At 46.1% G+C, this 72,089-nt stretch overlaps 3 protein-coding genes across 4 annotated transcripts; 1 reads left to right on the top strand and 2 right to left on the bottom strand.

Moving 5' to 3' along the window:
* Positions 1 to 20,495: 20,495 nt before the first annotated feature.
* Positions 20,496 to 22,497, top strand: LOC123073745 (patatin-like protein 2). The gene is made up of 4 exons (XM_044496791.1): positions 20,496 to 21,031; positions 21,118 to 21,295; positions 21,385 to 21,546; positions 21,758 to 22,497. Exons 1-4 carry the CDS (start codon positions 20,616 to 20,618, stop codon positions 22,301 to 22,303), a joined length of 1,302 nt encoding a protein of 433 aa, XP_044352726.1. The 5' UTR covers positions 20,496 to 20,615; the 3' UTR covers positions 22,304 to 22,497.
* Positions 22,498 to 37,461: 14,964 nt separating this feature from the next.
* LOC123073744 (transcription repressor MYB4-like) lies at positions 37,462 to 38,507 on the bottom strand. Its single transcript, XM_044496790.1, has 2 exons — positions 38,232 to 38,507; positions 37,462 to 38,127 (listed from the first exon to the last, which is right to left on the bottom strand). Exons 1-2 carry the CDS (start codon positions 38,447 to 38,449, stop codon positions 37,797 to 37,799), a joined length of 549 nt encoding a protein of 182 aa, XP_044352725.1. The 5' UTR covers positions 38,450 to 38,507; the 3' UTR covers positions 37,462 to 37,796.
* Positions 38,508 to 42,157: 3,650 nt separating this feature from the next.
* On the bottom strand, positions 42,158 to 45,602 carry LOC123076874 (uncharacterized lipoprotein syc1174_c). 2 transcript variants are annotated; one of them, XR_006436283.1, is made up of 9 exons: positions 45,299 to 45,602; positions 45,089 to 45,205; positions 44,830 to 44,958; positions 44,467 to 44,643; positions 43,943 to 44,083; positions 43,600 to 43,788; positions 43,382 to 43,453; positions 43,014 to 43,272; positions 42,158 to 42,920 (listed from the first exon to the last, which is right to left on the bottom strand). XR_006436283.1 is itself a non-coding variant. In XM_044499023.1 (8 exons), the coding sequence occupies exons 1-8, from the start codon at positions 45,548 to 45,550 to the stop codon at positions 43,075 to 43,077; spliced, it is 1,275 nt and encodes a 424-aa protein (XP_044354958.1). In that variant the 5' UTR covers positions 45,551 to 45,602; the 3' UTR covers positions 42,158 to 43,074. The 2 variants fall into 2 exon arrangements, 1 of the variants encoding a protein (XP_044354958.1); XM_044499023.1 differs by having other exon boundaries at positions 42,158 to 43,272.
* Between the last annotated feature and the right edge of the window lie 26,487 nt (positions 45,603 to 72,089).

Genomic DNA, 72,089 nt, shown 5'->3' with positions numbered 1-72,089 from the left:
GTTGATGCTAGTTGGTTTATTTGGTGGAAGATCATATGTTCAGATCCTTAATGATATTCAATACTGTTTGATCTTGAACATGAGCATGCCTTGTGAGTAGTTACATTTGTTCTTGAGGACATGGGAGAAGTCCTGTTATAAGTAATCATGTGAATATGGTATTCGTTTGATATTTTTATGAGATGTATGTTGTCTTTCCTCTAGTGGTGTTATGTGAACGTCGACTACATGATACTTCACCATGATTTGGGCCTAGGGGAAGGCATTGGGAAGTAATAAGTAGATGATGGGTTGCTAGAGTGACAAAAGGTTAAACCCTAGTTTATGCGTTGCTTTGTAAGGGGCTGTTTTGGATCCACATGTTTAATAATATGGTTAGATTTATATTAATTCTTCTTTCATAGTTGCGGATGCTTGCGAGAGGGGTTAATCATAATTGGGAGGCTTGTCCAAGTAAGGACAGCACCCAAGCACCGGTCCACCCACATATCAAATTATCAAAGTAACGAACGCGAATCATATGAGCATGATGAAAACTAACTTGACGATAATTCCCATGTGTCCTCAGGAGAACTTTGCTTTATATAAGAATTAGTCCAGGCTATCCTTTGCTATCAAAAGGATTGGGCCACCTTTCTACACCTTTGGTACACTTGTTACTTGTTACCCATTACGAATTATCTTACTACCAAACTATCTGTTACCGATAATTTCAGTGCTTCCAGAAAATACCTTGCAGAAAACCGCTTGTCATTTCCTTTTGTTGCTCGTTTGGTTCGACACTCTTACTTATCGAAAGGACTACGATTGATCCCCTATACTTGTGGGTCATCACTTTCCATAAGATGAAGCCTAGTGATCCTAGGTTTCATGAATGTCTATTTGAGCTTCATGATCTTATGCGTGCTAAGGGCGACGTTGGAACCATTAGCAATATTATCTTGGAAACCATTAGGATTCATAAGCTTGCACATTTTCATGATCATAAATCTAATGAATCACTTGACCTAGGTGATGATCATATGCGTGATGATGATGGTGATGTTGAGCATGGTTATAATGATCAAGACGAAGAATTCGACATTGAATATGAGAAGACTCTGAGAAATCTTAGTCTCATGGCAAATCTTCGAGACTACATTGTCAGAGGAAAAGAGGAGGTTCTTGATAGTGGATGTACTGATCACATGACCGGAGATAAAGACATGTTCCGTGAGCTTGCCAAAAATGATGGTCCATGCAAGTATGTGACTTTTGGAGATAACTCCAAGGGTAAGGTGGCCATATCCAATGATAGCTCCATTGAAAATGTTTTGCTTGGTTAATCTCTTGGTTACAATCTTCTTTCTGTATCTGGACTAGCCAATTTTGGTTTCAATGTCCTATTTACGGAAGTAGATTGCCAAGTGTTTCGTCGAGACAATCACAATATGGTCTTTACCGGTATTCATAGAGGTGCTCTATACATTGTTGATTTCACTAAAAGAGCCCAACCTCGTACTTGTTTAATTGCAAAATCTTCTAAATGTTGGTTATGGCATAGAAGTTTAGGACATGTTGGCATGCGAAATCTTGATAGACTCATTGAAAGTGATCATATCCTTGGTGTTAAAGATGTTATATTTGACAAGGATAGACATTGTAGTGCTTGCCAAGCAGAAAAACAAGTTGCATGAAGTCATGTCGTGAAGAACATCATGACCACGAGAAGACCACTTGAGCTACTTCACATTGATATGTTTGGTCCCAATGCTTATAAGAGCCTTGGTGGTAACTCTTTCGGTTTAGTCATTGTAGATAATTTTTCCATATTTACATGGGCGTTCTTTCTTAATAACAAGTCGCAGGTACAAAAATATAAGCTTGGGTCAAAACTGTGACCACTCAAGTATTTAATGAAAATTTTCTTTCTCATGATGTACATGTTGTTCTTATATCTAAGTTTGTAGCATGACTTGCCGCTAATTTAACATTACAAAGCAGTAGAGTGCATTTTAAAACAATGATCAGATTGGTAAGATTCACCCGTCAAGCCAATTGATTGTTTTTAATATAATTTCATTCAAAAACTTGAGATGCATTTATGATATTTTTTTACTTCATCATTACTTATTTTTGAGTAAACTAATGTAACTTTCTCTTTGATGCATATACTAACTTCAAATTTATTCACATACATATTTTTCATATGGTTCTAGTAAGAGTCACTATGAAACTAATATATTATTCAAACAAGAACAGTATTTTTTTGAAATTATTTAAAATTTAGTTTGAGATGTTGAAGGAAGTTTTTTTTGTAATAGAACTAGTTTGTACTCGAAACAAGCTAAAAATATCACATTACTTGCAAATTAATTCATCTCCACTAATCTGTCCTATCACATTTATGTGTGTACTCTGTAGTTTATTAAATATATCTTGAAAACTTGGTACAATGTTTAGAGTATGAATGAAAATAATATCATTTGGACAATTGTAGAGTATAAGATATTGAAGTTAATTTAGGCATAACTAAGAGCGGATGTGTGTAACTACATTTTTGCTTTCAGATTGTATAAGGCAGTCACCTGATCGATAAAAAAAGCGGGTAAGATCGATCACATCTCACGCATAATCTCTTAGTTGCACATGCATTTAGTAGTGACAAACAAACAAAAACATCTAAAAGAGAAGAAAAAAAAGAGCAGTACTTTTGGCAACTCTGCTAGAATTGTTCTTTCACGTACATGATAGATCCTTTGTGATATCTATAGGAGTATTTTGTGGATCTTAGACGCTTCTCAAGGCCCTCTCCCCCGACTCCCATGTAGAGGTGGAGGAGGAGGGAGGGGGAGTTTGTGGTGTGGTACAGATTCTTTCTCTTCGTCCTTCGAAGTATCTCTCTTGCCTAAGAGAAGATGAGAAGATAAGGAGATGAAGAGTTGGGCGGATCTAGCATGGTGGTTCGATGCAACTGCTTCTCTAATAAAGTTGCGGTTTTCTAGCTGCATGAACTCATTATCAGTAGTGCTTGGCCACAGAAGGCGGATTTTCCTCTCTTCGTCGGCTTCATGCCAAAAGACGGTTGTTTAGTGCTCCGGCGTGAAGTGTTCTTCATCCACAAGTGTGCACCACTTCCCATCCTTCTTTCCGCCTCGAAGGAGGCCAATAAAAAGGCAGTGATGTTGCAGTTCAATATATGTTTCCTCCACCTCTAGGAAGTTCTGATGCTCGTGCTACAACCATCTTATCATCCCAAGTGGTATGTTCACCGGCGACGCCAAGATCGATGTTGTGTTGAAGATCTGTGGCAGGACAAGGGTTCAATTGCAATCTATGGGACCTTTCATACCCTTCAGTTGGTCAAACAAAATATTTGACACAGTTATTGGCCATCTTAGTCGATTCTGAATACTCATTGCTTGGAGGGTAAACATGTCTTGTCTACGTAGGAAGGTCAATGATCCAAGGGGTCTTTGTAGCAGATGACGAATCGAGTACAATCCTCCTTTCACATAAGGCTTGCTAGAACAATAACTTGTAATGGATTCTAACGCACTTGATTCTGCAGTCAAATATCTTCCTAGGGATGAAGCCACGATTTAGATGTGATGGAGGGGCGGGGGACCTAGATATATTTATGCTTTTTCCTGAGTAGTTTTTATATGGTTTGTGCATCTTAATAATACATAAGTAGGATGTTGAAACCTGCTTTTAGAAGAATATGAGCTTCCATTTTGTGTGGCCTTTTTGTGTTCTCAATGTCGCCAGGATGTTTGATAATCTTTTTGTGTAGAGAGATTTTGGAGAGGTTATATATGACACTCTCTATGATGAAATGTCCGGGAAACGTACCTATCTGGCAACTGGGTAGTCATCTAGAAGAGGGTAAACATCGAGAACGTATCCCATGCACCAAAGGAATTGGTGCACCAGATGCACCGGCGAGTTATGGATTGTTAGATTCAAAATGTAGGGACACAATCTGGGTATTGGCTGGGCTGATGGCACACATGCAAGACGAACCTTGTGTTGTACTGAAATTAAAACGAACTGAGCGCGTACATCCCCTGCCCAAGGCCCAAACCAAGGCGTCTGTCTCCCACATGGCGTTGAATCGACATATGTGGCAACTCAAGGATCCAAGGTATGTCATGTCCAGATTTTGTTCTCTCAATTTTCCCCAAAATCGTTTGAAACATGTGACATGGAAATAACTTTCACCGATGCCTGACAGAATTAGAATTATGTGTAGATGTTGCGCAGATGTATTTGAGCTAACCAATAAGACTCAAGCTGTCCCTCGCCAAAAACACAAACAAACAAACAAGACTCAAGCTGCAATTGTAATTGTATTTTTTTTATCCCTGGTGATAGCAGTTACTAATTGATAAGAGAAAAGAGATGTGCTCCCCGTATGAGTCTACATCTATAAATAATTTCCAGTAACTCTACAAACTCTAAAATAAGGTTTGAACATGCAACTTGTATTTAAAAAAGTCAGTACCTGGGAGACTTGTTAAAGGAAAGGCCACATCATATCTGTTGTATGTTCTTCTGATTCAGCTTGTAATATATCTTTAGTGGAAAGTGTGCTCACTATGTTTGACCGAACTAACTGAAAGCATTACTGATACTGTTTTATTCCAGGAGATGGAGAGCAACGTTCGCTGGAGCGTTCGGCTCGCAGTGGACTTGGCGACCGCGCGGCACGTCACGCTCGACGACGGCAAGCTTCGACTGCGCAAGGAGGTGCTCCGGATCGTACTCATCGACGCGCGTGGGATCACGGTGGATGCCCGGTACCTCAGATCTGGTGAGTCGATCGACATCGGGGATATCGTCACGTTTCCTTGCCATTTCGCTAGGGTTTGCGATCGCCTTCCGTCGGGTGGCGCGGATTCCGGTGAGGATGCGCCGCCGCCTGGCCCACCGGGGTACACAGTTCGTGGGCACGGACGCACGAGTGGAGCGCACCGCCGACCGCCATATATGACAGATGGCCCCGGGGTGCTGGGGTGTGGACCGGTCCGCCATGGATTGGATGCGCGCCACGTGGGAATGGGGAGATCGTACCGCCATGAGAGAGCTGGACCTAGGGTTTCCGGGGGCGCCGCTGGTATTAAACGTGCGGCCGCTACCCCTTCCCCCATTTTGGATCTGGACGAGAGCTTCGCCCACTTCTGGAGCGCTCCGCCTCTCGCCAGATCTAGGGTTCATCCAAATTTCTCCTGGTGGGAAGGCAAAATCCATGGTGATCTTCGTTCCTTTGCTCAAGTAGTTGCCTCCCCTCCTCCCACAAATCCTCCTGCTAGATCTAAGGGCAACGTTTCTGTTGAGATGAGAGGGGATGGCTTTGGTGCGGGCCGCCATGGCCGCGGGGCTGGGCGTTTCGACCGCGGCCGCGGCCACAGCTTCGACTCCAACGTGTGGAAGCGCAAGACGGAGATGGGGAGCTCCTCCAAGACCGATGACAAGTGGGAGAAGGCGGCCGGCGGCCCGCAGGCGAACCTCGCCCGGCAAACTCGGTGGGACGGCGACACTGGTGATCTGCAGGGGTCGCACGAGCCGGCGCTGGTCGAGGGGCAGCAGGCAGCTCCTCGCCCCTGTCAAGAGAGGCGTGGGGGAGACAACGACGGCAAGAACCCTCGCGCCTTCGACAAGAACAACACCTCTCCGATGAATCGTGAGCATTCTTCATCCGGTACTATCGCTCCTCTCTATGATAGCTGCCAGATCTGTCACCTGCCTGGCCACTTTACTGTTCGATGCCCGCAAGCTTTCTGTGAGAGATGTAAGAAGAGAGGCTACCTATCCATTGTGTGTAATGAGTTCTTCCCATGGGATCACACACCTGTGATGTGTGCATTCCAATCCAAGGGGCAGGGCTTCTTCTACATTCCTGATTTCAGTGTGGACAGACAGGCTAGAGAAAATATTTTCAACATTGTAGTTACTATAACGGATGGCTCTGCTCCTACCAAAGATATTGAGCATGAACTGAGTGTTTATGTTGGACAAGGATGGCGCTGTTCTGCCAGATTCTTTGCTCCACAAAAATTTGTGATGAGAATGCCGAACCCTAGGGAAGTTGACAGAGCTCTGTTGGTTGAAAACATTAAACTGAAACAGTGTGGTGTTAGTGTCAAGTTCTCCCCCTGGTCTGAGGATATTGACTCTGAGGGTCTGCTGGAGATTGCCTGGGTTAGAATTGGGAAAATTCCACCTAATAAGAGGTGTGAGAAAACTGTAGCTTATGTGGGAGGCCTAGTTGGGATTACTCTGGAAGTCGATATGTCAACTATCAATCGCCCCTCATCTGTCAGGGCTAAGATTGGCTGTCGCTCAATTGCCCAACTCCCTGCCACTGCTGAGGGAGTGCTTGCAGGACGCTTTTATAGATTTACTTATGAGGTTGAGGAGGTTTTGGTCAGAAATCCTGTTGAGGAAGAAACTATGGACCCCATTCCTGATGAAAGAACCAAACCTGACCAAACCCCTAAGAGGAAGCGTACTGAACAAGAGAAAGGAGAAACTCACAGTGAATCTGCTGGGCGCAGTGCTCCTGGGGGATCTTACCGCGGTGGCAAGGCCTGTCGCCTGCTATGCGATGAAAAAGAGGGATCTATCTCCTCTGAGAGTGATACAGACAATTCCTTGCTTATCGAAACCATGCAGAGAGAGATTGATGAAAAACTGCATGAGAAGTGTGGGGGCTCATCGAACTGGACTGTTCCCATGAACCCTGATGTTGCTGAATCCTCTATCCAAAATATTCAGGTGACAAGTGCTTCTCATAAAAAAATTCTATGCCTCGTCGAACTGTTTCTAACCTGTCTCAGATTGTGGAGGTGACTGGTGAGGTGGACCCTGGACTAAAAACTTCAAGCAGCTACATGGTACAACTTCCATCTTCTGAAAGTATGGAGGAAGTCATACTTACACCGCCACTAGCACCTAAGGCTCCACTGAGATTCAGCAAGCGTAATGCTCCTGGCATGTAGGACAAGATGGAGGACAAGGCCAGAAAACTTGCCAGCAAGAAAAATTTGGAAGGTAACACTTCACCTGCTCATAAAAATCCCTTTGCTGTCCTGTCTAATAATGAAATGATTAGTAGGGCTAGCAAGATGGGGGTAGATATACCTGATGATAATTTTACTGCTGTTGATATTATCAGAGAGCTAGAATGTGCTAGAAAGGAACTAGAGGACAAAAAGAAAAATGATACCACTAGTCAAGAACCTGATGACCTGGTGGTGGTTGATGGTCTGGGTAGGAACACCCCTATGAACTTAGAGTGGCTAGACCAAGAAGAACATATATTTGAAAAAATCTCTTCTGATAAATCTAAAAAGAAAAAGCAACATAAAACTGCTGTGAAGGTTCCTAGGCCTGTGACTAGGAGCCAGAAGAAAAAGAATTCTGACAAGGATACTTTAGGTAACCCTGCCCCGTCTCCTGGCAGGGTTACTCGAGCCAAATTCCATAATAAGCGTTCCAAATGAGAGGTCTCATTTGGAACTATCGAGGGGTGGGCATGAAAGGAATGGCCACCTGCCTCTCAGACATGATCAGTGACCATTCCCTGGATTTTCTGGGGCTGCAAGAAACTATGAAGAAAAACCTCACTCCTAAATGCTTGAGAAGGATTGATCCATTTGGTATATTTCATTGGGACTGGGTGCCTTCTGTAGGCAAATCTGGAGGTATCCTGTGCGGTGTGAGGAGAGATACTTTAGAAGTAATTTCCTGTTCTAAGGGCAAATATGTACTCCAAATGGTACTTTTTGACAAAAAGAAAAAGTTTCAATGGGGATTGTTAGTGGTCTATGGGTCGGCACACGATGAATTCAAAAATGAATTTCTGATTGAACTAGCTGCCTCATGTAGTGGCATGAGTGTGCCCTACATAGTGGGGGGGACTTCAATATTTTGAGGCACCCTGGTGAGAAGAATAAGAAAATGGGAAACAACAAAGCTACTGACCTTTTCAATTCCATCATCAATACTCTAGCCCTGCGAGAAATACACATTAGTGGGGGGAAGTATACCTAGACCAACAATCAGGCTCACCCCACCCTGGAAAAGCTAGATCGCATCCTGATGTCTGAAAGTTGGGAAGATGCTTTCCCAATGGTTTCTGTGAGGAAATTAGTTCGAGAAATCTCTGACCATAACCCCTTGTTGCTCTCCTCTGGGGAAGAAGGGCGCGAAGCGCCAAAACCTCGAGAATTTCGTTTTGATCTTTCTTGGCTCAAAGATGACAGCTTCATACCTACTGTTGGGAGAATCCGGGCTAGGAAAGTTGCATCGACCAACCCAATAGACGTCTTAAATATCAAGTTGAAAAGATTTAAAACTTACTTCAAAGGGTGGGGCTCAGACAAATATGGGCACGATAAGAGAAGAAAAGAGGAGTTCCACATAGAACTGTCTATGCTGGAGGAACTAGAAGAGGAGGATATTTTGCCCCCTGACCTTTACGGTAGGAAAGTTGATATTAGTGCTGAGCTCTACGAGATTTTGGTGAACGAGGAATTTTTTTGGCTTCAGCAATCCCACGAGCGATGGCTCCTCAAAGGGGATTTAAACACTGACTACTATCATAAAATTGCCAATGGGCGAAAACGCAATCACTTAGAGTGGGTGAGACAGTGATTGAGGGCACAGATAACCTAATCTCCCATGCTACTTAGTTTTACAAAGAGCTATTTGGCCCAGCTCCTGGTAACCAACTTCACCTTGATCCGGATACCTGGTCGGCTGAGGAGAAATTAAATGAGAAGGATAACGCTGATCTTTGCCGTGCCTTCACAGAACAGGAGGTTAGGGAAGCCCTGTTTGATATGGCTCCCAATAGGGCTCCTAGACCTGATAACATCCCGGCCGAATTTTACCAGGTGTGTTGGGAGATTGTCAAAAATGACATTATGGCCTTGTTTGATCATTTCTACCAAGGAAAACTGGATGTGCAGCGGCTTAACTATGGGATTATTACCCTTCTTCCAAAAACCTCTGGGGCTGAGAAAATCCAGCAGTACAGACCCATTTGTTTGTTGAGATGCCCATATAAACTAATTACGGAAGTCCTTGATCGTAGAGTGGCTATCTATGCGGATAAACTCATCAGCCCGACTCAAAATGCTTTTGTTAAAAGTAGAAACATTATGGATGGGGTTCTGTCCCTTCATGAAATTCTTAATTACACGCATGTTAAGAAAAAAGTGGGGATTGTCCTTAAACTGGATTTTGAAAAAGCCTATGACAAGGTTAACTGGGACTTTCTCTTAGAATGTCACAAGATGCGAGGTTTCAATGATACTTGGTGCGGGTGGGTTAAACAAATACTCTATAATGGGACTGTTAGTATTAAACTTAACAGCAATGTTGGCCCATACTTTCAAAGTAAAAAAGGGGTTCGACAAGGAGACCCCCACTCTCCTTTTTTATTCAACCTGGCTGTTGAGTGGCTCACCAAAATGATTAAGAATGCTCAGAAAAATAAGCTGATAGTAGGCCTAGCTTCCGATCTTATTCCCGATGGAGTGGCGGTTCTTCAATACGCAGATGATACCATCATCTGCATAGAGGATAACATTGACAAAGCAATCAACCTGAAGTTATTGCTGTACATGTTTGAGATGATGTCTGGCCTGAAAGTTAACTTTCAGAAGAGCGAAATTCTTACAGTAGGTGGAGATGAAACTGTTGTCAATAAATATGCTGAGATATTTGACTGTGAGGTTGGCAGTTTCCCACTTAAATACCTAGGCATGCCTGTCAGCTATGCTAACCTGAAAACCTCTGACTTGGAGTTTATTGTCAGCAAATACTTGAAAAAGTTTGATGCCTGGATTGGCAATGCTGCCTCGATGTGGGGGGGGGGGGGAGACATACCCTGCTTGATTCGGTTGTCACACAGCTCTCCCTTTACCACATGTCGATGTGGCTAATGAATAAAACCTTCATTGAAAGGCTAGACAAACACAGACGCCGTTTCTTTTGGCAAGGGTGTAACAAAAAGAAAAGATACTATCTTGTCAAGTGGAGTAGGATTTGTAGATCCAGGGACAAAGGGGGTTTAGGCATAAAAGATCTCCGGAAACAAAATATTAGATTCATGGTTAAATGGTGGTGGAAGCTAGAGACCCAGAATGGGTTGTGGCAAGAAATTGTCCATGCCAGATATCTCCGACACAAATCTGTTGCTGACGTTACTCCCAGGTTCTCTGATTCGCCTTGCTGGAAAAACCTGCTTAAAGTGAAAGACATCTATATGATGGGAAGGAAAATTGAGATCAGGGCTGGAAACCTAACTAGAATGTGGAAAGATCCAATGAATGGGCTGACCCCATTGCAGGATCAATACCCACGTTTGTTTGAGATCTGCAACCGTCCGGATAGCACCCTGGACAAGAGAAATGAGCTTGAGACCACCTCTATTTTCAGGCGTAGACTTACCCCTGAAATGTCTGAACAGTGGGAAGCCCTGCGCACTGCTATCAAAAACATCCCTCTGACTAAGAAAAGTGATCAAGTTTTCTGGAGCCTAAACCAAAACGGCAAGTTCACAACCAAATCAGTCTACAAGATGCTGGAGAGACCTCTTAGTGGATGCCATTACAAGTGGATTTGGAGAGCCAAAATCCCTCTGAAAATCAAAATCTTTCTCTGGCAATTATCTCAAGACGCGGTGCTTACGAGGCAAGTCATGAAAAAGAGAAAATGGCCAGGAAACCCGTGCTGCTCCTTCTGTAAAGGGCTGGAGACAGCCCAACATCTCTTTTTTACTTGCCCTGTGGCTAGGGTAGTTTGGCGATCCATCGGGGTGGTGCTGGGCACTGACAAGTGCCCCACAAACTACTGGCGATATTTCGTGTGGTGTCACAAATTTCTTCCTGGGAAGAAGTCTTTCTACATGGTGGGCCTGGCGGCCACCTGTTGGGCTATATGGTTGGCGCGCAATCGGGCCACTTTTGAAAAAAAAAAAAACAAATCAAGACTCCTTTTGAGATTGTGTTTTCTTTGATGCTCCTTTCTGTTATACTGGACAGGTCTACAGCAAGGGGATGCCGCCAGGGAGCTGCGTACGGGAGCGGAGATGATCAGGGCTAGCACAATGCAGCTGATGAAGATGTGCGACGCCGCCAAGCAAACGATCCAGGGCGCCTGATGCTTTCAAGGTGCTGCAGTTGAAGAAAGAGATGGATGGCTCGAGCCGTTTACCTGTTGGCGTTTCTACCTGGAGATGTTTCCTACCAGGCTGGCAAAACTTCATGATCGATCTAGCTTGATCTTTTGAGCTTGTAATAGGATAGACTTTAAATTCATGCTACTCAGGTTTTCGCCCTGCAGCATTCGTTTCGATGGCGAGCGAGTGCGGTGGGTTTCCTGGTAGTGCGGGAACTCGCTCTACCTCTTTCCCTCCTCCTGTTTTCTCTGTTCGGAACTGGTTGTATTTCCGTTCTATGCAATGGAAAGGGGTAAAGCCCGGTTCTTAAAAAAAACTAAAAGCATTACTAGTTCTTTGTATCTCTATTCCTGATTCAACATTCTAATTCAATCTCGTGTTGATGCAGCACAAGTCGGAGGGGTATTCCATCAGACATTCTGTATTCCATGACTCCCAAATCTTGTGTTACAAAGTCATGAGATTACTTTCTGTGATATGGATGTTGGCAATGCATTGTCTAGAAGGCCCTGCCTATGTAGTACTGCCACTTACTAGAAGTACACGGGAGTGGTGAGAGAAAGTAATTATTTGAAGATATTTTTTGATTTATGCCATTTTCTGCAGTTGATGCTTCCTTGTAAAGTATGTGAGTGTATTTATTTATTTTTTGCGGGGATGTTAGTGTATTTATGAAACAACTGAATTTTGTACACCAGTTGTGTGTTAAATTATATAGCCAATCAATTCACAATGCAATTTCCACATCATGAACTAGATAATTGATGCACTGTTGCTGCCTAGTCTGTTGATATTAGTGCCATGTTTTTTGTTTGTTAAAAATGTATCTTCGAAATGAAATGGAGCACCAATCTGCAATGATGCATCCGGAGTGTTCTTGGAGCATTTCCTTGCACACACATAGTATGAGTGCAGATTCAAAGTAGACATGGCTCGACTGATATAGCTGCTTGAAATGAACTTGTCTTCTGGTGGTAGCAGCTCATGCGAACCGTGTTGAAAAAAATACAGAAAAGATGAGACGTGTAAGGTGAAAGAGCTTGCAGAGAAATAGATTTTGCTCCTCTTTGTTGTTTCCTACAAAAACGAGGACCAGTCTGCAAAAGTACCAGCAGCCCACCTTGAGGCAGAATCATGTCCCCCTGTTCTTCATCCAACGGCCCATAAGTCCCTGGTGCATCAGAAGCACCAGTTCTGCCGTTGCACAAGATACTTCCTCGGTAAACATCTCTCTGCTTCTCCTGAATTTCTTTCGTCTAATTGCTCTCTTCCTGTCTTCTAGCCAGTTTTCCCCAAACAATCTATAGATAAAAAAAATATGCCATTGCATGAATTAAAAAATCTTCTGGAGTTTTGAGAAATATTCTGATTTTACAAAGTGTTCTCTGATTTCAAATAATGTTCATTAATTTAGAAAAAGTTCATGTATTTAGTCAATATTATCAAATTTCGAAAACAAACATGTCTATATAAGAAAATATAATAATTTTTAGAATGCAGTGTTGAAATTTTAAAAATCTTCTGAATTTTAAATAAAAAGAAACCAAAAATCAAAGAAAATGGAAAGAAAAAACCAGAAAATAAATAGGAAACTAAAAGGATCACTCCCAAAACCTGTCGCATTCTACATATTTTCTTCGTGCGTTTTCTCGACAAGTTGAGGCAGTGAGTGTCAGATAGGGACTGCCCAGATTTTGTATGTAGCCGGTCATCGTTCCTTCAAGGTGTAACAAGAGTAGTGTGTGTTGTATAGTACATGGGCCGGGCCCATTTTCCCAGGGTATGACCCGCTGTGGAAAAAGTCGGTGGTCCAAATTCAAAACCATCAACTGCAACTCAGGAGAAGTATCAGACAGAACCTGTCTCTGATTTGTGTGTCAACTTGAACTTGTCTACAAAGTTGGTGCTTGAAACGGCTAGAACACGACCAAAAGCAGTACTGCTGTTACTTCTTATTTCTTAATTTTGTTTTCGATGACCAACCGTGATGTTTCACCTAGAAGGAACCAGCCAGTCATTTTATAGCATCATCAGCCAACATGCCAGCAGCGAGTTTTGCTTTGGTACACCCTTAAAGAAAATTCAGAATTTCCATGTAGACTAAAAATGGAGATTAGAAGTTATCCCTTCAGTCAAACAATTTAGTTTGTTCCGATCTCTTGTTTGATCCATTGAGGGAAGAGGAATTTGAATGAGTTATTCGTGAGTGTACGAGAATACCCCTTTTAAGTAACTTAGTATTCGTGCAAACTTTTAGAGGGATGTACCGAAGCAAAACTCCAGCAAAATAATGTCAAAACACCACTAATACTCCAACTCCATTTTTTTACCACTAATAGTTGGTGCGATGAAAAACGGCGGTCTAAATTCAAAACTGTTGAACATGTGTACATATACGTAGGTCTGGGTTCTGTATGCAGTACCTGTAGTATCTGTCTCCCTCTGTATGTACGTGTATCTTAGGAGACAAGATACCGGTCGCACCCCTTGTACCTATATATATGTGCCTAGTGCACGATCAATTAATTATCGATGCACCAAATCATTCTCTACATGATATCTATCGCAAGTCGATCTTCCAGCTTCCGCTAACCCTAGCCGCCGCCTCGGGCCGCCGCCGCCGCCGCGACCTCCCGCCGCCGCCGCCGCCGCCCCAAGCCGCCACCACCACCCCTCCTCCCCGCACGCCACCTCCCCACCGCGCGCCTCCCGCCTCCGCGCCGCCTCTCCTTAGCCGCGCCGCCGCCTCCCTCCCCACGATCTCATCGCCATGTCTTCCAACGCCTCCACCTACTCCAACCCCTTCGCCGTCGACCCTGCCGAGATCCGCAACATCAACGTCCATGCACGCGTCCCCGTGACCCTCGACGCCTCCAACTCCACGTACTTCGCGTGGAAGACGTACTTCACGCTGCTCTTCTGCGAGAACAATCTCGTGGATCACGTGGATGGCACCGTGGACTCCCGCACCATGGTGGACGACGCCGAGTGGACCGCGATCGACGCCACGATCATCCGGTGGTTCTTCACCACAATCTCCAAGGACTTGTTCCACACGGTCGTGAGCGCCGGCGACGACGCCCGCGCCATGTGGGTCAAGCTGAACGGCCTCTTCACCGACAATAAGCTTCAGCGCCGCGTTTTTTTGCAGCAGGAATTTTTTGACTGTCACCAGGATGAACAGTCCATTGATGACTACTGCCGCCGCCTGAAGACGTTGGCGGACGAGCTCCGTGACATTGGAGCCAAGGTGGACGACGACCTCCTCCTCAGCACGCTCACCGCCGGCCTCAACGAGGACTACGGCAACGCCGCCTCTAACCTCACCTTGATGCCGGAGCCCTCCTTCCCTAAGTTTGTGGCGTACTTGAGGTTGGAGGAGCGCCGGATGAAGGGGGTCAAGAACCGTGTGCAGCACCACGCCCTCGTCGCCGGCACCTCCCGCGGCGCCCCTCCACCGACCGCCCCACCCGCGCCGCGCCAGCAGCCGCCGCCACCAGCGCCTCCGGGGTACTTCCCCCTCCCGCCGGCGCCTCCCGCCCCTCCCGCTGCCCCCCAGCAGCCGGGTGGCGGGCGCCGCAGCAACCGCCGCGGGGGCGGCCGCAAGCAGCAACAGGCGTCGGGAGGGGGAGTGGGGCGTCAGCAGCAGCAGGTGACTCCCCCATGGACGTACGGCACCAACCCGTGGACCGGCGTCGTCAACGCCTACTCCATGCCGGTCCCTCGGGCTCCGGCTCCGGGCATCCTTAGGCCCCGCCCGGCGGGTCACGAGGCCCTCTTCGCCGCGCAGAACGCCGCTCCCTACAGCGGCTATGGTGTCGCCCCCCCCCCCCCCGCCAGCGCCGGCCTATGGGACCGCGCCCTCCTACGGCGCCGCCGCCGCCCCGGCCTTCGGGGCTGCTCCCGCGCCGGCCTACGGAGGGTTCTACCCTCCTCAGGCGCCGCCGCCGTGGGACCCGACCTTGCTCGCTGCACTGCACTCCGCCCCGTCACCGAGCTCCTATGGTGGCGGTGGTGACTGGTACATGGACTCGGGCGCCACTGCTCACATGACTGCTCATCCCGGTAACCTCACATCTGCCACTCCCGTTCATACTCTCACTCGTATCACCGTTGGTAACGGTTCCTCCCTACCCATTACTCACGTCGGTCATATGTCTTTTCCTTCTACTTCCACTCCTGTGCATATGTCTAATGTTCTTGTGTCTCCTAACTTAGTCACTAATCTTGTTTCCGTTCGTTGTCTTGCTCGTGTGAATCCTATAACTGTTGAATTTGACGATATCGGTTTTTCTGTGAAGGACGCCCGTACACGGATGGTGCTCCACCGATGTGATAGCCCGGACGAGCTTTATCCAGTGCATCCCTCCGGCGCCACCACCACCCGTCGCCCCGCCGCCTTCGCCGCCAGTGTCGATCTTTGGCATGCCCGTCTCGGTCATCCCAACTCCACCGTTATGCGTCAGATTCTTCAAAGTTTTTCTTTCTCATGTAATAAAGTCGACGATCACTCTTGTGAGGCTTGCCGTCTTGGCAAGCACGTTTGTCTTCCCTTTAGCGCGTCTACAAACATTTCCACCTTTCCGTTTCAGTTGTTGCATAGTGATGTTTGGACGTCCCCGGTTGCTAGCAACACGGGCTATTTATACTATGAGGTGATATTGGATGATTTTACTCATTATGTGTGGACCTTCCCTCTCCGTCGCAAGTCCGACGCTCTTGCCACAGTCACCGCTTTTTATTCATATGTCACCACACAGTTCGGTCGTCCTATTCTCGCCTTGCAAACTGACAACGGCAAGGAGTTTGACAACGTCGCCGTCCGCAATTTACTTGCGTCCCACGGCACCATCTTTCGCCTCACCTGCCCCTACACGTCTCAGCAGAATGGTCGCGCCGAGCGCGTCCTTCGCACGCTTAATGACGGTGTCGGCACATTGCTCTTCCACTCCTACGTGCCCACTCGGTTCTGGCCGGACGCGCTCGCGACCGCCAGCCTCCTCATTAACATTCGCCCCTGTCGTTCCCGCTGGAACTACACCCCTCACCAGCTCCTCTTCGGTGCGGTTCCATCTTATGATGGTCTTCGCATTTTCGGGTGTCTCTGTTATCCTAGCACCGGGTCCACTGCTCCTCACAAACTCGCGCCCCGGTCCCTTCCTTGCATCTTCCTTGACTATCCTCCCAACACCAAAGGTTACCGGTGCTATGATCCAGTCTCCCACTGCGTTTTCACTTCGTGGCATGTGTACTTTGATGAGCTCGTGTTCCCGTTTCAGCAGGTACCGTCACCTTCGGAGTCTCCTGATGCGCGGTTCGTCCCTGCCTCCACCTCTGGCGGACCGCCCAGCCGCGCCCCGGGTCCGGCTCTGCCCGCGCTTCCCGCGCCGGCGGCCCCCGACGCAGCGGCCTCCTCGGCCGCCCCCGCGGCCCCCGTCGCCGTGGCCCCCTCGGCCGGCCCCGCCGTGGCCCCCGTCGCCGCGGCTCCCTTGGCGGCTCCCGTCGCCACGGCCGCACCCCTCACCGGTGTGGTCACTCGGGCTCGGACTGGGACCCTGCGTCCCAGCACGCGCTACTCGTCGGACGAGTACGCATGCGCGGCTTCTACCTCGACGCCGTCACCGCTCCCCACCTCCGCTCGCGCAACCCTTCGGGATCCGAACTAGCTAGCTGCGATGCGTGAGGAGTTTGACGCCCTGCAGCGCAACCGTACGTGGCAGCTTGTCCCGCGGCCACCCCGTGCCAATGTCATCACTGGCAAGTGGGTCTTCCGCCACAAGACTCGCCCCGACGGTTCTCTCGAGCGCTACAAGGCGCGTTGGGTGGTGCGCGGCTTTCGCCAGCGCGCCGGCGTGGACTTCACCGACACCTTCGCCCCGGTTGTTAAACCGGGCACGATTCGCGCTGTTCTCCAGCTTGCTGTTTCTCGCGCTTGGCCTGTCCACCAGCTCGATGTGTCTAATGCTTTCTTGCATGGCCATCTCGACGAGCAGGTGTTCTGTCAGCAGCCGACTGGTTTCGTCGACACCGACTATCCAGACCACGTGTGCTTGCTCTCCCGTTCTCTCTACGGGTTGAAGCAGGCACCTCGGGCCTGGTACCAGCGGATCGCGGCCTTCCTCCAGCAACATGGGTTCCGGTCCACACGGTCGGATGCCTCCCTGTTTGTCTACCACCAGGGCCACGCCACCGCGTACCTCCTCCTGTACGTCGACGACATCATCCTGACTGCGTCCTCGCCAGCGCTTCTTCAGCAGATCACAGCTCGCCTCGGCACCGAGTTCGCCCTCAAGGACTTGGGGGCTCTCCACTACTTCCTCGGCATCGAGGTAGTGCGCCGGGCTACTGGCTTCTTTCTGCACCAGCAGAAGTACGCCTACGAGCTTCTGGAGCGAGCGGGCATGCTTAATTGCAAGCCTGCTTCCACGCCTGTCGATATGAAGGCTAAGGTGTCCGCCGTCGAGGGCTCTCCGGCGTCCGACGCTCCCTTCTACCGCTCCATCATCGGTGCGCTTCAGTACCTCACACTGACGCGTCCGGACATTCAGTATGCTGTCCAGTAGGTGTGCCTTCACATGCATGCTCCTCGTGACACCCATTGGGCTCTCGTGAAACGTATACTTCGGTACATACGTGGCACCACAGCCATGGGTCTCACCCTGACGGCCTCGCCCGACACCAGCCTTGTCGCCTACTCCGACGCCGACTGGGCTTGGTGTCCCGACACTCGACGCTCCACTTCCGGCTACTGCGTCTACCTCGGGCCCTCTCTGATTTCATGGTCGTCTAAACGACAACCCACGGTCTCACGATCGAGCGCCAAGGCCGAGTATCAAGCCGTGGCCAACGCCGTCGCGAAGTGTTCCTGGCTACGACAGCTACTCCAGGAGTTGCTATGTGAGGTCACCAAGGCGACGCTCGTCTACTGTGATAACGTCTCGGCGGTGTACCTCGCTGCCAACCCTGTCCATCACCGACGGACGAAGCACATCGAGCTCGACATCCACTTCGTCCAGGAGCACCACTGCACGAGATTTTGTACATCTTCGTGGAAGAGAAACTCTCTCGTGTTCGGCATTCATTTTATAGCATCATCAGCCAAACCTCGGTAGCGTATCAGCAAAATGATGCCAAAATACCAGTTATAGTTATTGCGGTAAAAAATGGCGGTCTGAATTCAAAACCAACAATTGCAAATGCAGAGAAAGCATCAATCAGACCCCGTATGCGTGTCAACTAGAACTAGTCTACATTAGGAGTTTGTGCTGGAAATGGGAAGAGGAAATGATAGGAACCACTAGTGTCACTTACTTTAATTTTGGCTTGTTTCTATTCTATGGCCAGTACCTCCACGAATATTTTGGTCTAGGTCTTCCGTACATTTTCGTGGAGGAGAAACTTGTCACCGTAGGGACGATTACCCATGCAACATTCCCGAGAGTTCATGCCAGCCTGGTCCATGGAATTTAGAATGCATTGGAACAGAGCTCAATATGAGTACTCCATACCATCCGCAAACGGATGGTCAATCTGAGCGGGTCAATCAGTGTTTGGAAATCTACCTACGGTGTTTCATTCACGCATGCCCCAACCACTGGAACCAGTTTCTGGCTCTTGTAGAATTTTGGTACAATTCCAGTCACCACTCAGCTTTGAACATGTCTCCGTTTCAAGCGCTGTATGGGCATGAGCCGCGACACTGGGGAATAGAGGCCGCGTCAGTATGCAAGATTCCAGAGCTGAAGGAATGGCTAGAGGAAAGGAAGACCATGCAACAGGTCCTCAAGCAACACCTACAACGCGCGCGGCATCTCATGAAAGTTCAGGCCGACAAAAAACGATCAGAACGAGAGTTTGCTGTGGGGGACGCTGTCTTCGTCAAGTTGCAGCCATATGTGCAATCATCAGTGCATCGTCGATCCAACCACAAGCTGGCATTCAGGTACTTTGGACCATTTAAAATCATCAAGCGCATCAATCCTGTGGCTTACGAACTGGACTTACCGGAGGGATCGTGAGTGCACTCGGTCTTCCATGTGTCCCAGCTGCGTCGAGCGCTGTCACCAGGTACAACAGCCTCGACTATCTTACCAAGCCTGAAGTCACCTGAACTGTTTCCAGTGGAACTCCTGAACAAGCGCTGGCGTCAAACACCGTCGGGAAGACGCGGACAGTACTTGATTCGATGGTCAGATTCCGAGCTGTTGGACGCATCGTGGGAAGACGCGTTGGCTCTCAAGAACCGCTTTCCTGTGGTAGCAGCTTGGGGACAAGCGTGCTCTCAAGGAGCAGGGGATGTCAGCGTCCCTGATTCAGAGAGAGGCGGCAAAGACTCGGGCATTGACAAGGCAGCCAGCGTGGCTTCAGAAAGGGAAGAAGGAACCAATCAGGGCCAAGACCGCGTCATCAGGCGTCCACCTAGGATCAAGCACCCAAGCCGCCGGTTCGTGGGCCCAGAGTGGGTGAACCCTTCTTAAGGCCAAGTGGAGCAACGGAGACGGCATCCAGTGAGATCAGGCACTGGCACGGCACGGCACGGCATTCCTTTTGCTTTTGCTTTCTTCTTCCCCTTCCCACAAGTCAAAGTGTAACTCTGTAAGCTACCCTGTGAGCGTGAGAATTCAGATCGAGATCCATTGCCTAACACCATAGTTGCAAATCAAGAGAAGGTACTAGACAGAACCTGTATGCGTGTCAGCTTGAACTAGTCTACGTACGAATTTTGTGCTCGAAGAGAGAAGGATCGAAGCCAGTAGCTAGTTTCACCTGGAAGGGAACAACTGATATTTGGTCTTGGTCTACGTTGTCCCACAAAGCGGTGTCTCTAGGAGGAAGCACGACTAAGCTGCAGGAGCCTTCCGTACATTTTCGTGGAGGAGAAACTTGTCACCGTAGGAACGTTTACCCATCCAACATTCCCGAGAGTAAACGGACCAGGTAAACAACAAAGAATGCGTACCTTGGCTGTGCGTGCCCCGCGGGCGGAGCACCACTCACTCTGGACGCTGGACACGCCACACGAAATATAGTGGCACCACCCCATTGGACGAGGAGTTCAGGCCAGCCTGGTCCATGGAATTTAGAATAACTATCCTCCAATGCTAGCGTGTGCACGCTGCACATCTTCAGCCCACGGCCATGACCGGCATGCTACGGTCCACGGCGCCCGTCCCCGCGTCTTTGGCTCCTTCAATTCAACTTGTTGACTCGTCGCACGTACGGTGCGGCCATGACCGCCTGCATATGCACGATGCTTCCGGCGCTCCGGCGGGGAGCACGACTTTTCCCAATTCCATGGATATAAATATGATGCACCTCAACCACCAACAACGCCGTCGATCGTCACACAAGTGCCGAAGACAAACGAACCAGCCGACTGAACAACTTTCGTAAAGAGAGTTAAGGTCTTAGTTTGAGGTTGCCAAGGTCAATCGTAACCACCATGCCGCCGGCCATGCAAGTAGCGGAAGGGGCCGGGCTGAGAAGCAACGGGCCCCGGATCCTGATGAACGCGGCCCAGCGTGCCCTCAGCCGTGGCGCGTCGTCGTCGTTGGGGAGCCCCAGGTCGCCTCCGCCCTCCTACGGGAGCATCGTTACAGTGCTCAGCATCGACGGCGGTGGCGTGCGCGGGATCATCCCCGGCACCATCCTCGCCTTCCTCGAGGAGAAGCTCCAGGAGCTCGACGGGCCCGAGGCGAGGATCTCGGACTACTTCGACGTGATCGCCGGGACGAGCACCGGCGGGCTGGTGACGGCCATGCTCAGCGCGCCCGACGACGCGGGCCGTCCGCTCTTCGCCGCCAAGGACATCAACAAGTTCTACCTCGACCACTGCCCGAGTATCTTCCCTCAAGCCAGGTACACAATAACACAAATCGCACGCACAAATCTCCTGCATCCTTGATCGACCATCTTGATGTATGTGTGTATGTTCTGTGGTGCAGCAAAGGGCCCTTCAGCTTGATGAGGAGCATGATGGGACCCAAGTACAACGGCGAGTACCTCCACTCCGTCGTCAAGGAGCTGCTCGGCGACACGCGGGTCGGCGACACGCTCAACAACGTCGTCATCCCAACCTTCGACATCAAACTCCTGCAGCCCACAATCTTCTCCACTTACAACGTATGTGATGTGTGAACAGATTACTAATAAACATGTTGCTTGCACGGTTGCACCATGCCGTCTGATTTATATATGGAACTTGTATGTAGGCCATGAAGGATAAATCGAAAAACGCTCTTCTATCGGACGTCTGCATCAGCACGTCCGCTGCGCCGACCTACCTCCCCGGCCACCACTTCCGGACAGAGCAAGAGGATGGCAAAGTCCGGGAATTCAACCTCATCGACGGTGGCGTTGCTGCAAACAATCCGGTGAGTTCGTCGTGCTAACACGACACGCCACCTCAATTATAGTGAGACTTGTTAACCTAATTAATTGGATTATCATCTAATAGTATAACAATTAACTAACTGTCATCCGGTTATGATGTTGATGTATGGAAACCGTTGACTATCATCCGGTTATGATATCGATGTATTGAACGTTCTCTGTCGTTTGACAACCGACGTGGATATATTACAGACCTTGCTGGCAATGACGGACGTAAGCAAGCAGATCCTGATGGGAAACCCAGACTTCTTCCCCATCAAGCCCGCGGACTACGGCAAGTTCATGATCCTTTCGCTGGGCACCGGTACCGCCAAGATCGAAGAGAAGTTCGACGCTGCCGAATGCAGCAAGTGGGGCCTTCTTGGGTGGCTCTACAACAGGGGCGCCACGCCCATCATCGATAGCTTCAGCCAGGCCAGTGCTGACCTTGTGGACATCCACGCCTCTGTGCTCTTTCAGGCGCTTCACTGCGAGAAGCGCTACCTCCGGATCCAAGACGACGAGCTCAAGGGTGAGACGGCCTCCGTCGACGTGTCAACGCCGGAGAACCTCAACCGGCTCGTCGACGTTGGCAAGGCACTGCTCAAGAGGCAGGTGTGCAAAGTGAACGCTGAGACGGGGAAGAATGAGCCCGACCAACATAGGGGCACGAATGAGGAGGAGTTGGTCAATTTCGCACGCATGTTGTCGGAGGAGCGCAAAGCCAGACTTCGGAAGGAGGGCGATGTTGAACTCTAGAGACTTGGGGCATTCCTTACTATTCGAATTTGATGAGACTGACGAGCACTACCTATATTATTTGTATAGATAGATATATTTGTGTACATATTAATTTGTTGATAGTCATTTATATCTGTTTATTCATGTAGATATTCATTGTTTGTCCAATATTCCCTCTATAAACCACTGCGTATATGGCATGGATGTCCCAATTTGTGAATTTCTTTCATTGTCCATACATGTTGGGTAACTGTCACTTGGTTTTTTCTCAACCTTGATTAATGCACGATAATGGCGGACGTTCCCACATTATCATCATCACATGTACTCCTCGTCAACAAGCACTTTGTCATCTTTTATTTTTGTGAACTTGTTGAACTTCTTATTAAGTACAGTCTTCTCGGACTTGTCTTCGTGTCTCTCAAATGGACAATCCACAACAAAGTGTTGCGAGCTATCATAGTTGGAGCACTTTCTTCTCCCAAAGGACTCCTCCTTGAGATTCCTTCTCTTGTTCGCCATGGTGCCTGAGTAGTTCTTGACCAAGAGGGCCAAGTCTTCTTCAAAATTATTTATCGGGCACACGGTATCAACATATTCTTGAACACTTTCTTCTTCTACTACTTCCTCTCTAGTTGCCCGAACAACCACTTTCTTGGCCTTGAGAGCAAGATTTGAGTTTCTTCATCCTTTCAAACAACGGAAATCATACCGACACCGGTGATGATGACGAAGTCCTCAAACACCATGAGGTTGATGTCCAATCGGGCGATGACGACAACCATCTTCACAAAGGAGTCGGAGGAAGAAGGACAGGAAACCTCTAGGCATCTTTCCCACCTTTTTTAGTACTTCCCAACAAGTTTTGCACGTGTGTTGCCCACTCGGCAGAGGCAAGGTGGTGATAACATGGGTGAAAATTGGATGAATGAATTGGACCAGTGTTATTCCATTAATGATCATCACATATATACATGTGAGGCTCGCCTGATCATGGGGTGTGGGAGAACCATAGTGATAGTTGCCTGCATGACAAGTTTATAGAAAAGAGGATTATTGTCTAATTACCTGGATTAGCTAAACCAGTCTCCACCAAAACATTTGCGTTGTGTCTTCATTGGACACCTATAGGGTGTGATAAAAATTTGAGATCGTTACGGCAAAAACATAATGCACATGGCGGGGCCGCATATATATATATATATATATATATATATATATATATATATATATATATATATATATATATATATATATATATATATATATATATATATCCAGACGTTAGCAGTGGCGGACGATACTTATGCCCGCCACATCTGGATATTTAGAATTTATTTTTTTCACGGGTCATCCAATTTATCTGTGGCGGGCATATTTAGTGCCCTCCACTGATACCCTCCATACTAGTGGCAGGTAGTTAACCTTGCCCGTCAGTGCTCACTTTCATTACGTGCGCAAATTTGGGGACACTTGTGGCGGGCGCTTATACTCCCCCCCCCCCCCCCCCCCCCACTGCTATGCTAACAACAGTGGTGTATATGTTTTGCTACCCGCCACTGCTGCGTTTCAAAAATAGCAGTGACGGGTGCCTTCCTTTGCCCGCCACCAATTTTAGGCCACCTGTAACACTTTACTCAGTAGTGAACTGTGGGACATGAGATAGAGAGAGATTGGAATGTGAGGAGACTGCAGAGTACGAGAGATGTGGGTAGTGGTGATGGGTGGTGAGGGGTTAGCTGCTAGGGCTCACGATGTTTCTGTACAAGATGTTTCTAATGGGCCTAGCGAGCCGGTATTTTTTGGTGGCAGGTGTAGAAAACGATCCGCCTCACAATACTGTGTTTATGCTACGAGGTCTACCTGTTATTTTTTGGTGGCAGGCGTGAACAATGATAAGTCCCGAACGTCTATCTGTTTTTTCTTTTGAACATCAGTACAGACATAAGCGCTCATATCACTAGTAGAAAAAGAGGCTTCCATACGCCCCCATTAGTCCCCAAAATAATCGAACCGCGACAAAAGGGGTCTTTAGTCGCGGTTCGGGAGGAGACCCGCGACCAACTATCTGGGCCCAGCGCGCTCGGTCGACAGCTGGCGGACGGGAGGGGCTTTAGTCCCGGTTGGCCTGGCCAACCGGGACTAAAGGTCCCCGAAGGCCTTTAGTCGCGGGCCAACCGGGACTAAAGGTCCCCGAAGGCCTTTAGTCGCGGTTGGCCAGGCCAACCGGGACTAAAGGCCCATCCCTATATATAGGACTCAGCTCACTTCACTTCACTCAGCTCACTTCACAATATTCAGAAGGGGGTGGTGGGTTTGCTTTTGGTTCCTCCTATGCACACAAGGTGTTCGATGAAATGCCCGAGAGCCTGAAACAAACATGATATGAAGTGTCCGAGCCACACTTGAGCTTTCTCATTTATTTTTCCTCCGCGATCGCGGTTAGCAACTTGAACCTTTCATGTGTCATTGATAAAATATGCATGTGTGTAGTTCATTGTTTAATTTGTATTATTTCTAGCTAGTTAGTTTAACAAATGCATGATGGTTAATTATATACTTTATATAATAATAATGCAGATGAATCGGCAATGGATGTACGGTCCCCGACTCTCCGGCGAGTTCACTACGGGTTTGAAAGATTTCCTCGTAGTGGCAAATGCGAACAAGCAGCAAGGTTTTATTATATGTCCATGTGCTGTCTGTAAGAATCAGAAGGGTTACTCCTCCTCAAGAGACGTTCACATGCACCTGCTTCGGCACGGTTTCATGCGAAGCTATAATTGTTGGACCAAGCATGGAGAAAGAGGGGTTAGAATGGAAGAAGATGAAGAAGGGGATGATATCGATGACAACTATCATGATCATTTCGGTGATACTTTCATGGAGGATGATGCTGAAGGTGGGGAAGGGTTAGGTGAAGGTGAAGAAGAGGCACATGATGAGCCCGCTGATGATCTTGGTCGGACCATTGCTGATGCACGGAGACGCTGCGAAACTGACAAGGATAGGGAGAATTTGGATCGCATGTTAGAGGATCACAAAAAGTCTTTGTATCCAGGATGCGATAATAGTCTGAAAAAGCTGGGCTGCACACTGGATTTGCTAAAATGGAAGGCACAGGAAGGTGTAGGTGACTCATCATTTGAAAATTTGCTGAAAATGCTGAAGAATATGTTTCCGAAGAATAACGAGTTGCCCGCCAGTACGTACGAAGCAAAGAAGGTTGTCTGCCCTCTAGGTTTAGAGGTTCTGAAGATACATGCATGCATTAACGACTGCATCCTCTACCGCGGTGAATACGAGAATTTGAATGAATGCCCTGTATGCACTGCATTGCGTTATAAGATCAGAGGCGATGACCCTGGTGACGATGTTGAGGGCGAGAAACCCAGGAAGAGGGTTCCCGCCAAGGTGATGTGGTATGCTCCTATAATACCACGGTTGAAACGTCTGTTCAGGAACAAAAAGCATGCCAAGTCATTGCGATGGCACAAAGAGGACCGTAAGTCCGACGGGGAGTTGAGACACACCGCTGATGGAACGCAATGGAGAAAGATCGACAGAGTGTTCAAAGATTTTGCAGCTGACGCAAGGAACATAAGATTTGGTCTAAGTACTGATGGCATGAATCCTTTTGGCGAGCAGAGCTCCAGCCATAGCACCTGGCCCGTGACTCTATGCATCTACAACCTTCCTCCTTGGTTGTGCATGAAGCGGAAGTTCATTATGATGCCAGTGCTCATCCAAGGTCCAAAGCAACCCGGGAACGACATCGATGTGTACCTAAGGCCATTAGTTGATGAACTTTTACAGTTGTGGGCCAGACCTGGTGTACGTGTCTGGGATGAGCACAAAGGAGAGGAATTTGACCTACGAGCGTTGCTTTTTGTAACCATCAACGATTGGCCTGCTCTCAGTAACCTTTCGGGACAGACAAATAAGGGATACAATGCATGCACGCACTGCTTACATGAGACTGAAAGTGTACGTTTGGTTAATTGTAAGAAGAACGTGTACCTGGGTCATCGTTGATTTCTTCCCCGAAATCATAACGTAAGAAAGAAAGGCAAGCATTTCAACGGCAAGGCAGATCACCGGCCGAAGCCTGCGGAACGTACTGGTGCTGAGATATTTGATATGGTTAAGGATTTGAAAGTCATCTTTGGAAAGGGTCCTGGCGGACAATCAGTTCCGCGGGGAGTTGACGGGCACGCACCCATGTGGAAGAAGAAATCTATATTTTGGGAGCTAGAATATTGGAAAGTCCTAGATGTCCGCTCTGCAATCGACGTGATGCATGTTACGAAGAATATTTGCGTGAACCTGCTAAGCTTCTTGGGCGTGTATGGGAAGACAAATGATACAAAGGAAGCACGGCAGGACCAGCAACTTTTGAAAGACCCAGATGACCGGCATCCGGAATGGTTTCAAGGTCGTGCCAGCTACGCTCTTACCAAAGAAGAGAAGGTCATTTTTTTTGAATGCCTGAGCAGTATGAAGGTCCCGTCTGGCTTCTCGTCGAATATAAAGGGAATAATAAACATGGCGGAGAAAAAGTTCCAAAACCTGAAGACTCACGACTACCACGTGATTATGACGCAATTGCTTCCGATTGCTTTGAGGGGGCTCCTACCGGAAAATGTTCGAGTAGCCATTGTGAAGCTATGTGCATTCCTCAATGCAATCTCTCAGAAGGTAATGAATCCAGAAGATCTACCACGGTTACAGAACGATGTGGTCCAATGCCTTGTCAGTTTCGAGTTGGTGTTCCCACCATCCTTCTTCGATATTATGACGCACCTCCTGCTCCACCTAGTCGAAGAGATTTTCATTCTCGGTCCTGTATTTCTACACAATATGTTCCCCTTTGAGAGGTTCATGGGAGTATTAAAGAAATATGTTCGTAACCGTGCTAGGCCAGAAGGAAGCATCGTCAAGGGCTATGGAAATGAGGAGGTAATTGAGTTCTGTATTGACTATGTTCCTGACCTTAAGCCGATTGGTATTCCTCAATCGCGGAACGAGGGGAGACTAAGTGGAAAAGGCACGATCGGAAGGAAATCAACGATATGTACGGACGGTCATTCTATGACTGAAGCACACCACACAGTTCTGCAAAATTCCAGCTTGGTGGCTCCGTACTTCGAGCAACACAAGAATATTTTACGCTCGGACAACCCGGGGAAGCCTGAATCCTGGATTAGAAAGGCCCACATGGAGACTTTCGGCAGTTGGTTGCGAAAACATTTAATGAATGACAATGATGTTGGAGATCAGCTGTACATGTTGGCCAAGACACCATCTTCGACTATAACAACTTTCCAAGGGTACGAGATAAATGGGAATACATTTTACACCATCGCCCAAGATAAAAAGAGCACCAACCAAAACAGTGGTGTCCGCTTTGATGCAGCAACCGAGAATGGGCAAAAGGTCACATATTATGGTTACATAGAGGAGATATGGGAACTTGACTATGGACCCTCCTTTAAGGTCCCTTTGTTCCGGTGCAAATGGTTCAAGCTAACAGGAGGTGGGGTAAAGGTGGACGAGCAATACGGAATGACAATGGTGGATTTCAACAATCTTGGTTACCTTGACGAACCATTCGTCCTTGCCAAAGATGTCGCTCAGGTTTTTTATTTGAAGGACATGAGTAGCAAACCGAGGAAACGGAAAGATAAGAAAACGATCAGTACATCATGCGATGATCCAAAGCGCCACATTGTTCTTTCAGGGAAAAGAAACATCGTGGGAGTGGAGGACAAGACAGACATGTCAGAAGATTATAATATGTTTGGTGAAATTCCGCCCTTCAAAGTGAACACTGACCCAAGCATTAAGTTAAATGATGAGGATGCTCCATGGATACGGCACAATCGTAAGCAAGCAGGGACACAAGGGAAGAATTGATGTGTAATAATTTATTGTACCAAACTTTGTTGAATGGATCATGTGAATTAAAACGTACGATGGCGAATCCGGATGATTTGTATTTGGTCGATGAACTGAATGATGTATCAAACCTTTTGTCAAACCTCCCATTCTCCTCTCGACGCCGAAGCCCTGCCCCGACGCCGATCGACGCCGACGCCAACGCCGACGCCCTGCCCCGACGCCGACGCCCTGCCCCCGTGAGCTCCGCCGCCCCCCACTTCCCCTGCCCTGCGCGCCGCCGCCCCCGCCCCCAGTGAGCGCCGCCGCCGCCCCTGCCCTGCCCTAGTGCGCCGCCGCCACCGCCGCCCCTGCCCTGCCCGCCGCCCGCCGCCCCTGGCCCTGCCCCTAGCCCTGCCCCTGCCCGCCGCCCGCCGCCCGCCGCCCGCTGCCCCTGCCTGCCGTCCTCCGCCTCCCGCCGCCGGAAAAGGAAGAAGAAGAAAGAAAAAGGAAGAAGAAGGAAAATGTTAATGTTAAATATTAAATGAAGAAAGAAACCAAAAAGAAAAAGGAAGAAGAAGAAAGAAAAAGGAAGAAGAAGAAAGAAACCAAATGAAAATGTTAAATGTTAAATGAAGAAAAAAGGAAGAAGAAACAAAAAAGGAAGAAGAAAGAAAAAAGGAAGAAGAAACAAAAAAGGAAGAAGAAAGAAAAAAGGAAGAAAATGTTAAATGAAGAAAAAAAGAAGAAAAAAGGAAGAAGAAAGAAACCAAATGAAAACCAAAAAGAAAAACAAAGAAAACAAAACAAAAGAAACCAATGCAAAAGAAACCAAAACAGAAGAAAAGGAAAAACAAAATAAGAAAATGTTAAATGAAGAAAAAAAGAAGAAAAAAGGAAGAAGAAAGAAACCAAATGAAAACCAAAAAGAAAAACAAAGAAAACAAAACAAAAGAAACCAATGCAAAAGAAACCAAAACAGAAGAAAAGGAAAAACAAAATAAGAAAAGGAAGAAGAAAAGGAAGAAGAAAAGGAAAAAGAAAAGGAAGAAGAAAAGGAAAAAACAAAATAAGAAAAGGAAAAAAGAAAAGGAAGAAGAAAAGGAGTGCTCAATAATCTTATTTTTTAATTCCTCCTCCTCTATGTCCCCTTAATCTTATTTTTTAATTCCTTTATACTTAAAGAATTTTTACTACATGCAGGAGTGACATATGGCGGACGATAGAGCCGAGCCGCTTAGGGATCCGGAGGCTGAACGTTATTTAATGGGCATCATCAACAACGAGATTCCTTATGTGCCGGGCTCAGAATATGAGCAAGAAGAGGATGTAGTCTCTTCTTTTCTGAACCTTGACGGTGGAACAGACATTGTCGATGATCAAGAAGGTGAAGGAACGGACATTGTCGACGGAGGTCAACCGTCAACAAACGACGATCTCGAATTGCAAGTAGCAACCACCTCCGGCGAGGTATATATATACATTGAGCCTCTCGTGATACAAATTTACTGAAATGTGAATACATATGTATTAACGCGCGCGACTCTCTTTCTTTTTTTAGCCCTCGGCCGGATCGAGTACGACAAAGCGTGGCAAATCCAAGGCGATGAAAACAGGAGAAACATATGCCATTGAGTTTGTCAGTGGAACCGGCAAGCCCCTACAGCACACCTCAAAGTTTATCAACCAATGCGGAGTCGTTGTTAGAGACAACGTCCCGATCACCGTCCAGGAATGGAAGGAGCCAAAGAAGGCACGTCTTGGTTTCAGTTTTGTCGACAAGAGAACGAAAAAGGATTGCTGGAGAAAGCTTATGGAACATTTCATTCTACCACCGGAATACAACAAAGTCGATGAATTCGGTAACGAGGTTCCGGGTGGACGTGAGAGGAGGAGGCTAGTTAAAGAGTTCGCTCTTCAGAAGATGGGCGAAGCATTCCGGAACTTCAAGAAAAATTTAACCCGTGACTATGTCAACAAGGGCAAGACTGGACAACATGAGAAACTGAAAGATGATTGGCCAGAATTTGTGAGGCAAAAGCAATCGGAGCATTTCAAGGAAATATCGAAAAAAATAAGGATAATGCGAGTAAGAAAAAGTTCCATCATATTATGGGGCCAGGAGGATACCGCCTTTCGGAGCCTAGGTGGCAGAAGATGGAGGAAGACCTGAGGGTGCGAGGAATCCCTCTAGGTACAGAGGGATGGGACCCAAGGGCCAAAAGCTGGTGGTACGGGCATGGGGGATCGCTAGACCCGGAGACAGGGGTCTGTGTTCACCGGCAGAAAAAGTTTGCTCCCACCCAAGCCCTTATTGACGCAATGACCCAAGCTCAAGAGGGCTTGATCAAGTTCAACAGAGAGAAAGACGCACTGACAACAGCCCTCGGGAATGATGAACACGGAGGACGTGTACGAGGCAAAGGCAAAGTTCCGTGGAAAGTAGGGTTTTCCCAGGACAATGACCCGTACTGTTACAGAAGCCGTAAGAGAAAGACGGACCGGGATGCAGATCTTATGGCGAAGTTTGCATCGGAACTCCATGAGTTGAAGCAGACAGTGCATGAACTAGTAAAAGAAAAATCGGCTGCAGGGCCGCATGAAGATCATGAAGCGGATCGCGGAAGCCAGCAGCGGAGAAGCAGCATGGCTTCCACGGATGCCCCGCCTGGTGCTAGTGCACCGATGATCGAGATTCGTGCACCGGAGCCTCACTACCCCGTGGATGATGTAAAGGAGATGAAAGAATGTGATCTGCATTATCCCGTGGGGAATGTTTCCACGAAGGTAGCTAGTGGCAGTGCTTTACCCTGTACACCTGGAGCACTCCACCACAACAACCCCATTGCATATGGCTATGCTCGTGTCACGGTGGAAGACATAGTCCAAGGGTTTGAGGACCTGGAGATTGACAAAGCTACACCCGAAGGGGAGAGAAGACTTGGAGATGTCAAGCGCCAGATCATTCTATGGAAAAAGAAGTACATAGTGTTTCCAGGCGAGGCGCCAAGGCTAGCAAGTCCACCCCCCTCCGATGGTGGTGGTGGTGGCGGTGGTGGCGGTGGTGGTGGTTCACCTACACCTCCTTCACGCCATTCGACGCCGTCCCCCGATCCACAACCTCCGGCGGGTACGACGCCCCCCAATCCTCCTTCGGCGGGTACGACGCCCCCCAATCCACCTCCGGCGAAGAAGCAGAAGCAGGCGGACAGCAAGGAAACCCGCTCCTGGACTATTAACCCGGACCCTTATGTACCTAAGACCACAAGGGTACCGGAGCCATCACTGAAGCCTCTCCTCCCAAGGCCTTGGGAACTTAGAGAAGCTGAAACCAAATTGGCCGCGTCTGCTTATTATGAGAAATGGAAGGCGGATATGAAGGCGATAAAAGAGCCTGAGCCCAAGCAAGTATTCACTGAGAAGCAAAAGAAGTGGGCTAAGGATTTTTTGACGACACCGTCCCAAGCCGAGCTGAATATGCCTGACGACTATGGACATGAACTTCGTAGGCAAGCAAAAATATTGAAGGAGGAGAAAGAAGAAAGTAAAAAAAGCGGGAAACAAGTTGACCAGCTCGGGATGCAGAAGAAACAATCGATCCCCCCGCTCATAGTGAAAGCCGGTCCGGAAGAGGACCCCGAGATCATAGCAGCTGCGGCAGCACTTGGATTGACTGTAGCGAGTGCCATGAAACAAGCGTCCGAGATGGGTTTGACTCTTCGTGCCTTCTTAGGCCTTGAGGATGCGCCAGTATGTGAGATAGCATTACAATATGTGCGGAATGGGCCTCTCGTCGAGCCTGCGCGGGAAAAGAGTCTACCACCACAAATGTGAAATCTGCTACGTTGGTACAAGCAATTCATAACATGGGCCGACAAAGAATATGTTTATGCGGATGTTACAGAGGAGCATCACACTAAACGGTACTCTGTACAAGTTCATATGAGTGAATTGTTTCAGTTGTTCAATCTGCGCGACCTCGACAAATCTATGCTGAGTTGCTACGTTCTGTAAGTGATTTATTTCTACCTCATCTCGTTCTTCATTGCCTGCACTATATATATATATATATATATATATATATATATATATATATATATATATATATATATATATATATATATATTGTCCTAACTATATTGTTGCGTACGCTATTATGCAGATTGAAGATTTGGGAATGCAAAATAAGAAACATCCATGATGTTGGGTTCATTGACCCACATATCGTTAATGGACATGTGTTACAACATCACCCCGAAGACGTGGAGAAAGATTTGTACAAGTTTCTTAGAAAGCATCAACTCAAAAGTCATATTCTATTTCCTTACCATTTTGGGTGAGTGTTTCTCTCTTGTGCCCATTCTCTTTTGTTTACTCCATGCATGGTATGTCTAATCGATGAGTTATGCATGACTGTGCATGTAACGTGTCCGCAGGTTCCACTGGATTCTGCTAAATATTGAACTTCACACCTCCAGAGTTCTAATCATGGACTCTATGGATTCGGATCCAAAGCGTTGGGCCGACATGAGAAAAATGCTGCAAAAGTAATTATTTTCAATCATTTGAGCTCTATATCGATCGGTCTCTTTCGTTCATTTCCTAATATCAAGTAACTAATAACTCCCTTGTTCATTTAATTTTCTTTGCCCTGTAGGGTTTGGAGACGGTTCTCAGAAGAAATTGTCAGTGAATTCAAACATGAGCTAGATTTTAGAAGGTTAGTTAATGTGGATAAGCAGCCACCGGGGACCAATCTATGTGGATACTATGTTTGTGAGAACATCCGGAGACACACCTCTGAGCGGAAGGCATCGGATAGCGTGCGCAACGCGACGGATAACTTGCGGAGGAGGCTTAGTCCAGAAGCTCGCTTCCGACCAATTCAAGATGAATTAGCAGGATTTTTCATGAGGGAAGTCATCAATCCTAAAGGAGAACACTATACCGAGGATGAAGAAATTTATATGCATACCCGAGATTGAAACTTGTTCGAAGTTGTATATGGTCATCCATCCTAATTGTGTATGGAAACTTGTTCGAAGTTGTATATGGTCACCCGAGATTGAATATATATATTATATATTCCTCTTGAATTCTTCTTGTTTGAAATTTCATATGCATGTATATAGTAGCGTAGAATATGTGTACTGAAACTTCATCAAAATTAAAATAAAACACAAAATAAAATATAAAAGAAATAAAACACTACAAATTAAAAAGAAACCAGGTTTAGGGGGGCTAAAACCCTAAACCTGCGGAGGAGGCCTTTAGTCCCGGTTAGCCACGAGAACCGGGACTAAAGGTCCTCCGTCCCGACAGACCCCTGGCGCCCACGTGGACGGGCCTTTAGTCCCGGTTAGCCATGAGAACCGGGACTAAAGCCTTTAGTCGCGGTTCGTAAGAGGCGCGACTAAAGGGGGGGGTCTTTAGTCGCGCATATTTAGTCCCGGTTGCACAGCCGGGACTAAAGGCCTTTGCGAACCGGGACTAAAGGCCCATTTTCTACCAGTGTATACACGCGCATACACTCACCCCTATGAACGCACACATGCACACATTACCCCTATGAGCACCTCCGAAAGACTGAGCCGGCATATTATCTTGAGATTTACGAAGTCACCGTAGGCGTCTCGTCGTCAACGAGAACGTCTCTTCCCACTGAATGCGCATCGCAGGAAATACTGAAATAAATTCAGGAATAAATGTGAGCACCAGAATTTATGTGGGTGGTAAAAATGTGGCCCCACCTCGAATGTCATTACGTTCGAGTCGGATTAAGCTATCAAAGACGGGGTTTTTAGCCCCACCTTGATAACTTGCTTTGCAGTGATATCCCTTTTTTGTTGGCTTTTGGTTGTGATATCACATATTGTATGTGAACATTGAGCATGCATCCTGCAAATTACGAAGTGACAAGATTTTTTTTTTTTGGTGCTGCTCAAACCTGGGCAGTTTTTCTGTTTCCTCCTTCCTTCATCTTATTTGTAGCTAACAGAACATAAATAAACAAAAGAAACGAAAACACGGAGACACTGCAGACATGCATGGCTTCGCACGCAACAAAAGAAAAGAAAGAAAACAATAGCACGTCGACAATGCCAGCCGTTATTATGCATACCCCCTTCGTCCCAAAATAAGTGTCACATACTTAATAAAACTTTGTACTACTAAATTTGTATACTAGGTTTGCGACACTTATGTTGAGAGACAACTAAAACCGAGCTAGTAAAAAAAATGATGGAAGAAATATGAATGGCGGGCACTAGCTAGCCCGCAAAGCAGGCTAGTATTTCGAAGAAATACGGCGCCCCCAAGCTTGGATAGGCTTAGAAAGGCACTTGTGCTGGCTTGGCCAGATTCCAGCACATCCGCCAGCACTCAGCGAACGACTTGGCCTCAGACGCCGTCGCGATGAGGAGGAGCAGGCATACACACAACACAGCAGCGATGCGCTTCGAGCCCATGGCTGGAGTATCAACTGGCTACAAACTGATTGAGATACACTAGCACAGGTACGTACCTACGTACGACGTGTGGTATTTATAGAGGAGGTGGCCGGAACTACGGAAGAGTGGATGAGACCGGCCGGAGTGCGTGCATGTGCATGGCCACGTGCATCATCCATCGAGGCCGGCCGATCCGACATTTGCGCGCGGGCCGCATGCATGTGCATGGACAAGGCGTCAGCGCGCACGGCGCTCGATCTGTTGTGTCACGACTGGACTTGTTACGTCTGACCGCTGGCCACTTAGAGCATCTACATCGGCGATGGACAAATCTAACCCTCAATATGTCCGCGGGCATGTCCGGACTTGTCCATGGACAGGAGGAGCAGGCTGTCCCTAACTTGTCCTCGTCCGCAGCCGTTTCTCTGATATCCAAACCCTTAAATTCATACACAAACATGCAACATGAGTCAACACATGTAGTTTCATAGTTCATACCGGACATAGGACATTGTTGGACATAGGACATGTGTTGTGCGTGCTTCATTTCTGTGTTGGGCTTGTTGTGCTGTGCCCACAGCTGAACCTTGTGTAGTGTTTGTGTGCGTGTGTGTTGGACCTTGCCTGCGGTGGCGTTGTGTGTGTGTGTGTGTTGTGTTCGGATGGTACCATGTTGACTTTGTGCTCGGTGGTTTGCTTTATTTATAAAGCGGCGCGAAAGCCTTTTTCGGTATAGGACATTGTTCGTACATGGCATATGAAACTAAGACATAGCTAGCATAGGGGAGCTCAACCACGGCAACCCTTGCCCCTGACCTTGTCTTCATGGTCGAGGAAGTGACGGTCGAAGAAGCAATAAGGATCTAGGCGGATCTGCTCGATGTCGTAGCTGGATGTGTCGGACATGGCACTAGGCATGTTCAGATCCTCCTCTTTGGTGGAAGGCCAGTGAAGGCACGAACGGCCCGGGCTTGCTCGATCGCGAGGCCCGAGCTGCCCGGGCTTTCCGTTCGAGAGTATCCGGGCACGGTAATCCTCGTCACCGGCCACCACTGCGTGATACACCTTCTCCCTATCATGACGGGCATGCCGAGCCTCGACCACGGACGCGCTTTCACACTCGGAGCATCCATGGCACTGAGCATTACTCCCATTGGCCTCAGAGTCCAAGCCCGACATCACCGGGACAAGTACCCATCACCTAGGATACGCTAAGCTTGGGGCGTCGGAGCCTTCTGCCAGGGACATGCTCAGCTGCACTCACCAGCTGTAGTGACGAAGCGTCCGCTAGATGCGCTGACACCGCTAGATCCCACCCGGAGTGGAGGTGCTGGTAACTGGCTAGTGGATCCGCGGCTAGGACGCTCCCACGCCAAAGCTCCGTTTTCCTCCAGGGAATGGCGGACTCCGGCCAGGAGGCTCTCTCCTCCTCGTCTGAGCACTCCATGGTGGACGGATCCCAGTCAACGGATCTGGACCAGTCAGACTCAGGTCTGCTGCCGGAGTAGGCCATCGTGGAGCGAAAGGGGGAGGTGGGGCTAGAGTGGAGTGGAGTGCTCAAGAGTGAGGACTAGAACTTTGTGCAGGGTGTCGACGGGGTGGGTTATATGTAGCATCGAACTGGTCCAGCCTACACCGGTTCGGCGTGACGAACGTGCCTAGGCTTGTCCGAGGTGCCCCATATCCACCCTACATATGGGCTGGATATGAGGGTGTCGGACAGCCCGGACGTTTAGGAGGAAAGTGGGGAGGGCTCGTTAGGGTGGTCTTTTTGCGTCCAAGCGGTGTCCGAGTAGTCCGCCTGTTTAGGAGAGAAGTTGGGGGTCTGATTAGATGTTCTTACTTCACGTACTACTCCCTAGAGGAGAAGTATACACTATCAAGTAGCTAAACGAATAAGTAATCAGCTAGTTAGCGAGCTAGATACAGACAAGGTATTGTCAACTATCCATTTGTAATACATGGTAACTCGATATTCTTGTTAAAACAAATACATAAATAGATGGTACAATCAACTATAACTTGTGTAAAATAAAATGTAAGTGTGTTCTTTCTTTACATTTTGAAAACAATAAAACATGTGAATCGTGTGGCAATGTAATGTTTAAAAAGAGAAAAATTATTAGATTGAAGTCAAGGGAATGAGATTTTTAATAAAATAAAGTGAAGCATGAATAATATAGATTTGCATCCTGTGTCCAACGCATATACCGTCCATAATCATGCAAAAAGTTTGCGTAGACCAAAGACTGATAGTTACATATTGTACTTATAGTTACCAGATTTCTATGATAATTCATTGAGCTGTGAAAATTCCCACAAGATCATCAAAGCTACATCAATTGCTTGTTTAGTAACCATATTCTAATCTAATCATGCTAAAGGCAACTCTTGACACTTTATTAAACAAAACAAAAAGAAAACGCACTAACTTAGGGAGGCTCGACTTTTGTTTGAAAAAAGAGAGGCCCCTCTCCGATTTCGGCCAGATCACCAAGGAAGTAACAGAAAACTAAACAACCTACGATCTGATAATGAGACAGGGACTGAACTAAATAAAACAATACAAGGTTGTGTCACGTGAGCTTTAATTATAGCCATATAACTTTGTAAGTCTTTCATTTCATTGCTTACCTAAGCTATGGCTTTAGCTTTAGTACTGTTGGATAAATAAGGTAAAGTTCGTACGATTGCATATAATGAATGATTGTCATATTTATAAAAAGAACTTTCAAATTAAAATAGAAGTGTGGTCCACAAAGTCAAGCATTTTAAGATCATCATCCTCTACTTCTCTAATGTACGGTATAAAATTGGGTAGGAGTATTGGCAAATTGAGTTTTTGCCACGTAGATCATATCTGAACTTTTGAAGGGACATGAGCATTAAATGATGAGCCTATATATCTCTCTTGTAGACAATACAAGCTGCTTCATATACTGAGTAATTAAGGAGCGGTGATGGGCTCAACTCGAACTTGGAGTAGTAGTCAGTACACATACATACATAGTACTTCCTCCGTCTAAAAAAACTTGTCCCTTAAATGGATGTATCTAGTACTAACTTGGAGCTAGATACATCCATTTGAGGGACAAGCTTTTTCGGACTGAGGGAGTAGGACTGTTTCTTATACGGTACAGAAGCCATCAACCGAAGTATGTAAACACCAGGTGAAACCCTCCAAATTAAGTAGACGTACTGCACGGCATAGAGAGGCTGAGCTCCAGGTTCACTTGAGCGAGGCACCTGCTGTCGGCGTCCGACAATGCCCAGTCGTCGAGTCCGTCGTTGGAGAAGGAAGGACGGCCCCGGTGCTCCCGGCGCACTTCATTTGGAATTACCCTTGGCAGATGCTCGCCGTGCTGATCATGTGACGAGGCTAGCAAAGCCTGCAATAGCACACGATGGCTGTCGGGGTCGGCGCCGCCCGTGCGCCTCCTCATCGCCGGCGAACCCCAGTGGGCCTCGACCTCCTCGCCCGTCCTCCCAGGCAGCCTCCCGGCGATGATGGACCAGCTGGATAGATATAGTCGTGATTCGTCATCAGCAGAACATAACCAGAAGCTAGCTACTAGCTACGGATCGCTATATGCATCGCAAGCACGTAGCTAGGTAGGTACCGGTTTCCGAGCAAAGCATGCAGCTTGATGAGGAGGTCCTCCTCGTCCTCGGAGAAGTTCGTCGTCGTCCCAGCAAGTAGCCCCCCTGTAGCCATAGCCGGCTGCAGCGACCGCGCATCACTGATAGTAGTGGTCAGGCGCTCCGTGACAAGCTTCGGCCGGCGGCGGCTCCTCGCCGTCGTCGGCTGCCTGCTCGGACTGCGTCGTGGCTCCCTCATGGCTAGTAGCTGGTACGTGTGCTAGCTTGCGATGGTTAGGTCGACTTAGATAGCTAGCTAGGGGTCGAAGGAGGAGAAGATGAGGTGTGTGTGGCAATGTTGGCATATAAAGCGTGCGTGCATGAGCTTATTTTTGGCAGTTGACCGGAAGTAACAGCAAGACCGGCCGGTTGGATCGCTGCAGCTGTACTACTGGACGACGAGCCGACGATCGAGCTAGCTAGCTAGCTAGCTAGCCACGCCCACGCGCGTGCGCTGCCGCTTTTGTTAGTTGCGGCTTGTGGCATCGTGTGCTGCGTGCATGCGCGCACGTACGTACCGGTACTACTGTAGCATGCATGCCGCCTTACGGTCGGCAGCACCGCACCTACCCGCAAATATCCCTCACAGGTCCAACTATGATATCCATTTATATTTCGGCCTATAATATCTGGTACAGTGCAACTACGATATCCATTTATATTTCAGCCAAATATGAGATAGCCCAAGTGAAAAAGGAAAAGAAGTAATGTTTTTGTCTCTCAATTTATTTGATTTTTTAAACTAAATATATAGGAATTGCTTCCTATGATGTATTTTTCTAGATTTTTTAAATAAAATTACGTACAATGCCAAAAGTCTTAGAACTAGCTAAAAAGTAAAAAAAAAATTGGTGGTTTTGGAATCTCGATGTACTAATTTATATTATGTTTGAGGTTTATTTGTACTTCTCATCAACTTTGCTAATATGTCTACATACTTTTCACAAAATAAAGTAAAGAGGAAAATAGTCAAAAAAGTAAAGAAAGAAAAATGACGGCTGGTACAAAGCCGAAGTCCTTTCTAACTAAAGGCGCTCGTGCCCATCCAGCCAATTAGGCGCAGCTACCTCACCCCGTATCCTGATGTACCAGCCAATTTGGTCTCCTGTTTGAGAATCTCGCGTATTTCTCACACCTGGTCCCACCAATTTTTTGTCACACAAATGTATGGATGGCCCATGGTGCATTCATGGTTGCACCAATCTCTCTCCTCTATCTCTCTTGCATAGCATTTATTTTTTAGGGGCTTTTAGATGCTTCATATAAATTAAGTCAAAATTATGTATTGGTCCTTTTAATATATTTTTAATCCTGGCAATAAGACCTCTCCAACAGTACCAATGTTGGATATTTTTGAAAACCTTGTAAATTTCACCGTTCCACAAAATTGATTGAAATAAATTTCACAAATACCAAAAATATTGCAAACAAATTGTTCAATTGCAATAGAATGTTTTGTAGTTATTTTAAAAAATCATCGAAAGTGAAAACGGATTCAAAATGTTTATTTCAATTAGCAACTATAATAAAATTAATTCTTATTTCAAAATGTCTTTTTTTTTAAACTTGATTTCAATTGTTTCAAAACACATATTTTAATTATTTTAACTTTGCTATCTTGGAATATTTGTGCACATTTGCCATTTTAACTTGAAATATTTCATAGCTCGGATATTTCACATACTTGAAATACTTCTAAAACATACATCTCCGTAATTTTAGTACATGTTTAAATTTCACTTATTTGAAATATTTAATAGGTTATATATTTCATGTATTTCAATTTTTACAACATTTATGTCTGTAATTCTAATAATTTCATTTATTTCCTGAACTATATCTATTTCAATTAAAATGATATCAAATATTTAAAATCAGTTGATTTGATTATTGAGAAAAAATAATTTCAATTAATTCCGTCTAGTTATTTCAATTATTTCCATCCGGTGATTATAGTTACTTCACACTTAAGTTTCAATTATTTAAGGCAAATATACATAAATAAAGTTATAATGATTTTTTATAAATAAATTTTAGTTATTTTAATTTTTTGTATATTTAAAATATGTCAAGTAATAAATGTTTTGTTGCATTTATATATTTCATGACAAAAAATACTAATTTCAATATCTATTTCAGTTTCACATGTTTTAGATATGGCATAGTTAGCTTGATTCACTTATTCGAAAACTTTCACATATTTCATATTTTCCTTTTTCAAATATCTTTGAAACACATATCTCAGTGACTTCATCTCCTATTTCAATTTCATTTATTTAAATATTTTCACATATCACATATTTAACTTATTTTAAAGTATTTGCATATGCGGAATAAGTTTTCACTTGTTTCATCTATTCCAATATTTTACTGGATCACTATTTCACTATTTTGAATTTTCTTACATGTGTGAAATAAAGTAATTTAAATATATCACTTATTTAAACAGATCACTGTTTCACGATATAACCAATTCACTTATTTTGAAATATTTCACATTGTGAAATAAGTTTTTGACTTCTTTTCTATGTTTTAGTAGTTCACCAGATGATTATCTCGGTTACTTTGAAATATCTTACTTATGTGAAATAAACAATTTTGCATATTTCATTATATCGCTATTTCACATTCACTTTTTTGAAACATTTCATATTAGTGAAATATTTTTCATTTATTACATCTATGTCATTTATGAGTAAAATTGGTTTTACTCTGTCACTTATTTCATTATTTCAACTGATTCTAAAACCAATAAGACTTACTGATTTCTAGCTTCACTAACTTCAATTATTCCATAGATTAGTTTCAATGATTTGGGATAGTTGACTAACTTCTCATATTTTATTAACTTTCTTATTTAAATCATTTCAAAGATAATGCAATGTATATGAAACCCATGTCAAATATTACTGAAACATTAAATTAAAACTAGTTTAAATGTATCCAAGATTGATCTTATTTTGAAGATCTTATTTGGGTACGAATTCAAATACAAAAAAGGTTCACAATCTAACTTTTGGTCTACAAGATATCATTCAATAAAAAATATTCAAAGGTTTGGTTTTGATTAAGTTGATTCTAGATGCATCTCTCTCTCTCCATCTATCTCTCTCTCTCTATCTATCTACTCCCTCCGTTTCTTTTTACTCTGCATATAAGATTTGGTCAAAGTCAAACTACACAAAGTTTGACCAAATTTATATAAAAAAATATGAACATCTACAATACTAAAACTATATAGTATGAAAATACGTGTCATGGTGCATCTGATAATATTGATTTCATATTGTGAATGTTTATATTTTTTAATATAAAGTTAGTCAAACTCTACAAAGCTTGACTTTGACCAAACCTTATATGCGGACTAAGAAGAAACGGAGGGAGTATCTCTCTCTCTCTCTCTCTCTCTCTCTCTCTAAACCTGTAAATCCTTTTCCCAAAACAACACACCCTATAGTGTGCATCCTGACATATACCAAAGAAGTAGTCCTCACATGGGAGGTTGTTTCATCCTGATACCTTTTTGACAGTGGCAAATTAAGTACCGTGTAGTAAATGGAAGTCCGGAGTAAATTAACTACTGCAAATAGCTGCTACTGTATTTGCGAGCCTTTTTTTCCTTTTCTTCCGATAGTCAGGTTTGTTCATCCTGACACCAGCTGTTCTAACAAAGGTTGAATGAACTTCGGGAAGGGCTGCCACCAACCCATCATCTAACTTGAAACTTCTAGAACCAAGAAAGATGATATATATAACCACTGAAAAGCATAAACTATGCTAGTGAGAAAAAGAAACTATTGCTGAAAAAAGATCTTACCTATTTAAAGGCACAGAATCTGCATGTGAAGTGCAAATCAGGTAAATATGTACTTCAACAGCAAGCTAGCATAAACAAACAGGCATCTAGTACACTAACACACACAAACAGCAAGTCATAAGCTGCATCTCATCTAAGTTGAAGGTGCAGTTTGATTGGTAGTTGGAACAAGCAAGCAAAAGCAGCAACTACCCACTCTGACAAACATGTGTATTCTGAGTAGATGCAGACAGCAACAACAGAGAGTCGACGATTTGAGAGCGCAGAATGACACATCAAGACATAAATGACCTCAGCAATCAGCATGACGACTCATACATCTTTGGACTGCGTCTTCGCCCGGGAGGTTTGGCATGGGTTTCAGAACTCGGACGGCAAGGCGGCCATCATTCCTTCATCTTCTGCTACCATCAAGGATTGGTGGTGGAAAACGCTTGGGCTGGGAAAGCTTCAGGACTCGCGCAAGCAGGTAACCACGGCGGCCTACGTGGTGTGGAATCTCTGGAAGGAACGTAACCGCCGAACGTTTGAGGAGAAAAGGTGTTCGCCTGAGACGATTACAGCCATGGCGAGAGATGAGATAGCTTTGTTCTGGGAGGCTGTATCTTAACTAGCTGCTTCGCTTTGCCACTATGTGGTCTTGGCACTGTCTGTACCAAACTGTGGGATTTTGGTCCTTCTCCCTTCTTCTATAATGAATTGGCAGAGCTCCTGCCCATTGCCCGTCAAAAAGCAATCAGCATGACACTTGTGTGGTGGACAGGGAGCATAGCACTGCCCCTGTCTAGCAACTGAAGAAATTAATTGATCCGAAGAATGGCTTCTGAGTACAACATCCATGATCACAATGACACTGCAGACACGTATCCATATCAATGTAATTCCTCATGGGGTGACAACGAAATAAAGTTACATATGTATGCTCCTACTGTTGTGGAATATGTACCTGGGACTTCAAAATTTGCAGCCTCCTACTTGCTAAAACTGATTTCTTCTGTACTAAATTGTCAAACTAACTGGTGTACATATACTTTATCCTGCGTTGCAGAAGAGGCGTATGGCCTAGGACCAGAAGATCGGGCAGAGTACAATCGTCGATGGCTCTTAAGATGGTCAATTCCTTGTTTTCTGAGAGCATTTGGATTGATGCCTGCCTTGTGAGCAGCAATAACTCCAATTGCTTCCCAGTAGTTCTGGACATTCAGCTGGGGAGAAAAAGGTTGGTGTCTAAGGAGTAAGGATCTCTCGAATACAAGATCATGTGGTGTATCAGAAGGTAAACTAGAAGAATAATTATCAAGAAATGTTACATACCGCTTCAATATTGAATTTATCAGGGGTGTCATCGAGCACCGTCTCATTTTCCTGAACGGTAATGATTAAGGGCTGCAGAATTACAGGAAAAATTATCTAATTTAGCTGTCCTGATAAATACAGAGGGTTACACTTGGGATTCTATCATTAGCTTCACTCATCATATGCAATTTAAGTGGCAAGATACTTCATCCGTAATATGCACAGGAGAAGTGTACCTTGTTCTTTCTTGCAGTTCGAGAAAAGGCAAGAGCACCATCACCTCCACAGGCATCTCTTGGAAGAATCACACTATCAACATCACTAGCCACTATGCAACCACTGTCCAAGGTACCCTGCCTCCTCGTCACATACTGAGGAGCGGTGCTTAAACCAGCGAGCACACATGGTAGAAAGGTATAACCAATCTGTTAGAAAAAATATCAAAAAGAGTGAAGGGAGACGGGAGATGAAATTTATAAGCACTACGTAGTATGTACTCCTTAGTTGACATTGGGCATTTCACTTTGTAATTATTTAACTCAATGATGCACAAACAACTTAAAATAAGAGCATAAATACCTCTTCAGCAGCAGATCGTGGGGACACTGATGGGCTGAGTGGCAGGGGCAACACCGCAGGAGCGTGAGCAGCAGGGATTTTGAATTCTTTCACAATTAGGTGACTGATGATTGCTTCAACTCCGGCTAACAGATCAACTCCCTGCATTGATATTGCGATATCAACAACATATGAGCTGAGAGGTATATTAATTCTTGCTAGGATATCAGATATATTTCTCCACAACTGATAAGCCTTTCAACGAAATAAGGGGCAACAATTTTCACATTTATTGAGAAGAGAGGCGCTAACATGTATTCCTGACTCTACATGAGCGCCAAAGAATGCATGTTGTTACAACTTGCAAGAGATACGTTAGATGATGCAAACTGTAAGTTCGCATGTCAGAGTAACTCTCCAAACAAGCATATCAAAAGGATAACAAGGGAGCTCCAAGAATGCCTCTTGCAAATATCCGATACAACAAGGGCAGAAACTATCATTACAAAAATTAGAAAAAAAGTACTTGAGCAGATAAGAACTACCTTTCCTTCCCTATAGCAATCTGAATCTTCAGGGTCGTCGTCTGGGAAGCGCGCGACAACAGCCACAGCATTCACGCCTGCCTGGTTCACTAGCGCGTCGACCGCTCTTAACAGGGAATCGGAGTTCCCGACACTCCCGGTTGATTTCCCACACTTCGGATCGAACCAGGTCTTGATCTACACCATACATGGGTATTTTATCAAGTACTCCCTCTGTAAACTAATATAAGAGCGTTTAGAATACTATGGTAGTGATCTAAACGCTCTTATATTAGTTTACAGAGGGAGTAACATTGAAGATTAGCAGATACCAAGGAATTGAGTTTGTCTTCTCAGCTACTACTTTCAAAACAGAGTGTGCACCTCTAAAGGAGCATCCGTGACAGCGTACTCCACAACAGGGAGGCCGAGCGAAGCCCTCGCCGCATCGGCGACCTGCAAATGGCGGAGCCGGAGCTCCTCCTCGATCCCGGAGTCCAACACCAAGCCTACCTACCTAGGTTAAATCAGCTACAACGCATCAACGTGTGAAGAAATGAAATTCTGAAATTCCTAGTGATCTTGTTCCTACAGGGCCACTGCATCTATCAGCATTCAGTATAGTTTGGTAGCGCTCACTGACCTTGTTCTGGTGGACTGGCTGAAGAGCCCAGGCGCCTTCGGCGAACCTGTCGAGGGCGTATCCCTCGACGTAAAGCGTATTCTGCATCGGCCAGTACAGCATCGCGGCGTTGAGCACCTAGGGTGGGGAGTGGAAGCAAAGCCTCAGACTTTGAGCGGTCGGGCTCCGGCGGAGGAGAAATGGCAGCGTGTGGGGAGGGCCTGAACTTACGTTGGGATGGGAGATGACGCAGTCGGCGACGGCGGCGAGGGCGCGTGCCACGGGGAGGGCGTCGCCGGCGAAGCCCCCGACCGCGGCGCCGACCCCCGTGGGCACCACCAGGACGGACGTGTAGGGCCTCCTGAAGGACGGGGACCGCGCGTCGGCGGTGGGGGAGAGGGGATGCGCCCGGGCACGAGCGCGGCGGCGCGCCGGCGGCGGGAGGCCGGCGGGCAGGAACGGTCGCGCGAGATGGAGCGCCATTGTTTTACCACGGCGAGTGAGGGGAGAGCGGGGAAATTGCAGGGGATAAGGTCGGACCGAACTTGGCCCACCAGTTCGGCCCTGGAGTCGGCCCGTCTTCCATGTAAATTTGAACTCATCTCTTATCGCTAAACTGTGTACTGAGAAAAAAGTAGATGTCTCTTAAAAAATCCGGATAAAAACCGACAAAGAAACAAAAAGAAAACAAAACAATGAAGAAAACAAAAGTATAATGAAGATAAAAAAGACGAGTGAAAAATAAGAAAGAAAAGCAAAGTATAACGAAAAAGTGCAACCTGAAAAAAGTCAATGAAAAAAAAAGTAAAAACCAAAGAAAAAACCCGAAGTAAACTGAAGCAGAGCGAACCTACAACAACACAAGCTGCGGGGAGCGACCTACGATAATGGGCCGGCTCGATAGCAGCCCACACGTAGGTGATTCCTAATAGGAATCAGCACGGGCGAGATAAAGCTGTCGTGTCTCCGGCCGCTCGGTCGCTACCAAGTTTTTTTTTTTAGCATCTGTAACCTTTATTATAGTTGGATGTTCATAGGGATACATATGATATCGGGCGTAGAAACAAGCCACACATGGCGCCCGCTAGACAAAGAAACAGCAGCTTTCGCAAGCGAATGTGCTTCAAAATTAAACTTCCTATTTTCATGAACAAAGCGAATATTATGAAAAACAGCAGTGCGATGACTGATCTCCCGGAGTATCGCTGTATAGTGGCAAGGAGCTTCCGTCCCGATCTTGGAGATCACCTCAGCGCAGTCCGATGCCACACAAACAGCATTCAAGTTGAGGTCCTCGGCCAATGAAAGGGTTTCATTGCAGGCTTGCGCCTCTAGCGAGGATGGGTCCGTAAGACCTTCAAAAACTCTCGCTCAAGCTCCTAAGAAAGTTCCCGCCTTGTCTCGGCAAACGACCGCCGCAGCACCTCTTCTACCACATCTTGACACCCCACCATCAGCATTAATTTTCGCGTCGAAGTCAGTTCGGGGAATCCATGTCGACCTGATTACTCTGGCCCTTGCATTATCAGCTGTTACATGCAAGTCCTTATGCATCGCAAGCCGGTCCTTGGCCGGGCGCCGCTTGCTGTCCGCCACCAAATCAAGATCTTCCAGGAACTTTGTGACAAAAACCGAGGTGCTTAGGGGGCTTTGGTATTGATCGTCATGGATAGCACGTCGTCTCGCCCACCATATGGCCCACATCGTAACCAAAACTTGAACTACCTCCTCCTCTGGTAAAGTATCAAGCAGCCAAAAAACCCATAATCTTGCATCTTCAGTTCGGTTTGAGATAGCAACCTCAGTCAGTTCCTCCTCGGCTAAAGCCCACACACATCGGGACATATGGCAATCAAATAAGGAGTGTCTCCAGGAATCGGTAGCCGCGTTGCATATGGAACACGCCGGCGTATCTGTCATTTTTCTGTGACTCCGGACATCTCCAGTTGGGAGCGAAGTCTTGGCTAAACGCCAAGCAAACACCTTAATCTTGGACGGGATGCTCATGTTCCACAGTTTTCCCCAAGATTTCCTCTCCGCCTTGTTGGGGAACGTAGTAATTTCAAAAAAAATTCCTACGAACACGCAAGATCATGGTGATGCATAGCAACGAGAGGGGAGAGTGTTGTCCACGTACCCTTGTAGACCGAAAGCGGAAGCGTTAACACAACGCGGTTGATGTAGTCGTACGTCTTCACGATCCGACCGATCAAGTACCGAACGTACGGCACCTCTGAGTTCAGCACACGTTCAGCTCGATGACGTCCCTCGAACTCCGATCCAGCCGAGTGTTGAGGGAGAGTTTCGTCAGCACGACGGCGTGGTGACGATGATGATGTTCTACCGACGCAGGGCTTCCCCTAAGCACCGCTACGATATTATCGAGGTGTAATATGGTGGAGGGGGGCACCGCACACGGCTAAGAGATCAATAGATCAATTGTTGTGTCTATGGGGTGCCCCCCTGCCCCCGTATATAAAGGAGCAAGGGGGGAGGCCGCCGGCCTAGGAGGAGGGCGCGCCAAGGGGGGAGTCCTACTCCCACCGGGAGTAGGACTCCTCCTTCCCTTGTTGGAGTAGGAGAAGGGATGGGAGAAGGAGAAGGAAGGAAGGGGGCGCCCCCCCCTCCCTAGTCCAATTCGGACTAGTCCATGGGGAGGGGTGCGGCCACCCTTTGGGGCCTTTCTCTCCTTTCCCGTATGGCCCATTAAGGCCCAATACGAATTCCCGTAACTCTCCGGTACTCCGAAAAATACTCGAATCACTCAGAACCTTTCCGATGTCCGAATATAGTCGTCCAATATATCAATTTTTACGTCTCGACCATTTCGAGACTCCTCGTCATGTCCCCGATCTCATCCGGGACTCCGAACTCCTTCGGTACATCAAAACTCATAAACTCATAATAAAACTGTCATCGTAACGTTAAGCGTGCGGACCCTACAGGTTCGAGAACTATGTAGACATGACCGAGACACGTCTCCGGTCAATAACCAATAGCGGGACGTGGATGCCCATATTGGCTCCCACATATTCTACGAAGATCTTTATCGGTCAAACTGCACAACAACATACGTTGTTCCCTTTGTCATCGGTATGTTACTTGCCTGAGATTCGATCGTCGGTATCTTAATACCTAGTTCAATCTCGTTACCGGCAAGTCTCTTTACTCGTTCCGTAATACATCATCTCGCAACAAACTCATTAGTTGCAATGCTTGCAAGGCTTAAGTGATGTGCATTACCGAGAGGGCCCAGAGATACCTCTCCGACAATCGGAGTGACAAATCCTAATCTCGAAATACGCCAACCCAACAAGTACCTTCAGAGACACCTGTAGAGCACCTTTATAATCACCCAGTTACGTTGTGATGTTTGGTAGCACACAAAGTGTTCCTCCGGTAAACGGGAGTTGCATAATCTCATAGTCATAGGAACTTGTATAAGTCATGAAGAAAGCAATAGCAACATACTAAACGATCGAGTGCTAAGCTAACGGAATGGGTCAAGTCAATCACATCATTCTCCTAATGATGTGATCCCGTTAATCAAATGACAACTCATGTCTATGGCTAGGAAACATAACCATCTTTGATCAACGAGCTAGTCAAGTAGAGGCATACTAGTGACACTCTGTTTGTCTATGTATTCACACATGTATCATGTTTCCGGTTAATACAATTCTAGCATGAATAATAAACATTTATCATGATATAAGGAAATAAATAATAACTTTATTATTGCCTCTAGGGCATATTTCCTTCAGTCTCCCACTTGCACTAGAGTCAATAATCTAGTTCACATCGCCATGTGATTTAACACCAATAGTTCACATCACCATGTGATTAACACCCATAGTTCACATCGTCATGTGACCAATACCCAAAGGGTTTACTAGAGTGAATAATCTAGTTCACATCGCTATGTGATTAACACCCAAAGAGTACTAAGGTGTGATCATGTTTTGTTTGTGAGATAATTTTAGTCAACGGGTCTGTCACATTGAGATCCGTAAGTATTTTGCAAATTTCTATGTCTACAATGCTCTGCCCGGAGCTACTCTAGCTAATTGCTCCCTCTTTCAATATGTATCTAGACCGAGACTTAGAGTCATCTAGATTAGTGTCAAAACTTGCATCGACGTAACCCTTTACGACGAACCTTTTTTCACTTCCATAATCGAGAAACATATCCTTATTCCAGTAAGGATAATTTTGACCGTTGTCCAGTGATCTACTCCTAGATCACTATTGTACTCCCTTTCCAAAATCAGTGTAGGGTATACAATAGATCTGGTACACAGCATGACATACTTTATAGAACTTATGGCCGAGGCATAGGGAATGACTTTCATTCTTTTTCTATCTTCTGCCGTGGTCGGGCTTTGAGTCTTACTCAATTTCGCACCTTGTAACACAGGCAAGAAACTCTTTCTTTGACCGTTCCATTTTGAACTACTTCAAAATTTTGTTAAGGTATGTACTCATTGAAAAACTTATCAAGCGTCTTGATCTATCTCTATAGATCTTGATGCTCAATATGTAAGCAGCTTCACCAAGGTCTTTCTTTAAAAACTCCTTTCAAACACTCCTTTATGCTTTGCAGAATAATGCTACATTATTTCCGATCAACAATATGTCATTCACATATACTTATCAGAAATGTTGTAGTGCTCCCACTCACTTTCTTGTAAATACAGGCTTCTCCAAAAGTCTGTACAAAACCAAATGCTTTGATCACACTATCAAAGCGTTTATTCCAACTCCGAGAGGCTTGCACCAGTCCATAAATGGATCGCTGGAGCTTGCATACTTTGTTAGCTCCCTTTGGATCGACAAAACCTTCCGGTTGCATCATATACAATTCTTCTTCCAGAAATCCATTCGGGAATGCAGTTTTGACATCCATTTGCCAAATTTCATAATCATAAAATGCGGCAATTGCTAACATGATTCGGACAGACTTAAGCATCGCTATGGGTGAGAAGGTCTCATCGTAGTCAATCCCTTGAACTTGTCGAAAACCTTTCGCAACAAGTCGAGCTTTATAGACAGTAACTTTACCGTCAGCGTCAGTCTTCTTCTTGAAGATCCATTTATTTCAATGGCTTGCCGATCATAGGGCAAGTCAACCAAAGTCCATACTTTGTTCTCATACATGGATCCTATCTCGGATTTCATGGCCTCAAGCCATTTTGCGGAATCTGGGCTCACCATCGCTTCTTTATAGTTTGTAGGTTCGTCATGGTCTAGTAACATAACCTCCAGAACAGGATTACCGTACCACTCTGGTGCGGATCTTACTGTGGTTGACCTACGAGGTTCAGTAATAACTTGATCTGAAGTTTCATGATCATCATCATTAACTTCCTCACTAATTGGTGTAGGCATCGCAGAAACTGATTTCTGTGATGAACTACTTTCCAATAAGGGAGCAGGTACAGTTACCTCATCAAGTTCTACTTTCCTCCCACTCACTTCTTTCGAGAGAAACTCCTTCTCCAGAAAATTTCCGAATTTAGCAACAAAAGTTTTTTCATTCGGATCTGTGATAGAAGGTGTACCCAATAGTCTCCTTTGGGTATCCTATGAAGACACATTTCTCCGATTTGGGTTCGAGCTTATCAGGTTGAAGTTTTTTCACATAAGCATCGCAGCCCCAAACTTTAAAAAATGACAACTTTGGTTTCTTGCCAAACCACAGTTCATAAGGCGTCGTCTCAACGGATTTTGATGGTGCCCTATTTAACGTGAATGCAGCCGTCTCTAAAGCATAACCCCAAAACGATAGCGGTAAATCAGTAAGAGACATCATAGATCGCACCATATCTAGTAAAGTACGATTACGACGTTCGGACACACCATTACACTGTGGTGTTCCAGGTGGCGTGAGTAGTGAAACTATTTCACATTGTTTTAACTGAAGGCCAAACTCGTAACTCAAATACTCTTCTCCACGATCAGATCGTAGAAACTTTATTTTCTTGTTACGATGATTTTTTGCTTCACTCTGAAATTATATGAACTTTTCAAATGTTTCAGACTTCTGTTTCATTAAGTAGATATACCCATATCTGCTCAAATCATCTGTGAAGGTCAGAAAATAATGATACCTGCTACGAGCCTCAATATTCATCGGACCACATACATCTGTATGTATGATTTCCAACAAATCTGTTGCTCTCTCCATAGTTCCGGAGAACGGCGTTTTAGTCATCTTGCCCATGAGGTACGGTTCGCAAGCATCAAGTGATTCATAATCAAGTGATTCCAAAATCCCATCAGTATGGAGTTTCTTCATGCGCTTTACACTAATATGACCTAAACGGCAGTGCCACAAATAAGTTGCACTATCATTATTAACTTTGCATCTTTTGGCTTCATTATTATGAATATGTGTATCACTACGATCGAGATCCAACAAACCATTTTATTGGGTGTATGACCATAGAAGGTTTTATTCATGTAAACAGAACAACAATTATTCTCTAATTTAAACGAATAACCGTATTGCAACAAACATGATCAAATCATATTCATGCTCAACGCAAACACCAAATAACACTTATTTAGTTTCAACACTAATCCCGAAAGTATAGGGAGTGTGCGATGATGGTCATATCAATCTTGGAACTACTTCCAACACACATCGACACTTCATCCTTAACTAGTTTCTGTTCATTATGCAACTCCCGTTTCGAGTTACTACTCTTTAGCAACTGAACCAGTATCAAATACTGAGGGGTTGCTATAAACACTAGTAAGTACACATCAATAACATGTATATCCAATATACCTTTGTTCACTTTGCCATCCTTCTTATCCACCAAATACTTGGGGCAGTTCCGCTTCCAGTGACCAGTCCCTTTGCAGTAGAATCACTTAGTCTCAGGCTTAGGTACAGACTTGGGCTTCTTCACTTGAGTAGCAACTTGCTTGCCGTTCTTCTTGAAGTTCCCCTTCTATCCCTTTGCCCTTTTCTTGAAACTAGTGGTCTTGTTAACCATCAACACTTGATGCTCTTTCTTGATTTCTACCTTCGTTGATTTCAGCATCGCGAAGAGCTCGGGAATTACTTTCGTCATCCTTGCATACTATAGTTCATCACGAAGTTCTACTAACTTGATGATGGTGACTAGAGAATTCTGTCAATCACTATTTTATCTGGAAGATTCACTCCCACTTGATTCAAGCGATTGTAGTACCCAGACAATCTGAGCACATGCTCACTGTTTGAGCTATTCTCCTCCATCTTTTAGCTATAGAACTTGTTGGAGACTTCATATCTCTCAACTCGGGTATTTGCTTGAAATATTAATTTCAACTCCTGGAACATCTCATATGGTCCATGACGTTCAAAACGTCTTTGAAGTCCCGATTCTAAGCCGTTAAGCATGGTGCACTAAACTATCAAGTAGTCATCATATTGAGCTAGCCAAACGTTCATAACGTCTGCATCTGCTCCTGCAATAGGTCTGTCACCTAGCGGTGCATCAAGGACATAATTCTTCTGTGCAGCAATGAGGATAATCCTCAGATCACGGATCCAATCCGCATCTTTGCTACTAACATCTTTCAACATAATTTTTCTTTAGGAACATATCAAAAATAAACACAGGGAAGCAACAACGCGAGCTATTGATCTACAACATAATTTGCAAAATACTATCAGGACTAAGTTCATGATAAATTTAAGTTCAATTAATCATATTACTTAAGAACTCCCACTTAGATAGACATCCCTCTAATCTTCTAAGTGATCACGTGATCCATATCAACTAAACCATGTCCGATCATCACGTGAGATGGAGTAGTTTCAATGGTGAACATCACTATGTTGATCATATCTACTATATGATTCACGCTCGACCTTTCGGTCTCCGTGTTCCGAGGCCATATCTGTTATATGCTAGGCTCGTCAAGCTTAACCTGAGTATTCCGCGTGTGCAACTGTTTTGCACCCGTTGTATTTGAACGTGGAGCCTATCACACCCGATCATCACGTGGTGTCTCAGCACGAAGAACTTTCGCAACGGTGCATACTCAGGGAGAACACTTATACTTTGATAATTTAGTGAGGGATCATCTTATAATGCTACCGTCAATCAAAGCAAGATAAGATGCATAAAAGATAAACATCACATGCAATCAATATAAGTGATATGATATGGCCATCATCATCTTGTGCTTGTGATCTCCATCTCCGAAGCACCGTCATGATCACCATCGTCATCGGTGTGACACCTTGATCTCCATCGTAGCATCGTTGTCGTCTCGCCAACTATTGCTTCTACGACTATCGCTACCGCTTAGTGATAAAGTAAAACAATTACATGGCGATTGCATTGCATACAATAAAGTGACAACCATATGGCTCCTGCCAGTTGCCGATAACTCGGTTACAAAACATGATCATCTCATACAATAAAATTCAGTATCATGTCTTGACCATATCACATCACAACATGCCCTGAAAAAACAAGTTAGACGTCCTCTACATTGTTGTTGCAAGTTTTACGTGGCTGCTACGGGCTTAGCAAGAACCGTTCTTACCTACGCATCAAAACCACAACGATAGTTTGTCAAGTTGGTGCTATTTTAACCTTCGCAAGGACCGGGCGTAGCCATACTCGGTTCAACTAAAGTGAGAGAGACAGACACCCGCCGGTCACCTTTAAGCAACGAGTGCTCGCAACGGTGAAACCAGTCTCGCGTAAGCGTACGCGTAATGTCGGTCCGGGCCGCTTCATCTCACAATACCGCCGAATCAAAGTATGACATGCTGGTAAGCAGTATGACTTATATCGCCCACAACTCACTTGTGTTCTACTCGTGCATAACATCAACGCATAAAACCAGGCTCGGATGCCACTGTTGGGGAACATAGTAATTTCAAAAAATATTCCTACGAACACGCAAGATCATGGTGATGCATAGCAACGAGAGGGGAGAGTGTTGTCTGTTGGGGAACGTAGCAGAAATTCAAAATTTTCTACGCATCACCAAGATCAATCTATGGAGTAATCTAGCAACGAGGGGAAGGGGAGTGCATCTACATACCATTGTAGATCGCGATGCGGAAGCGTTGCAAGAACGCGGATGAAGGAGTCGTACTCGTAGTGATTCAGATCGCGGTTGATTCCAATCTAAGCGCCGAACCACGGCACCTCCGCGTTCAACACACGTGCAGCCCGGTGACGTCTCCCACGCCTTGATCCAGCAAGGAGAGAGGGAGAGGTTGGGGAAGACTCCGTCCAGCAGTAGCACAATGGCATGGTGGTGATGGAGGAGCGTGGCAATCCCACAGGGCTTCGCCAAGCACCGCGGGAGAGGAGGAGGAGGGAGAGGGGTAGGGCTGCGCCGAAAGAGAGACGTTCTCGTATCTTGGGCAGCCCCAAACCTCAACTATATATAGGGGGGGGAGGGGCTGCGCCCCCTCTAGGGTTTCCACCCCCAAGGGCTGGCGGCCAGCCCTAGATCCCATCTAAGGGGGGCGGCCAAGGAGAGGAGAGGGGGGGCGCCACTAGGGTGGGCCTTAAGGCCCATCTGGACCTAGGGTTTGCCCCCTCCCACTCTCCCATGCGCTTGGGCCTTGGTGGGGGGGCACACCAGCCCACCTGGGGCTGGTCCCCTCCCACACTTGGCCCACGCAGCCTTCTGAGGCTGGTGGCCCCACTTGGTGGACCCCCGGGACCCTCCCGGTGGTCCCGGTAGATTACCGATATCACCCGAAACTTTTCCGGTGACCAAAACAGGACTTCCCATATATAAATCTTTACCTCCGGACCATTCCGGAACTCCTCGTGACGTCCGGGATCTCATCCGGGACTCCGAACAACATTCGGTAACCACGTATATCTTTTCCCCATAACCCTACCGTCATCGAACCTTAAGTGTGTAGACCCTACGGGTTCGGGAACCATGCAGACATGACCGAGACGTTCTCCGGTCAATAACCAACAGCGGGATCTGGATACCCATGTTGGCTCCCACATGTTCCACGATGATCTCATCGGATGAACCACGATGTCGGGGATTCAATCAATCCCGTATGCAATTCCCTTTGTCTATCGATATGTTACTTGCCCGAGATTCGATCGTCGGTATCCCTATACCTTGTTCAATCTCGTTACCGGCAAGTCTCTTTACTCGTTCCGTAACTCACATCATCCCGTGATCAACTCCTTGGTCACATTGTGCACATTATGATGATTTCCTACCGAGTGGGCCCAGAGATACCTCTCCGTTTACACGGAGTGACAAATCCCAGTCTCGATTCGTGCCAACCCAACAGACACTTTCGGAGATACCTGTAGTGCACCTTTATAGCCACCCAGTTACGTTGTGACGTTTGGTACACCCAAAGCATTCCTACGGTATCCGGGAGTTGCACAATCTCATGGTCTAAGGAAATGATACTTGACATTTAGAAAAGCTCTGAGCAAACGAACTACACGATCTTGTGCTAGGCTTAGGATTGGGTCTTGTCCATCACATCATTCTCCTAATGATGTGATCCCGTTATCAACGACATCCAATGTCCATGGTCAGGAAACCATAACCATCTATTGATCAACGAGCTAGTCAACTAGAGGCTTACTAGGGACATGGTGTTGTCTATGTATCCACACATGTATCTGAGTTTCCTATCAATACAATTCTAGCATGGATAATAAACGATTATCATGAATAAGTAAATATAATAATAACCAATTTATTATTGCCTCTAGGGCATATTTCCAATAGTCTCCCACTTGCACTAGAGTCAATAATCTAGTTCACATCACCATGTGATTAACACTCACTGGTCACATCACCATGTGACCAACATCTAAAGAGTTTACTAGAGTCAACAATCTAGTTCACATCACTATGTGATTAACACTCAATGTGTTCTGGTTTGATCATGTTATGCTTGTGAGAGAGGTTATTAGTCAACGGGTCTGAACCTTTCAGAACCGTGTGCTTTACGAATATCTATGTCATCTTGTGGATGCTACCACGCGCTATTTGGAGCCATTTCAAATAATTGATCTACTATACGAATCCGGTTTACTACTCAGAGTCATCCGGATTAGTGTCAAAGTTCGCATCGACGTAACCCTTTACGACGAACTCCTTTCCACCTCCATAATCGAGAGAATTCCTTAGTCCACTAGATACTAAGGATAAGTTCGACCGCTGTCATGTGATCCATTCCCGGATCACTATTGTACCCCTTGACCAACCCATGGCAAGGCACACTTCACGTGCGGTACACAGCATAGCATACTGTAGAGCCTACGTCTAAAGCATAGGGGACGACCTTCGTCCTTTCTCTCTCTTCTGCTATGGTCAGGTCTTGAGTCTTACTCAATACTCACACCTTGTAACACAGCCAAGAACTCCTTCTTTGCTGATCTATTTCGAACTCTTTCAAAAATCATGTCAAGGTGTGCGTTCTTTGAAAGTATTATCATGCGTCTTGATCTATCTCTATAGATCTTGATGCCCAACATGTAAGCAGCTTTATCCAGGTCTTCCTTTGAAAAACTCCTTTCAAACAACCCTTTATGCTTTCTAGAAATTTTACATCATTTCGGATCAACAATATGTCATTCACATATACTTATCAGAAATGTTGTAGCGCTCCCGCTCACTTTATTGTAAATACAAGTTTCTAACAAACTTTGTATAAACACAAAAACTTTGATCACTCCATCAAAGCGTATATTCTGACTCCGAGATGCTTGCTCTAGTCCTTGGAAGGATCGCTGGAGCTAGCATACCTTTTAGCATCCTTAGGATCGACAAAAACCCTTCTGATTCTATCACATACAACCTTTCCTTATGAAAACTGGTAAAGAAACTTGTTTTGACATCCATCTGCCAGATTTCATAAATGCAGATAATGCTAACATGATTCCGACGGACTTAAGCATCGCTACGGATGAGAAAATCTCATCGTAGTCAACTCCTTGAACTTGTGGAAATACTCTCTGCCACAAGTCGAGCTTCATAGACGGCAACATTACCGTCCACGTCTGTCTTCTTCTTAAAGATCCATTTATCTCGGATTTCATGGCTTCTAACCATTTGTCGGAATATGGGCCCACCATCACTTCTCCATAGCTCGTAGGTTCAGTATTGTCCAACAACATGATATCTCAGACAGGATCACGTACCACTCTGAAGTAGCACGCATCCTCGTCGTCCTACGAGGTTTGGTAGTGACTTGATCCGAAGTTTCATGATCACTATCATAAGCTTCCACTTCAATTGGTGTAGGTGCCACAGGAACAACTTCCTGTGCCCTGCTACACACTAGTTGAAGTGACGGTTCAATAACCTTATCAAGTCTCCACCATCCTCCCACTCAATTCTTTCGAGAGAAACTTTTCCTCGAGAAAGGACCTGTTTCTAGAAGTAATTACTTTTGCTTCCAGATCTGAAATAGGAGGTATACCCAACTGTTTTGGGTATTCTATGAAGACACATTTATCCGCTTTGGGTTCGAGCTTATCAGCCTGAAACTTTTTCACATAAGCATCGCAGCCCCAAACTTTTAAGAAACGACAACTCAGGTTTCTCTAAACGGTGTCGTCTCAACGGAATTGCGTGGTGCCCTATTTAAAGTGAATGCGGTTGTCTCTAATGCCTAACCCATAAACGATAGTGGTAATTCGATAAGAGACATCATGGTATGCACCATATCCAATAGGGTGCAGTTATGATGTTCGGACACACCATCACACTATGGTGTTCCATGCGGTATTAATTGTGAAACACTTTCCACAATGTCTTAATTGTGTGCCAAACTCGTAACTCAGATACTCATCTCTATGATCATATCACAGACATTTTATCCTCTTGTCACGACGATCTTCAATTTCACTCTGAAATTACTTGAACCTTTCAATAATTCAGACTTGTGTTTTATCAAGTAAATACACTCAGCATCTACTCAAATCATCTGTGAAGTAAGAACAAAATGATATCCACTGCATGCCTCGGCACTCATTGGACTGCACACATCAAAATGTATTACATCCAACAAGTTGCTCTCTTGTTCCATCTTACTGAAAACGAGGCTTTTCAGTCATCTTGCCCATGTGGTATGATTTGCATGTCTCAAGTGATTCAAAATCAAGTGAGTCCAAACGATCCATCTGCATGGAGTTTCTTCATGCATATATACCAATAGACATGGTTCGCATGTCTCAATCTTTTCAAAAACGAGTGAGTCCAAAGATCCATCTACATGGAGCTTCTTCATGCGTTCCATACCAATATGACTCAAATGGCAGTGCCACAAGTATGTGGAACTATCATTACTATTTTATATCTTTTGGCACGAACATGTGTATCACTATGATCGAGATTCATTTTAGGTGCAAGACCATTGAAGGTATTATTCAAATAAACAGAGTAACCATTATTCTCCTTAAATGAATAACCGTATTGCGATAAACATAATCCAATCATGCTCAACGCAAACACCAAATCTCGATGGTAGAGGGAGCATGCGATGCTTGATCACATCAACCTTGGAAACACTTCCAACACTTATCGTCATCTCACCTTTAGCTAGTCTCCGTTTATTTCGCAGCTTTTATTTCGAGTTACTAACACTTAGCAACCGAACCGGTATCTAATACCCTAGTGCTGCTAGGAGTACTAGTAAAGTACACATTGATATAATGTATATCCAATATACTTCTGTCGACCTTGCCTGCCTTCTCATCTACCAAGTATCTAGGGTAGTCCTGCTTCAGTGACCGTTCCCCTCATTACAGAAGCACTTAGTCTCGGGTTTGGGTTCAACCTTGGGATTCTTCACTAGAGCAGAAAGCGTTTTGCTGTTTCATGAAGTATCCCTTTTGCCCTTGCCCTTCTAGAAACTAGTGGTTTTACTAACCATCAACAATTGATGCTCCTTCTTGATTTCTACTTTCGCGGTGTCAAACATCGCGAGTTGCTCAAGGATCATCATAATTGTCCCTGATATGTTATAGTTCATCAGGAAGCTCTACTAGCTTGGTGGCAGTGACTATGGAGAACCATCACTATCTCATCTGGGAGATTAACTCCCACTCGATTCAAGTGATTGTAGTACTCAGACAATCTGAGCACATGCTCAACGATTGAGCTTTTCTCCCTTAGTTTGCAGGCTTAAGAGACTTGTCAGAGGTCTCATACCTCTTGACGTGGGCACTAGTCTGAAATCCCAATTTCAGTCTTCGGAACATCTCATATGTTCTGCGACGTTTCAAAAAAAAACTCTTGTGCCACAATTCTAAACCGTTCGCATTACGCATTGAACTATCACGTAGTCATCAAAACGTGTATGTCAGATGTTTCGTAACATCTACAGACGACGCTGAGGCTCAGCACACCGAGCGGTGCATTAAGGACATAAGCCTTCTGTGCAGCAATGAGGACAATCCTCAGTTTACGGACCCAGTCCACATAATTGCTACTACCAACTTTCAACTAAATTTGCTCTAGGAACATATCTTAAACAGTAGAACTAAAGCGCAAGCTATGACATAATTTGCAAAGACCTTTTTGACTATGTTCATGATAATGAAGTTCATCTGATTATGAACTCCCACTCAGATAGACATCCCTCTAGTCATCTAAGTGATACATGATCCGAGTCAAACTAGGCCGTGTCCGATCATCACGTGAGACGGACTAGTCATCATCGGTGAACATCTCCATGTTGATCGTATCTACTATACGACTCATGTTCGACCTTTCGGTCTCTTGTGTTCCGAGGCCATGTCTGTAGATGCTAGGCTCGTCAAGTCAACCTAAGTGTTTCGCATGTGTTCCGAGGCCATGTCTGTACATGCTAGGCTCATCAACACCCGTTGTATTCGAACGTTAGAATCTATCACACCCGATCATCACGTGGTGCTTCGAAACAACGAACCTTCGCAACGGTGCACAGTTAGGGGGAACACGTCTCTTGAAATTTTTAGTGAGGGATCATCTTATTTATGCTACCGTCGTTCTAAGCAAATAAGATGCATAACATGATAAGCATCACATGCAATCAAATAGTGACATGATATGGCCAATATCATTTTGCTCCTTTGATCTCCATCTTTGGGGCACCATGATCATCTTTGTCACCGGCATGACACCATGATCTCCATCATCATGATCTCCATCATTGTGTCTTCATGAAGTTGTCACGCCAACGATTACTTCTACTTCTATGGCTAACGCGCTTAGAAATAAAGTAAAGTAATTTACATGGTGTTATTCAATGACACGCAGGTCATACAAAAAATAAAGACAACTCCTATGGCTCCTGCCGGTTGTCATACTCATCGACATGCAAGTCGTGATTCCTATTACAAGAATATGATCAATCTCATACATCACATATATCATTCATCACATCTTCTGGCCATATCACATCACATAGCACATGCTGCAAAAACAAGTTAGACGTCCTCTAATTGTTGTTGCAAGTTTTACGTGGCTTGTATAGGTTTCTAGCAAGAATGTTTCTTACCTACGTAAAACCACAACGTGATATGCCAATTTCTATTTACCCTTCATAAGGACCCTTTTCATCGAATCCGTTCCGACTAAAGTGGGAGAGACAGACACCCGCTAGCCACCTTATGCAACTAGTGCATGTCAGTCGGTGGAACCTGTCTCACGTAAGCGTACGTGTAAGGTCGGCCCGGGCCGCTTCATCCCACAATGCCGCCGAAACAAGATAAGACTAGTAGCGGCAAGAAGAATTGGCAACATCTATGCCCACAACTGCTTTGTGTTCTACTCGTGCATAGAAACTACGCATAGACCTAGCTCATGATGCCACTGTTGGGGAACGTAGCAGAAATTCAAAATTTTCTACGCATCACCAAGATCAATCTATGGAGTAATCTAGCAACGAGGGGAAGGGGAGTGCATCTACATACCATTTTAGATCGCGATGCGGAAGCGTTGCAAGAACGCGGATGAAGGAGTCGTACTCGTAGTGATTCAGATCGCGGTTGATTCCAATCTAAGCGCCGAACCACGGCACCTCCGCGTTCAACACACGTGCAGCCCGGTGACGTCTCCCACGCCTTGATCCAGCAAGGAGAGAGGGAGAGGTTGGGGAAGACTCCGTCCAGCAGCAGCACAACGGCATGGTGGTGATGGAGGAGCGTGGCAATCCCGCAGGGCTTCGCCAAGCACCGCGGGAGAGGAGGAGGAGGGAGAGGGGTAGGGCTGCGCCGAAAGAGAGACGTTCTCGTATCTTGGGCAGCCCCAAACCTCAACTATATATAGGGGGGGGAGGGGCTGCGCCCCCTCTAGGGTTTCCACCCCCAAGGGCTGGCGGCCAGCCCTAGATCCCATCTAAGGGGGGCGGCCAAGGAGAGGAGAGGGGGGGCGCCACTAGGGTGGGCCTTAAGGCCCATCTGGACCTAGGGTTTGCCCCCTCCCACTCTCCCATGCGCTTGGGCCTTGGTGGGGGGGCGCACCAGCCCACCTGGGGCTGGTCCCCTCCCACACTTGGCCCACGCAGCCTTCTGAGGCTGGTGGCCCCACTTGGTGGACCCCCGGGACCCTCCCGGTGGTCCCGGTACATTACCGATATCACCCGAAACTTTTCCGGTGACCAAAACAGGACTTCCCATATATAAATCTTTACCTCCGGACCATTCCGAAACTCCTCGTGACGTCCGGGACTCCGAACAACATTCGGTAACCACATATATCTTTTCCCTATAACCCTAGCGTCATCGAACCTTAAGTGTGTAGACCCTACGGGTTCGGGAAGCATGCAGACATGACCGAGACGTTCTCCGGTCAATAACCAACAACGGGATCTGGATACCCATGTTGGCTCCCACATGTTCCACGATGATCTCATCGGATGAACCACGATGTCGGGGATTCAATCAATCCCGTATGCAATTCCCTTTGTCTATCGATATGTTACTTGCCCGAGATTCGATCGTCGGTATCCCTATACCTTGTTCAATCTCGTTACCGGCAAGTCTCTTTACTCGTTCCGTAACTCACATCATCCCGTGATCAACTCCTTGGTCACATTGTGCACATTATGATGATGTCCTACCGAGTGGGCCCAGAGATACCTCTCCGTTTACACGGAGTGACAAATCCCAGTCTCGATTCGTGCCAACCCAACAGACACTTTCAGAGATACCTGTAGTGCACCTTTATAGCCACCCAGTTACGTTGTGACGTTTGGTACACCCAAAGCATTCCTACGGTATCCGGGAGTTGCACAATCTCATGGTCTAAGGAAATGATACCGAATGTACGGCACCTCCGAGTTCAGCACACGTTCAGCTCGATGACGTCCCTCGAACTCCGATCCAGCCGAGTGTTGAGGGAGAGTTTCGTCAGCGCGACGGCGTGGTGACGATGATGATGTTCTACCGACGCAGGGCTTCGCCTAAGTACCGCTACGATATTATCGAGGTGTAATATGGTGGAGGGGGGCACCGCACACGGCTAAGAGATCAATAGATCAATTGTTGTGTCTATGGGGTGCCCCCCTGCCCCCGTATATAAAGGAGCAAGGGGGGAGGCCGCCGGCCTAGGAGGAGGGCGCGCCAAGGGGGGAGTCCTACTCCCACCGGGAGTAGGACTCCTCCTTTCCTTGTTGTAGTAGGAGAAGGGAAGGGAGAAGGAGAAGGAAGGAAGGGGGCGCCCCCCCTCCCTAGTCCAATTCGGACTAGTCCATGGGGAGGGGTGCGGCCACCCTTTGGGGCCTTTCTCTCCTTTCCCGTATGGCCCATTAAGGCCAAATACGAATTCCCGTAACTCTCCGGTACTCCGAAAAATACCCGAATCACTCGGAACCTTTCCGATGTCCGAATATAGTCGTCTAATATATCGATGTTTACGTCTCGACCATTTCGAGACTCCTCGTCATGTCGCCGATCTCATCCGGGACTCCGAACTCCTTCGGTACATCAAAACTCATAAACTCATAATAAAACTATCATCGTAACGTTAAGCGTGCGGACCCTACGGGTTCGAGAACTATGTAGACATGACCGAGACACGTCTCCAGTCAATAACCAATAGCGGGACCTGGATGCCCATATTGGCTCCCACATATTCTACGGAAGATCTTTATAGGTCAAACCGCATAACAATATACGTTGTTCCCTTTGTCATCGGTATGTTACTTGCCCGAGATTCGATCGTCGGTATCTTAATACCTAGTTCAATCTCGTTACCGGCAAGTCTCTTTACTCGTTCCGTAATACATCATCTCGCAACAAACTCATTAGTTGCAATGCTTGCAAGGCTTAAGTGATGTGCATTACCGAGAGGGCCCAGAGATACCTCTCCGACAATCGGAGTGACAAATCCTAATCTCGAAATACGCCAACCCAACAAGTACCTTCGGAGACACCTGTAGAGCACCTTTATAATCACCCAGTTACGTTGTGACGTTTGGTAGCACACAAAGTGTTCCTCCGGTAAACGGGAGTTGCATAATCTCATAGTCATAGGAACTTGTATAAGTCATGAAGAAAGCAATAGCAACATACTAAACGATCGAGTGCTAAGCTAACGGAATAGGTCAAGTCAATCACATCATTCTCCTATGATGTGATCCCGTTAATCAAATGACAACTCATGTCTATGGCTAGGAAACATAACCATCTTTGATCAACGAGCTAGTCAAGTAGAGGCATACTAGTGACACTCTGTTTGTCTATGTATTCACACATGTATCATGTTTCCGGTTAATACAATTCTAGCATGAATAATAAACATTTATCATGATATAAGGAAATAAATAATAACTTTATTATTGCCTCTAGGGCATATTTCCTTCACGCCTCGCCATGAGAGTGGCTCGGGTTATGCTCCAGCCAATCCGTTCTTTGTTGTTTTGTCGAGGCCAGAAGTCGGTAAGCAGACCGAACTGAAAAAACACCCCTCCTATCATAGTGCCTGGCCCAGAAGTCATCTTGAGCTCGAGTACTCAACGGAATGTTCAGAATCGCCTTCCTGTCCATTGCATAAAAGTGTTCATCCAGTACAGCAACATTCCAACAAGCATTGCTATGGTCAATCAAATCCGATACTAGCTGCGGAGGGTCTGAAGTCTTTGGACACACCGGCCTCAGTTTGTGATCCCGGAGTATCCAATTATCATGCCAGATGTTCCTTTCACTTCCTGTCCCGATCCTCTTAATGATGCCCAATTTGAGAGTATCCCGGCCCTCATGTATAGAGCGCCAGACCTGGGATGGTTTACTCCCCAGCTCGGCTTCCAGAAAATTGCAATCAGGGTAGTAAACTGCCTTGAGTATACGTGCGCTGAGGGAGTCAGGTTCTTACAGCAGTCGCCATGCTTGACGAGCCAGTAAGGCTAAATTGAACAGCTCAATGTCACGGAACCCCATACCTCCCATAAACTTGGGCTGAGTCATCACCTCCCATGAGACCCACGCAGTCTTCCTCTCACCCTTCTTGGAGCCCCACCAAAACTTACGGAGCAGGCCATTGATGTGTTGGAACAAACCCCGCGGAAGCTTGAAACACACCATAGAATATGTAGGTATTGCTTGTGCAACTGACTTAATAAGAACCTCTTTGCCTCCGACTGAGAGTGCCTTTTCCATCCAACCTTGAACCTGCTTCCAAATCCTATCTTTCAGGTATTTGAAAGAGCCCTCCTTAGCTCTCCCAACATCTGATGGGAGTTCTAGATATTTCTCGGACAGCTTTTCATTTTGAACATCGAGAACTTGCATGACACTCTTCCTCAAGACATCCGAACATCCCTTGCTAAAGAAAATAGAAGACTTCTCTTTGCTAATTCGTTGTCCAAATGCTTCACAATATTTCCGGAGCAACACATTTACTCGCTCCGCCATTTCAGGTGTAGCATAAAAAAAGAGCAAGCTATCATCTGCAAAAAGAAGGTGATTAACACACGGTGCTCCTGGTGTAACCTGGATCCGTTGAATACTCTCTCCTGGGGTCATAGCTTTAAGCAGCAAAGAAAGGCCTTCCGCCGCCAACAATAAAAGGTAAGGTGATATAGGGTCTCCCTGCCTTAACCCTCGAGTTGGTTTAAACTCCTCAAGCTTTCCTCTGTTAAACATGACAGAAAAAGACACCGAGGTTACACACCTCATAATAGCATCAGTAAACCGAGGGCTGATGCCCAGCTTCAGCATCACCGCCTTCAAATATGGCCATTCGAGTATGTCGTAGGCCTTCATCATGTCTAGTTTTAATGCACAGAACCGGTTACCCTTCACCTTCTTGGTTTTCATATAGTGTAAGCACTCATAAGCAGAGATAAAATTATCAGTGATCAAGCGGCCAGGTACGAATGCAGATTGTTCCTCAGAAATGATCTCGGGGAGAATGAGTTTGAGCCGGTTAGCCAATACCTTTGATGCGATCTTGAAAATCACATTGCAGAGACTGATCGGTCGAAACTGTGCTAAATTTTTTTGGACTAGCAATCTTGGGAATAAGAACGATGAAAGTTTTGTTTATCTCCTCCGGTGAATCATCACCACTCAGAACACACAGCACCATCTCTGTTACCTCATCACCACACAAGTCCCAGTGCCTCTGGAAAAAGTGAGCAGGGAAACCATCTGGCCCGGGGGCCTTCGTAGGGAACATTTGGAAGAGTGCAGACTTAACCTCTTCCATTGTATACGGTGAGTCCAGCCTACTGTTCATTTGATGATCAACTTTCACCGGGATGTGGGAGAGAACCTCTTCCATCCCAATGGTGTTTTCTGAAGCATACAGATTCTTATAGAAGTTCGTCGCCATGGACGCCATCTCATCCAAATCCGACGTCATAGAGCCATCGCTTTTCTGGAGCTCCACGACATTGTTCTTGGCCCTGCGTGCACTTGCTTTTTTATGGAAAAATTTTGTATTGCTATCACCTTCAGCCAGCCATTGGATGCGGGCCCTTTGCCGCCACATGATCTCCTCTCGGAAACAAAGTTCGACCATCCTGGCTTCAACTTCCTTCTCTTCCGTGCTCGGTCCAACTCGCAATGGTTCCGCTCGCAAGTCCTCTAGCTTTCGGCGTAGATTCCTGAGTTCCGACCGGACTGACCCAAAGGTAGCCCGCCCCCACTTTTGTAATTCTGTCGCCATATGAGCTAATTTTCCAGAGATAGCCGAAACAGATTGCGCCCTCCCAGTAGCTTTCCATGCGTTCTCCACAGCAGCGCCAAAGCGACCATCGCGTTCCCACATACATTCATATCGAAAGGGCCTCTGTGTTGCACGTATATTGACATTAACCTGTTCAGTTTCCAAGAGGATAGGAGAGTGATCCGACTTGACTGCCGTTAGATGCTCTAAGCTCGCATAAGGGAAAAACTCAGACCAGCACGCTGTTGCCAAGGCTCTATCAAGCCGAACGCGACAATAGTGGCCACCAGCCACCTTCTTCTCCCACGTCCAATCCAGCCCTCTATAGCCCAGATCTGCTAGCACTACTAGGGAAAACCCTATTAATAGCGCGGGTTTTGAGGCTATCAGCAGCGCGGGAAGCCGCGCTACGTATAAGGCGCTACAGCTAACTGTTAGTAGTAGCGCGGTCTGTACCCGCACTACTACTATGGACTGTATCAGCAGCGCGTTTCCCGAACGCGCTACTATTAATTAGCTGTAGCGATTTCCTGTCCCCGCGCTATTGCTATATCTTTCATCATTTCCCCCGGCTTCCTACCCCGTTTCAGCTTCAATAAACTGCAATTTTCAGATACTAGATACTACTAGATATCAATTTCATAAAGCATTATAGGTACTAGGTAGTACTCCCTCGGTTCCAAATTACTCGCCACGACGAGTAATTTGGAACGGAGGGAGTACTAGATAATAATTTCATATATACTCAACATGCATCCTCAAGCAGTACAAGGTGATATCGACGACGATCATCATATGTAGTTCTAGATAATATCGACGACGATCATCATATGTAATTCTACATGATATCGACGACGATCATCATATATAGTTCTAGATGATATAGCCACACACACATATGTAGTTCTAGATGATATCGACAACGATCATCATTCTCAAGCCTGGGCGGTGGGTGTTCCTGATAGTAATTAGGATGGCCTGTCCAACACGAAGATTCTTGCCAATGAGGAATCTCTTCCACCCAGCCGAGTTTAAGTGTGTGCGGCCGTCTGTGTCCATGTGGTAAGTACAGGTGGTGACGGAGCCCCTTGCGGTAAGGCGTAGTCCAGCTGAGCCTTCTTCATCAGGCTCGATACCACAACTCACAGATAGGTTCTTTGGCAATTTCTGAATAAGAAAAACATATCAATTAATAAATAGCCTCGCACATACTCTTGCAAATATATTTCTATTAAGTCTTGATTTCTACACTATCAAAAGACACAGTACTACGCATTTGTACTAACTAATCATGAATTCTACTAATAAGTATATATGGATTGTCTACACTATTAATAATTCCTTGGATTCTACACTAATAAGAGCATGTGATCAGACTCTACACTAAAGCATATCATCGACTAGATTCCACAAAGCATATCATTGGACTCTACACTAAGCATATCATCGGATTCACTAAGCATACCATCGAATAATTTGCATTTGTAAGTATAACAATAAAGCATATATATATATCATCAAATTACTATAGGCAGTACGTATAACATACCATTTCATGCCGATCGACCATGGTACTTGTCAGGCGGGTCACGAATGGCACCCGACAAAGTCATCACATGGCGGAATTATGTCCCATAGGTTGCACACCTCCTCCTCGCTCAGCCTCATTCTTTGAGCTATGATGGCTTCATGAAGTGGGTTCTCATCATCTTCATCGAGTGGGTCTTCATTATCTTCATCATCTTCGTCATCTTCATCATCTTCGTCATCTTCCACCAGGTTGAGATAAATTACAGCCAGCTTGGGTCTTTCTGCTCTGAAGGAGAAGCTGATCAACTCACCACCAGTAAGACGCATGTGGGCAAGGAAATGGGCCCATCCATCTCCTCCAATCTGCGACATATTGCGTCCTTTCTCGACCTCCATAGTGTATGGCCCCCCAGGAGCCTCAAATGTCACAGTGTCTCCTGTCAGCTTGTTGAATTTCAACCTCACATTGCATGGGACGATCTGTGTAAAAAAAGCAAAATGACACAATGCAGTAATGCCAACACTAAAAATAAAATAGTTGTTACATTTCATCTAATTTCTTACCGCCGCATGACGAAAACTCAGCTGGAAGTAGATGCCGAACAGCTTGCCAGTTGCAAGGCTGCTGGCGCACCTTGACTTGTACAGTCGACATAGTGGTGGTGGTGGTGGCGCCATTTTCCTAAAGCAATATGAGCAAAGGATTAACGATTCACTTCACAAGAAAGAAAAACAGTAGCATGTGATATTTTTGGTTCTTCCGCGAGAAGCAATTTTATGGACAAAGCATTTCGGTGGCACCTATTGCCGAAAAAACTTTTCACAAATATGTACCAAATAAGGGTACCACCTACCAAGACATTTCATCTCATTTGGCCCCTATTGCCTAAGATAATTGATTAAAAAAACAAGTGGCAAATTTAACTAAATTGGCACCTACATTTTGCCAAAAAATATCTTATTACAAAAAAACAAAAGCATCTACCTATCCATGTATAGAAAAAATAACAATAAAATGGTGCATACTAAATCAACTAATTAACTAGCCTACTAAATCCACTAGCATACTAAATCAACTAAATCAAAATGTTCTAAATCAACTAAATCAACTAGCCTACTAAATCAACTAAATCAACTAGCCTACTAAATCAACTAAATCAAGATGTTCTAAATCAACTAAATCAACTACATACTAAATCAACTAAATCCAACTAGATGGAGGAGGGAGGAGGGAGAAGGAGGGGCGACTCAAGGAGGGAGAAGAGAGTAGGACGGAGGAGGAAGACGGAGCGAGGAGGGGCCAGCCGGCGGCGAGTGGAGGGAGGACGGAGGAGGAACGCGGAGCGAGGAGGGACCGGCCAGCGGCGACTAGAGGGAGGACGGAGGAGGATGCCGGTACCGAGTCCACCGAGGAGGAGGAGGTGGCGGCGGCACAGATTGGAGGAGGGGCGACGGGGGAGGACCGGCGTGGGGGTTGAGGGCGAGATGGAGTGAGTGTGAGTGTGAGTGGATCGGATAGGTCGGAGGGTGGGGGAGATGGAATGGCTTAGCAGTAGCGCGCTATATCAAAAGGCGCTACTGCTAAACGACCTATCAGTAGCGCGTTTCACAAAGAGCGCGGTACTGCTATGTGTCAGCATGTAAAAATAGACATCAAAAATACATTGATCATCAATAATTTTTTTGTGTACAATCTGATTTGTCAATATGAGTCCTCACCAGTTTAGGAACTGGTGAAGACTCATCTTGCGGCCACAAATTCTACACATAGAGTTCAATGAAGACCAAGTGGTTGTGAAAGTTTGAGTAGTATATTTAAGGTGGTACAAACTCTCTTCACGAAGCGAGGTGGGACTAATTTTTTTAGTAAACTTAGCAGTAGCGGTTATTGTGTGAATGCGCTACTGCTATGGTCCCTAGTAGTAGCGCTCTTCATATTAGCGCGCTGCTGCTAGAACTAGCCTCGCGGCGGCGTCGTGGCAATTATAGCAGTAGCACGTCTTAGAGTAGGTGCGCTACTGATACATTTATTTCAGCAGCGTGGTTTGTGCGAGCGCGCTACTGCTAATTAGCAGCCGCGCCTTATTTTAAAGCGCGCTGCTGGTAAGATTCTGTGTATAGGCTTTTTTCTAGTAGTATAGGGCGCAAACATCAACTGCTTCACGAAATGCCTCCATCTGTGCACTATCCCTCTCATTTGGGCCAACCTGCTCCTCATTCCTTAGAATCTCATTAAAATCGCCAATGCATAACCAAGGCAAAGTGCTCTCGCCTCTGAGACGTTTCATCATATCCCATGTTTTGTACGGTAGGCTCCTGTTTGCTTCACCATAAAAATACGATAAACGCCACTGATCCTTCTGTGGCTCCTTGACCCATGCATCCACATGATACTGCGAAAAAATCTTTATTGAAATATCCAGAGAGTTTTTCCAAAAGATACAAATGCCGCCGCTACGGCCAGAGCTACTCACACCAAAACTGAAATCAAAACCTAACGTAAAACGGAGACCTTCAACTCGGCTCTTCGACAATTGAGTTTCAACTAAACAAAGAATCGACGGCGCACTTCTCTCCACGAGATCGCGGAGTTCTCGAACCATCGCAGGATCGCCAATCCCGCGACAGTTCCAGCATAATGTTTTCATTGGGCCTGGCGGCACCCCAGATCAGCCCGCCAATAATGCCAACTTGTTCTTATTCTGCTTTCCTGGTGACTCTGAGTTTTTCGCCTTCTTTACTTCCCTTGGAGAGACGTATGCTGAGGGAGTGGCGGAACAGCCATTAGAGATTGATTATTCTGCGTCATGTTGTTTGTTTCCTCCCCCTGAGCCGCGCCAACCACATGATCAGATGGGTTTCCGGACAAGGCCAAATTCAGATTTCTACGCGCCGTTGGTGCTACTGATCTGTGGTCTTTCTCCATTGTAGCTACTGGCTTTAATGGGCTCGTAGCATCTTCTCCCACTTCTACATCCTCATCCAGTCCTGCATCTTGCGATGACCGTTTTCTCGGTGATCCTGTCCGAGCCGGGGAAGCCCCCTGCCTGTCCGTCCTCTACCTCTACCACCTGAGCGGCCACCACGCGAGCCACGGCCACTATCTTGCTGCTCCGGTGGTATCTCCCTTCTCTTTGCGAGCATCCATCCACCCCATTGCTTATCTTTGACCTCCCAGACTCCATCTCCGCACTCCTCATGGTTATGACCCATGAAACCACAAACCTGGCAGAAATAAGGGATCTTCTCATACTTCACCGGGAGGAACTTCCGCCCTTCCCGCGCCACGTTCAGCGATGTCACCCTAGTTAGAGGCTTGTTCACCAGAACCCTTGCACGCACTCTGACGTAGTCTCCCTCATAAAAGAGCCTCGGAGAGAGCTGGGTTTCCTTCACCCGACCAATGCGTCGTGCTAATTGATCCACTACCTCAGTCTTCCTGTATAGCTCTGGTATGTTGTGAATCTGAGCCCAAACGTAAAGGCCGTCAAACACATAGGAAGCTGGTTCCTGCTTGCCATTGTAGTCTTCAATAAGCATCCCCATCCCTCTAAACAACCAAGGTCCTCCATGAACAACCTTCTTCCAATCCCCTAAGCAAAACATCTGGAAGATATAAAGGTTCTCGCCAGCCTCTTTGTACTTGGGTACATGCCTAGCCCCCATACCGACTTCATAGTTTCGAACATCGACGATGAACTAAATTGCATGGTCGTGTTTACCTTCCCAATTGCTAGCCACCTTGCATCTGCCTCGTACTTCCTCAGATCCTCCTCCCCTACAACCATGTCATCCAACTCATCATCCTGAAGATCCAGATGTTGCAGCATCTCTTCCAAATCCTTCCCCTTCCATCCCGCAGAAGAGGAACTCGCGTCAGCCGCCATCTAGGGTTTTACTCCCGGAGTCGGCACGGCAACAGCTGATGAAACACCGACCGATCCTCTCTCCCGAGTCCCTACCGCATGCCAGGGCGAGCAGATTAGGCGAGAGTGGACCGGCGGCCGACAAAAGTCTCTAGGCGGAGATAGATCGCCGCCAGAGCCGTAAACCCTAAACACGAGGGTAGGTCACGTGAGGTCGCCACCAGGTGATCATGATGGCGGATCCTATTTCTCGTGTAAGTCAGTGGATAGCCACCAAACGGATACCCCCCCCTCGCCACGTCCTTTCTCTTCTGGGCCAGCCCACTTATCCGCTTTGTGTGCAAAGTTGAACCCCGGTAGAATTTTTTGGCAGACTCCACTTCTGGTTTGGGAAGGTTCTAACCGGTTTTCTTTTGTTATTTGTGTTTTCTCTTTTCGGGTTTCTCTAGGTATTTCGTTTTTGGTTTTACTTCTTTTCCTTTAATTTTTTTCATTTTTCTTTTTACAAT

Source organism: Triticum aestivum, chromosome 3D (genome assembly GCF_018294505.1).
Source record: "Triticum aestivum cultivar Chinese Spring chromosome 3D, IWGSC CS RefSeq v2.1, whole genome shotgun sequence".
Taxonomy (NCBI): Eukaryota; Viridiplantae; Streptophyta; class Magnoliopsida; order Poales; family Poaceae; genus Triticum; species Triticum aestivum.
This window is presented reverse-complemented; position numbering and strand designations above follow the sequence as displayed.

Coding starts and splice junctions, on each gene's coding strand:
- LOC123073744 (XM_044496790.1), bottom strand. CDS start 38,449: ATGAGGGAGCCACGACGCAGTCCGAGCAGGCAGCCGACGACGGCGAGG. Junction 38,128..38,231: donor CATGCTTTGCTCGGAAACCG/GTACCTACCTAG, acceptor ATATCTATCCAG/CTGGTCCATCATCGCCGGGA.
- LOC123076874 (XM_044499023.1), bottom strand. CDS start 45,550: ATGGCGCTCCATCTCGCGCGACCGTTCCTGCCCGCCGGCCTCCCGCCG. Junction 45,206..45,298: donor GCGTCATCTCCCATCCCAAC/GTAAGTTCAGGC, acceptor TCCCCACCCTAG/GTGCTCAACGCCGCGATGCT. Junction 43,789..43,942: donor CACGATCTGCTGCTGAAGAG/GTATTTATGCTC, acceptor TTTTTCTAACAG/ATTGGTTATACCTTTCTACC.
- LOC123073745 (XM_044496791.1), top strand. CDS start 20,616: ATGCCGCCGGCCATGCAAGTAGCGGAAGGGGCCGGGCTGAGAAGCAAC. Junction 21,032..21,117: donor AGTATCTTCCCTCAAGCCAG/GTACACAATAAC, acceptor TCTGTGGTGCAG/CAAAGGGCCCTTCAGCTTGA. Junction 21,547..21,757: donor GCGTTGCTGCAAACAATCCG/GTGAGTTCGTCG, acceptor GATATATTACAG/ACCTTGCTGGCAATGACGGA.